General features: G+C 48.5%; 3 protein-coding genes and 5 pseudogenes across 3 annotated transcripts; 3 read left to right on the top strand and 5 right to left on the bottom strand.

The window, feature by feature from the left end:
• Positions 1-5,275: 5,275 nt before the first annotated feature.
• LOC101938538 (olfactory receptor 52B2-like) lies at positions 5,276-16,018 on the bottom strand (annotated as a pseudogene).
• A 6,266-nt stretch (positions 16,019-22,284) lies between these two features.
• Positions 22,285-23,235, top strand: LOC135972305 (olfactory receptor 52B2-like). The gene has a single exon (XM_065549811.1). The coding sequence runs from the start codon at positions 22,285-22,287 to the stop codon at positions 23,233-23,235; it is 951 nt and encodes a 316-aa protein (XP_065405883.1).
• Positions 23,236-23,514: 279 nt separating this feature from the next.
• Positions 23,515-25,505, bottom strand: LOC101933139 (olfactomedin-4-like; annotated as a pseudogene).
• A 4,639-nt stretch (positions 25,506-30,144) lies between these two features.
• On the bottom strand, positions 30,145-31,097 carry LOC135981910 (olfactory receptor 52B2-like; annotated as a pseudogene).
• A 10,836-nt stretch (positions 31,098-41,933) lies between these two features.
• Positions 41,934-42,884, top strand: LOC101953709 (olfactory receptor 52B2-like). Its single transcript, XM_005315059.3, has one exon. It carries the CDS (start codon positions 41,934-41,936, stop codon positions 42,882-42,884), a length of 951 nt encoding a protein of 316 aa, XP_005315116.3.
• A 7,162-nt stretch (positions 42,885-50,046) lies between these two features.
• LOC101938262 (olfactory receptor 52B2-like) lies at positions 50,047-51,127 on the top strand. Its single transcript, XM_005290033.2, is given in 2 exon segments — positions 50,047-50,901; positions 50,903-51,127. Coding segments are annotated over 2 exon segments (951 nt in total). The 3' UTR covers positions 50,999-51,127.
• Positions 51,128-52,319: 1,192 nt separating this feature from the next.
• Positions 52,320-53,613, bottom strand: LOC101935815 (olfactomedin-4-like; annotated as a pseudogene).
• Positions 53,614-58,189: 4,576 nt separating this feature from the next.
• On the bottom strand, positions 58,190-59,142 carry LOC101933408 (olfactory receptor 52B2-like; annotated as a pseudogene).
• Positions 59,143-65,242: the final 6,100 nt, after the last annotated feature.

Genomic DNA, 65,242 nt, shown 5'->3' with positions numbered 1-65,242 from the left:
GCATGCCACTCTGAACTAGCATCAGCTGAATTACATTCACGTTCCTGGTGAAGACCAGAGAGGCCAGAATCTCAGAAATTATTATTTATTATTATTCAGACAGCATGTTAACGGTGCATGACACTGACAAATGACAAGCCATGTCCCAGTGTCCCAAACAATAGCTCTATCTATCTAGCTTGTCCAAGGGAAGGTTAAGAGGTGACTAGCTTCCCGGGGAAGAGATTTCTGATAGTAGGTGGCTCTTTGTTCTACTCTACTCTGGCTCAGACAGAAGTTACGGGCTTGGCGCAGAAATGCCTAGGGGAGATTCTGTGCAAGAGCCCAGAATAGATAATCACAGGGATCATTCTAGCATTCAAGTCTATGAATTTCTCAGTCCCTGGCCTTGAACAGCTGAAATAATATTGATGCTCGTTTTCCTTTATAATGCAGCCTTGCATCCAAGAAACCAAAGCATCGGAGGGCTACTTTTTCAAAAGGGCGTGTGCCGCTCGCTAGCCTGGCACCAGATTTTCAAAGAAGCTTGGTGCTAGTGCTGGTAGAAAAACGAAACACGTCTTGCCCAAAAAATCTTGAGAAAAAAACTGTCCCTTTTTTGTCGGAAAATTTCAAAACTTGGGGGAGGAGGGAGTGGTTTTTGTTTTTGTTTTTTTTTCAGCTCTGCTCGGCACCCAGCAATTACCACTGAGAACACCAGCTGCTGGGTGGCGAGGCCACTTCTGAAAATGCTGGCCTTCACACCAATAAGCATATGCAGATCTGTCTACACTGCACATAGGCCCAGGGTCTGACTCAGGCTTGAGTCCAAGTCCCGCTTCCACCCACACAGAAGTCAGTCTCATTTGAGTCAGCGAGCTTCAGCACCCAGGCACTAGGACCTGGCTAGCAGGGTGGGTCAGAGCCCGAGTCCCACTGGGACTTGAATCCAAGCCCTGTCGTTTTGCAGTGTGGACACAGGCCAAGCCTGAGAGCCAAGTCAGAAGGTCTGTGCAGTGCAGGATGGACGCGTTAGCACAGCTGTGAAACCTGGATCCAGCAATTGTACATCTCCCCCCCAGGTTAAACCCCGTCATTTATGGGGTGAGCATGAGGCAGATTCGAGAGAGAGTGATCACATGTTGGCTCAGATGAGGAAGTGGTGAGGAATTCTGCAGCGGGGCTGCTCCTTGCCCGATGCAGGTAGAACTGGACTCAGGGTCTGCAAGGGGAGGGGGCTCCTGAAACGTCACATTGACTCTGGATCAGGTTCTCTTCCCCTGCTGGCAAAGACAGTGTCAGTCCCAGGCACCCCCTGCTGCGCACACCCACAACGTGCAGGCGTTCTCAGCAAGGCTAAGCATCATGGGCTGCAGCGTGAGCGCCTCTTGTTAACACTTTTCCCGCACATACAGCAGAGCGTTACCTGGGAGCCTGCGCAGCGCGAGAACCCTGACCCCCACTCAGATGGGAGCAGAGAGCCCTCAGCCCTGGACGAGCGCGAGCCCTCAAGTCTGACCCAACCCCCGCTGAGCTCGGTAGAAGGATTCCCGCGGGGTGAATTCATCGGGTTTGGACCAGGAGCTAAAAGAGCAGAGCACAGTTTGTGCTGCTCCTTGCTGGAGGCGGGCTGTGCCTTGCACAAACCCTCCTCGAAGCCTTTGGAGCGAAGGGCTGCAGCTGAGAAAACAAGGCAAGGAAAGAATTATTCTGCAAGTAGTTGTGGGGGTTGGTAACGGAGCTCCCTCTGGCCGTGCCCTCGCGGTCCCTGAGCAGTCAGGAGCCTGGGGTTGGGCTCAGGCACCCTTACAAGTGCTGATGTAGCATCAAAAATAATTTCAGGGGCCATGCAACAGTGGCAGCCAGTAAAGAGAGGCTAATGGGGCTGCCCCGGGCCAGTAAACTCCCTGTCCTTCCTTCCTTCCTTCCTTCCCCCCTTGTCTCCAGCACCCGAGGGAGAGAACAGCAGGGGAAGGGGACTGGAGGTGATGAGGGGGGGTCAGTACAGCAGGGCCATAAAGGGCAGTCAGTGGGCTCCTAAAATGGCTGCACCCTCCCTTGAAACTCTTAGAGCTCACAGCATTTTTGGAGGTTGACGTTTACCCCACAAAGCCTGAGCAGCCTCACAGCGCAGAGCCGCCCCTCCCCCTCCCCCAAGGGGGGGGAACTGAGGCAGAGAGGGATTGTGATCACAGGGGTGCTGCAAGGCAAGGAGGAGCCTGGGATCTGGTGAAGGTGGGGAGGGGTAGTGAGCACAGCAGTGTGTGTGTGTGTGGGGGGGTGCCCACTGATTTGCAGCAGAGGAGTCCCATCACATGAGCTGTGGGGGAGGGAGCAACTGGATTGATTTATTGGGGGCAAGGAAGGAGCCCCCGCTCATTAGTTACTTGGCTGATTTTATCTGGGAAGCCAGGAATAATCTGGGGGACATGAAAACAGAAATTCATGGTGAGGGGGCAAGGAGGCAGCCCCAGCACCACCATCACCCTAGGCACCACTGCCTGGCAGGCAGTGCCTGAGGGGGACCCCTCTCCCAGCGTTGACCTACAGGATGGGGAAATGGAGGCACCACGGGGGGACTTTGCTCTATGTCCTGATTGCCCATGCCTCCCCTGTATCTCTCTGGCATGTCCCCTCTTCTCCTGCGTTCAGCTCTCCATGGAAAACTCTCAGGTTTTCCCAAACACAAAGACCAGCCAGAAATGTCCCATCAAAATGACCTTTATTTTAGACGAAGGAAAACATAAGGAAGAACATAAGAATGGCCAGACTGGGTCCATCTAGCCCAGTATCCTGTCTTCTGACAGGGGCCAGTGCCAGGTGCCCCAGAGGGAATGAACAGAACAGGGCAATTATCAAGTGATCCATCCCCTGTCGCCCAGTCCCAGCTTCTGGAAGTTGGAGGTTTAGGTACTTCCAGAGCATGGGCTTGCATCCCTGACCTTCTTGGCTAATAGCCGTTGATGGACCTGTCCTCCATTGCTCTGGAGGGCATTCTGCGCCAAACAATTCAAACTTCTGCAACGAAAAATTAGAAATTCTGTGCACAGTATTTTAAAATTCTAACAAAATTTGGCAAATTTTATTTGTCAAATAAATGTGGAGGCTCCAGCGTGGCATTGGGGAGCACAGGCCACTAGCTGCACTGAGGTGGGAGATCACCCTGCAGCTCCCCCGCCCCCCCCGGCACATGGACTCAGTGGTGATACTGCACCCAACCCTGACACAGCACAAGGACCAGGCCTGCCCCAGAAACACCCCAGGGTCCTGCCCCTCCATGCCAGGTGCACCAGGTGTGGGCAGACAGGCTCAGCCAGCCAGGATCCAAGTGTGGAGGGGCGTAATGTGGGGGGATCCAGGTGTGGGTTGAGAGGGTTTTGTGCAGGGCAATCTGGGTGCGGGCGGCTCAGTGGGGGATCTGGGTGCAGGGGGGATCTGGATGCACAGGAGTTTACTCAGGGGTTATGGTTGCAACAGGAATGGGACTCTGCAGAGGATCCAGGTGAAGGTGGTTGGGGCTCAGCGGGCGGGGGGGGAGTGTGGGTGTAGAGGGGGGATAGAGCTCAGCGGTGGGGTCTGCGTGTGGGGGGTCTAGTGGGGGGTCCAGATGCTAGGGGAGCGGGGCTCTGTCAAAGCTGATTCCCCACTCTGGCACTTTGAGTGCAGAAGGTGGGGGCCTGCAAGGATTTTAAAAATTAATCCTGGCCACTCCAGGCTGGTATTAAACTCCAAAGGTTACAGCTTCTCTCTGACCTTGGATGGGTCAGAGAGAAGCTACTGCAACCACCCAAGTGCAAACCTCCCCCCGCCTTTTTGAGAACCCAGGAAGGAACACTTGGGAATTCCTTCCTGTGGGATACCCTCAAGCCCTTTCACCCCCCCCCCTCTGGGGAAGCACTGAGAAAAAAAAACAAAGGAAATGTGCTGTTGCCACCAGCTAATTAAACACCATGTGCACAAATCTCTTAAGACACAAAAATCCAATCCTGTTCTTAAAAAAGGTAAATTTTATTAAAAACAAAAAGAAAGAAAATACATCTGGAACTTGGGCTTTTGCTAGATTTAAAAAAAACCCACTTACAAAAATAAAACATCAAGAATAACCTTCTTGAGGTCCAGCTTAAAGGTTACAAGCAAAACAAAAAGCACTTGGGGTTAGCACGGAGAAGTCCACAAGCCAATAAGAAATAAAAGAAATAACCCTAATCACATCTTTTTAGACATTCCCTGATTTACTTACATATCTGGGGTTTCAGATAGGTAGGGTCGAGGTATGAATTGCTGCTTTTTCATATCTGGTTTTAAGGCTGCTCACAGCATTGCTGCTCTGTGTCTCCGCTCTCTGGAGAACACCACCACCCAGACAAAGGGAAGTTTTTTTCCCCTTTTTTAAAAAGTTCTAGCCCTCCCATTGGCTCTTTTGCTCAGGTGCCCACTGCTTTCCTTTACCTGTGGGCTTGTTAACCCTTTTACAGGTAAAGCAAGTAGAGAACAGCTACTAAGAGGGACTTTATAGCCAACTGGCTGGCTGGGTGTCCATAAAAGGGAGCTCCCCCCCCCCCCCCCTTCATTTATCCCAGGCTCAGTAGAGTATGGATCCAGCCTCTTTGATCTCCTTGATTATTTCACAATCACCCACACCATCCTGGTCAGGTGGTCAGTAGCATATTCCTACTGCTCTACCCTTCTTATTCAAAGCATGGAATTTCTGTCCACAGGGATTCTACACTACAGTTTGATTCATTTACTCTGTTTTCTTTCACATATAGTGCCACTCCCCTACCAATGTGACCTACTCTGTCATTCCTCTCTATTTTGTATCTAGATTTTTTTTCCCATATGAGAATTTTTAAAACACTAGTATTGAATTCGGGCTGGAACAGGTGTGGAGAAGGACTGCTAGGATGGTCAGGGCAGTGGAGGGCCTGGCTTAGGACGAGAGGCTAAAGGACCCTAACTCTAAGGACAATTCAGCTCTGGAACAGGCTTCCAAGGGAGGTGGTGGGTTTTGGATGCTTTTAATCACAAGTTGGACAAGCCCCTGTCAGGGCTGGTCCAGGTGTACTGGGAACTGCCACGGCGCAGGGGGAGGGATTGATGCCTTCTGAAGGTCCCCTCCAGCTCTCTATGTCTATGATTCTAACATTCTCTGATTAACCATTGTGCCTGGTGCTGTACAAACAACTCATAAATGACAATCTGATTCCGCTTCTGGGGAAGCTTGTTGGTGAGGTTAATTGCTCAGGTACTGTGCCGGCTGCAGCCCTCAGAACCATTTGCCTGCCTTGCAGAGCTCCTAAATCACTTGTTCCCGAATCTGTCTGGTTCTCACCCCGTACAAGATGGGATTTAACATGGGAGGAATGATTACAAAGAGGTTGGCTAGCAGGATGTAAATATAGCGAGGGATGTGAGTTCCACCAAAGCGATATGCGAAGATTGAGAAAAAGGCAAGGATGTAAAACATCAATATGACAGATGTGGGAGCCGCAGTTGCCTAGAGCCCGGCGTCTTTGGACGGGAGCTGGAAGACTGTCTGGAGGATCAGAATGTAGGACACAATAATAAACACAACATCTAGCCCTGTGGTTACAAGAGCCACCGTTAAACCATACCAGATATTGAGCGTTATATCAGCACAGGCCAGCCGGGCTATGCCCATGTGCTCGCAGAACGTGTGATAAATGACATTGGATCCGCAGTACGGTAACCTTTTCAGAAAGAATATAAGGGAGGCCACCAGGCAAACCCCTCTGATGACGGCTGCCACCGTGATTTTCCCTATCTGAGGGGGTCGCAGATGGCAACGTACCGATCAAATGCCATGGCCAGCAGGATGGCTGACTGCATGACGAAAATAAAATGGATAAAGAACATCTGGGTGAAGCAGGCACTGAAAGCAATTTCCCGGGTGTTGAACCAGAATATGCTGAGTGTTTTGGGCATTGTGGTGGTAGACAACAGAACATCCAGGTGTGAGAGGCCTCCATGCCTGGTATGCCGACCAACGTGCCACTTACGAGAGTGAAGCTGGTGTGATTGAGAGTGGCCATGATGGGGCAGGGCTCCGTTCCAGTTCACAGGGATTCTCTGTAGACAAAACAAGTGGCAATGACTGTCCGGTTAACTGAGAGTCCCATCAGGCGAAATTCACCCCCAGGCCCTGATGGCCCCACACAGGTTACGTCTACCCAGAAAAGAAAAAATAAATAAAAACCCTGAGGCAGCAAGTCTCAGTGCCCAGGTCTACAGGTGCGGGCTCACGCTATGATGCTAAACATAGTCATGTAGGCATTCCGGCTCAGGCTGGAGCTCAGGCTCTGACACCTGGAGAGGAGAGTTTTAGAACACAGTGTAGACGTAAAACTTGGGCACCGCTTAAATCCTATTTATTCAGAGACTCCGAGGCCAGACGGGATCATTGTGATCATCTAGTCTGACCTTCTGTATAGCACAGGCCAGAGACCTGCCCCACAATCATTCCTAGCGCAGAGAGTTTAGAATAACATGCAATCTTGACATAAAAATCACCAGTGATGGAGAATCCACTATAGCCTTTGGTAATTTGTTCCAATGGTTAAAAAGTTAGGCCTTATTTCCGATCTGAATTTGTATCTTCCAGTCATTGGATAGCCTTATACCTTTAACTGCTAGACTAAAGAGCCCATTATCAAAATTTTGTTCCCCATGAAGGTACTTATCAACTGCGCTCAAGTTACCCCATAACGTTCTCCTCGTTAAGCTAAAACGATTGAGTGCCTTGAGTCTATCACTATAAGACAGGTTTTCTCATCCTTTAATCGTAACTTCAATACTTGGAAAGATACTGGAACAAATTATTAAACAGCCAGCTTGTAAGGACCTAGAGGATAATAGGGTTATAAGGAATAGCCAGTATGGATCTGCCAAGAAGAAATCATGCCAAACCAACCTCATTTCCATCGTTGAGGGGGGACTGGCCTAGTAGATGGGGGAAGCAGTAGTTTTGATGATCTTGATTTTCATAAGGGGTTTGAGAGAGCCCCACATGACATTCTCATAAACTAGGGAAATTACTATATGGTAGGTGGGCAAGCAGTTATCAATGGTTTGCTGTCAAATATGGTGGGCGTATGTAGTGGAGTCACTCAAGGGTCAGTCCTGGGTCCATTGCTTTTTCATTTCTGACTATGGATAAAGGAGTGCAGAGTTGGCTTACCAAGTTTTCACATGAACCAAGATGGGAGGGGCTGCTAGCACTTCAGAGGACAGGACTAGAATTCAAACTGACCTTGACAAATTGGGAGAATTGGTCTGAATTCAACAAGGCGAAATTCAATAAAGACAAGTGCAAAGTACTGCACTTAGGAAGGAAAAATCAAATCCACAACTACCCAATAGGGAATAACTGGCTAGGGGGTCGTACTGCTGAAAAGGATCTAGGGGTTATAGTGATCACAAATGGAATATGAATCAACCGTGTGATGCAGCTGAGAAAAAGGTTAATATTCTGGGCTGTATTAAGAGGAGTGTCATATGAGAGATACAGGAGGTAATTGACCTGTTCTGCTCAGCACTGCTAAGGCCTCAGCTGGAGTTCAGTGTCCAATTCTGGGCAGCACAAATCAGGAAACTCTCTAACTTTCAGGGTAGTGACGCTCTGAAGCAGGCTTCCAAGGGAGGTTGTGGAATCCCCTCATTGGAGTTTTGTAAGACGAGGTGGGACAAACCCATGTCAGGGCTGGTCTAGGTTTACTTGGTCCTGCCTCAGCACAGGGGCTGGACTTGATGACTCCAAGGTCCAGCACCAGTGATTTTATTATTGCTGGAGAATCTCAGCTTTTATTTCTTAAGAAAACAAGGTCCTATCCCCGTGACTGGGGGGGGGGGGTGGAGAGTTTGAGATTGTGCTGCACCAGGAGGAAAGCAAAAGGACCCGTCGTTCATTATTTTTGATTATTTCAAGACTTTTTTAGTCATTCTCCTGATTTTCTGGTGCCTGAAAGAGCGCAGATTGCTAGCGCCAGGGGGCTGATGCCCCCCGCACTCCACCCCTCTGCCTCAAGCCTCAGCCCTAACATGGAGAGGGTCCCATGGACAGCTCCATCTCCACACCTAGCCAGCCCCTGATCTTTGCTGTGGCTAGCGGCAAAGGGGCCAATGAATATCAATGCTGAAGGGTTTTTCTGACGTGGGCACCTCCCCGCTGGGAGTCAGGCTGAACCCCATCCCACTCATTTACACGGATCTCAGGCAGCGTTCAGGTGCTGGGTGTGGGCCACTAATCCCTCCTCTCTGTCCAGGGAGCCTGGCTGTCACTTGTTGGCTCTGCCAATGGTCCATAGGACCTGCTCCTGGTTTGGTCAGTGGCAACACTCTCACTGACGTCACTGGGGGAAGATCGGTCCCGGCCGTGCTTCCAAGCACAGCCAGTGAAGGACACTGACTGAAGAGAGAAACTCTGGGTCATCCATGAGCAGGAGACTCCATGGCCCACTCCCGGCGTGGAAAGACGCGTCCTGTCCCCCTCCCAGGGATCCTTACCAGAGGGGTTAGAATGTCACAGGCAGAACGTCTGTCCAGTCAGCACATGGCTGTGAGTCCTGGGCAGTGACGCTACTTTATAAATCCTGCTTGGGCGAGGGGCGGATCCCAGCTCGGAACCTAGAAGCTGCATCTCCTGGGTGTTTTTTCCTCCAGCTGCAGATTCCCTCCCCCTCATTCCAATCACAGTCCTCATCCCACCAGGCCCTGCTGAAAGCCCGAGAGCTGCCCCCGACCCAAAGGTTAATGCCAGCGACTCACCAGGCTCCTGGCCCAGCTGCGGATGACCATTTACCAGCCACACACATTATCCAACCCTGGCTCCCTTGGCCATCAGGTCTGGATTCCCCGGGGCGAATCACCGGTGCAGGAGCAGCTTCGCACACACAGAGACCCGAACACCCAAGTTCTCCAAATCCTGCCCCCTTACACGTCCAGATGGAATGCCCCCAAAATGCAGGTGCCCCAGCACCAGAGCCCGGCTGCTACCTGGGGAAGGGCCCCTAGGAAGGTGCCAGGGAGGCTGCTGGAGATGTGAGGTTAATGGGGGGGGCAGGTCGAGGGCAGAGCGAGTTATTTCTGAATCACCCACATGTAGGTGGGAGCTGAACCGGCGGCGGAGCAGGAGGCTGCGGGGAGACAGAGACGGAGGGAAGAGGAGGGGGCATGGCTGGAACCCCAAGGGGGACCCATGGACAGAGGTGAAGGGAGGCTGCAAGGCCGGTAGAGGAGACACTGCAGGAGCACTCAGCAAGGCGGGGAAGAGAGGCCCCGACATCAGGGGAACGGGCTGCTTAGGGAACGACCACACGAGCGGGGGCTGGAAGGTCCAGCGGGGAGAGGTGCCTGCGCTACCCCTCAGGGAGCTCTGGTGCTTCCCACCGAGTGCAGCCCCACGGCATCAGTGGCTCCCCACTTCGGGTACGTCCATGGCTCTCGGCTGGGATCACGCTCAGGGCAGCCAGCCCTTCTTGTCGCTAGTGCTGCGCCAGCGGCCTTTCTGTTCCTAGCGTGCTCGCTCACCCAGCGCTGGCGCAGGTACGGCACTCGCACTGGAAATGACCCCTCCGGCTCCAGCGCAGACACACCTTAGTCAAATGGGGCCTGAGCTGCTTCTGGGCAGCGGGGCCTCCCTGGCGAAGCCCACGGCCTCTCTCTCCACTGCTGGCCTGTGCCAGATGGCTCGGCGCCTGTACTGGTGGGGGGCGGGCGTGCAGAGCTGGGTGCAGGCGGAGGTGCACCAAAGCCACCTAAATCTGCTCACTGACCCTCTTCCACAGACTCTAAGGGGAGGCGCCCCATAGGCCGAGGCAGTGACCCAGGAGCCCTGCTGATCCCAGGGGAGCAAAGGCTTATCGCCCGGGGCTCTTATCGCAACAACTGTGGACCCTGGGAACAGCTATCATCTGTATCTTGGCCTAATGGTATCTTGGGGCAGTGAGTTCCAAAGGCTAATTGTCTTGTGTAAAAACAAACCCTCCCTCCACCATTTTGAATTTGTTGCTTTTTGGTTTCATTGAATTTCTTTCCACAATCACGACCCAAATTTTTTTTCCTGATCGTTTTTCCTAAGATCCAACCTAGACCTGCCCCACTGCAACTTGAGACCATTGCTCCTTGTTCTGTCAAAACATAACTGCATATTTCTGTATTGTTCATCCCTTGGGCTGGCTGGACCTCCTCCATCCCACTCATTTCATCTGCGAGCTCCCTCCTGCACACTACCGGGCGAGTGGGTTGGCCACCTCCCAGGCCCATGGTCAGCACGGCCATCCCACCCTGCCGGTCTCCAGCATACCCCTGTCCCCAGCCCCCCCACTGGGGCCCACGCCAAGCCCTCTTGCGGGGAGTGTCATAAACAGATAGTTAAGGGTTAATGCCTCTTTTACCTGTAAAGGGTTAAGAAGTTCACCTAGCCTAGCTGACACCTGACCAGAGGAACCAATAGGGGGACAAGATTTTTTAAGAGGAAGGAGGGAAGTTTTTCCTTTGTTTTCTTTTTTTACTTGGAGCTGGAGTTTAGCCGTTTTCCGTTGTATTTTGTGAGTCTCCTGTTTCATTTGTCGAGCTTTTTTTTTTTTTTTTAAGCAGCCAGCAGCTCCAGACGCCCCTTACGAGCTTTTTCTTTTTTTATTAGCTTTTTTTTAAATTTAGCTTTTTTTTGCTCTTTTAGCAGTCGAATGTCTGCTAGTTTTTGTTTATGCTTAAGTTGCAGTTTATTTGCTGCCTTCGCACTCTAATTTTTGTTGCATTTTTTGTAGCTTTAGGTAAGGGCTGCACTCTTGCCCCCTGATTACTGGCCATTAACAGCTCTTTCAGTTTTTGATTTGTAGCCTTTTTTTTAAAGCTTATTCCATTTTCTGAACACAAATCTTCCAGGGCTTTTTTGTTAAGGCCCTTAATGCTCTTTGCTTATTCATTGCAACTGCTTTGTAACCAACCAAACTTAATACCAAAATTTAAATTTGGATAGCGTGGGGTTCTGACCCACAGCTTAATTGACCTGGTTCTGTGGATTCTTGCACGACTGACAATGCTGGTTCTGGCGGGACCCAACTGAGAGAGTTAATTCAGAACAAATTGCTTAAAACAGGGTAGTTACAGCCCAAGGCTGGGGTTTTTCCACCTCTAAGGCACACCAAACCAGCCAGACAGAGAGGACTTTGGTCTCACCCCACTGCCAGGGTAGTGAGTATTAGAGAAGGAATGAATTAGCTTATGTTTATTTCCTTTTGTGACTTTGTCTTTTTGCATTAGAGGAATAATCAAATTGGGATTTCTTTTGTGTAACTAAGGTTTTTGCCCAGGGGAACATCCTTTGTGTTTTGAATCTGTTGTCTGTGAGAGTAGTTTACATGCTAATCTCACAGAGGTATTCCTTGCACCCCTATTCTTTAATTAAAAATCTTTAAGAACCTGATTGATTTTTTCTTGTTGTTAAGATCCAAGGGGTTTGGATCGGTGTTCACCAGGAAATTGGTGGAGAAGTCTCTCAAGGCTACCCAGGGAAGGGTTATAGTACTTGGGAGGGAAATATTTTGGGGGGGAAAACAGTTCCCAAATGACTCATAAACGGTTGTTTAAATGATTTGGTGGTGGCAGCATGCTAATCTAAGCTGATAATTAAGCTTAGGAGTTCTCATGCAGGTCCCCACATCTGTACCCTAAAGTTCAGAGTGGGGGTGAAAGCTATGACAGGGCGTTTGAAATAAGGTCAGACAAACCCATGGAGAATAGACTGTAGGGAATGATCCTGGGCTGGCTGCTGGCGCCTGGGCCGGCTATAGGCTGATTCCCCAGAATCGGGCCCCGCAGGTAGGAGGGCCCCGCGCCTAAGAGGGCCCCGTGCCTTAGGCTCACCCGACGGCACTCCGCTCCGGCGGTATTTTGGCGGCGAGGGGGGGGGTCTGCTCCAGGGTCTTCAGCGGCATTTGGGCGGCGGGGGCTCCTTCAGTGCCATGGAAGAACCCCTGCCGCCAAAGTCCCGGACCACCTCCAGGTATTCGAATCAGGCCCCGCAGGTCCTAAAGCTGGCGCCATGCAGCAGAAGGGACCCAAGACATCTTCTCCACCACTACCAGCAAGAAAGAGCCACCGGCGCTGAGGCAGGAAGGGCTCAGGCTGACTAAACACACAGCAGCTGCTTGAGAGGCCAGCAGAACTGAAGGGTCCCGGCCCGTGGAAGCGAACAGCCAGCACCTCAGCAATTCACCGAGCGGAGGTGGGGACATCTCCCAGCACCTGCTTCTAAGGGCCGTGTAGTGAACCCAGAAAACAAACAGCAGCTGCTTCTAGGGACAGAGCGTTGTCTGTGTCCCTGTTCCCATTCCCCTCCCATTAGCAAAACATGATTCCAATTCCCCCACCCCCATTCCCATTCCCCCCCTTTACTTCCTGATTGACTGCAGACTATATAGTAATACTTGAGTTCTGCTTAGCTATACCTTAACCAATCATTTAACTGAAATTTAACTAACCAATCCTAACACATTGTAACATGATTATTTAACCAATTATAGCCAACCACCTTAATTGGTTTACACCCAACAAAATTAATTATACAGCAGACAGAAACAATCACAGAACCAGAGAGAGATTATACAGACAATCAATAGGGAAGTGGAGACTACAGTGACAGAACAATACAGAAATGAGGATTTCACATCCCAGCTATTGAGAAGTGAGTTCTTGCCAGACAGGATGCTATCAAACTGTCTCCTTTTACATCTTCTAGGCTCTTCCCTTTCTCTGGAGCGGATAGATCGATCACCCTCCTAACAGCCCCAGATCGCCTGATTTCAGTGTGCCGGGTTTGGGATGTGAGGATGTGACTGTTCACTTCCCAGCTTATGCAAAAAGAAGAACAGGAGTATTTGTGGCACCTTAGAGACTAACAAATTTATTAGAGCATAAGCTTTCGTGGACTACAGCCCACTTCTTCGGATGCATATAGAATGGAACATATATTGAGGAGATATATATACACACATACAGAGAGCATAAACAGGTGGGAGTTGTCTTACCAACTCTGAGAGGCCAATTAATTAAGAGAAAAAAAACTTTTGAAGTGATAATCAAGCTAGCCCAGTACAGACAGTTTGATAAGAAGTGTGAGAATACTTACAAGGGGAGATAGAGTCAATGTTTGTAATGGCTCAGCCATTCCCAGTCCTTATTCAAACCGGAGTTGATTGTGTCTAGTTTGCATATCAATTCTAGCTCAGCAGTCTCTCGTTGGAGTCTGTTTTTGAAGTTTTTCTGTTGTAATATAGCCACCCACAGGTCTGTCACTGAATGACCAGACAGGTTACAGTGTTCTCCCACTGGTTTTTGAGTATTTTGATTCCTGATGTCAGATTTGTGTCCATTAATTCTTTTGCGTAGAGACTGTCCGGTTTGGCCAATGTACATGGCAGAGGGGCATTGCTGGCACATGATGGCATATATCACATTGGTAGATGTGCAGGTGAACGAGCTCCTGATGGTATGGCTGATGTGATTAGGCCCTATGATGATGTCACTTGAATAGCTATGTGGACAGAGTTGGCATCGGGGTTTGTTACAAGGATAGGTTCCTGGGTTAGTGGTTTTGTTCAGTGATGTGTGGTTGCTGGTGAGTATTTGCTTTAGGTTGGGGGGTTGTCTGTAAGCGAGGACAGGTCTGTCTCCCAAGATCTGTGAGAGTAAAGGATCATCTTTCAGGATAGGTTGTCGATCTCTGATGATGCGCTGGAGAGGTTTTAGTTGGGGGCTGAAGGTGACAGCTAGTGGTGTTCTGTTATTTTCTTTGTTGGGCCTGTCTTGTAGGAGGTGACTTCTGGGTACTCGTCTGGCTCTGTCAATCTGTTTTTTCACTTCAGCAGGTGGGTATTGTAGTTTTAAGAATGCTTGATAGAGATCTTGTAGGTGCTTGTCTCTATCCGAGGGATTGGAGCAAATGCGGTTATATCTTAGAGCTTGGCTGTAGACAATGGATCGTGTGGTGTGTCCTGGATGGAAGCTGGAGGCATGTAGGTAAGTGTAGCGGTCAGTAGGTTTCCGGTATAGGGTGGTATTGATGTGACCATCGCTTATTAGCACAGTAGTGTCCAGGAAATGGACCGCTTGTGTGGATTGATCTAGGCTGAGGTTGATGGTGGGATGGAAATTATTGAAATCATGGTGAAATTCCTCAAGGGCTTCTTTTCCATGGGTCCAGATGATGAAGATGTCATCAATGTAGCGCAAGTAGAGTAGGGGCGTTAGGGGACGAGAGCTAAGGATGCGTTGTTCTAAGTCAGCCATAAAAATGTTGACTCCAAAGAGAGACTGCTGAGCTAGAATTGATATGCAAACTAGACACAATCAACTCCGGTTTGAATAAGGACTGGGAATGGCTGAGCCATTACAAACATTGACTCTATCTCCCCTTGTAAGTACTCTCACACTTATTTTAAACTGTCTGTACTGGGCTAGCTTGATTATCACTTCAAAAGTTTTTTTTCTCTTAATTAATTGGCCTCTCAGAGTTGGTAAGACAACTCCCACCTGTTTATGCTCTCTGTATGTGTGTATATATATCTCCTCAATATATGTTCCATTCTATATGCATCCGAAGAAGTGGGCTGTAGTCCACGAAAGCTTATGCTCTAATAAATTTGTTAGTCTCTAAGGTGCCACAAGTACTCCTGTTCTTCTTTTTGCGGATACAGACTAACACGGCTGTTACTCTGAAATCTGTTCCCAGTTTATGGTTGCCTCTGGGGCTTAGCCAAAGACCTGAGCCTAAGAATCGGGCCTCAGACTGTCAGTGAGAAAAGGCCCTTACACCGGCAGACCGTGATTTTGATTTTCCCTTTTATACCTCTATAACTAGCTATGTGATAAACATATACCTACATTCTTAAAGTCTAGGCCTTTGCAGACAGGCCTGAATATCTATATCCTTGCCTTCAGCTAACTCTCCTGGTAGGGGATCTGTAGGAGGTCTGGACTCACCCCTGTGGCACCTCCTACTGGTTGTCCAGGGAATTAGCTCACCAGCCTCTGGAGCGCCCTCTGCAGGGCAGTGATCCGCCTTGTCCTATGCACTGGCCCCCGTGTCCCTCCCAGGACCCCAGTGCCCCTTACCCTGGGTGCTGCCTCCTTATAATCCCGGGCTCCCTACAGCCCCCTGGCAATACCCACACACGTTGGGTCTCCCCTCCCAGGGGAACCTCCACCCACTAACCCCACCTCACCTCAGGATAAGGCCACGGCCAGTCACCAACTAGCCCCCGCTCCCTGGGGCAGACTGCAGTATAGGCCACTCATCATCGGCAAGGTTGGGTTTGGACCTGCTGCCTTGGCCTATTACCAGGCCACAGCCTGGGGCTATCCAGGCTGGAGCTCCCCGGCCTTTCCCCAGCCCTGCTCCACTATAGGTACCCTGTCTATCTCCCTGCAACCAGGCCCTTCTCTCTCTGAAAGCAGAGAGAGACCGATGGGCACCTGGCTCCCTGCCTCTTTATACAGGCCATCTGGGCTCTGATTGGGGTGTGGCCCAGCTGCAGCCACTTCCCCCAATCAGCCAGGGTTTTACCTTACCCTGCCCCAGCCCTCTGCAGGGCTTTTCCAACCTCTCAGGGCAGGAGCGGGTGTCCACTCTGCTACACACCTCCCCCCTCAAAACCCCCACCCCAGGGGATCAAGGGGCCTTCTGGCCTGTACAGCCCGGAGGTGTCCCGCCAGCCGCGCCAGCTTCTCCTCACTGTCCTTGAGCTTGACAGCCAGGTCTTCCCTCTCTTGGCGAGCTTTTTGGAGCCCCACCTCTGCCGTCTGCCGGGCCTGCTCCGTGGCCTCTAGCCGCGTCCGCAGGTCCTGGTCCCCCAGGCCGTCTTCCTGACCCCACTACCCTCAGGGTCTGGGTCCATTTGGTGGCCTGGTCATGGACCACTTGGGTCCCAGCCTCTTCCTGGGCCCACTCGGTCTGGGTCTCATCATCGGCAACAAACCCCGGGCCAGTCTGGGTTCCTGCCTCCCGCAGGGATCCCTCCATCCCGGTCGCCGCCTCCAGCAGTTTTGGCCCTTCTGGCCTCACGGGCACCTCCTCTGGCCTCTCCTCACTTCTTCTGAGGGGGCAGTGCCTCCTTATATTCCCGGGCTCCCTACAGCCCCAGCAGGCATCCCGCCTCTGTGTTGCCCGGGGCCTCGGTATTTTCCTTTTGTCCTTCGCCGGGCCAACCCTCCCGGGGTTGCCCTGGGCCGTATTCCTGGGGCCAGGGCACTCCCGCTTCAGGTGCCCCCTGCGCCCACAGGCCCAACATGCATTCAGCCGCTGAGGTTCCCTCCCCGCACGGCCTACTTGAGGGATCGGGCACCGTCGCATTGCAGAGTGAGGTCCTCTGCCTCCAGCCCCATCGGGACAGTCCCGTTTTAAATGTCTAGCCTGACCGCAGGCGTAGCAAGCCTTCGCCACAGGCCTCCTGGCCCTGGCACTCTGTGGCCCATGCCCTCCGCGGTCTCTTGTATACTCCCTCTTCAGGAGTGTTCGCACGGCCTGCTGCTCCTCCACCAGCTGGCCGATCTGTGCCGGGAGGGCCCACAGCGCCTCCCACAGTCCATCCCGGGTCTCCCGGGCCCCCGTCAGCCCCCTTCCACTGGGCCTCTGACGCCGGGCCCCACCTGGGAACAACCCCTGGGGTCTCTGCATAATATACCCCACAGTATACGGGATCCATTGTCCCGTTCCTCAGTTTCCCCTGTCCAGGCAATAGTCCTGCTGTCCTTGTCTTGCCCCTTGTGTCAGGGGTGGACCGCTATGCCTGCATTCTCCACCATATGTAGAGGGGTCCGGACTCACCCCTGCGGCGCCTCCTGCTGGTCATCTAGGGAATTAGCTCACCAGCCTCTGGAGCGCCCTCTGCAGGCCGGTGATCCTCCTTGTCCTCTGCACTGGCCCCCGTGTCCCTCCCAGGACCCCAGTGCCCCTTGCTCTGGGTGCTGCCCTCTGGCAATACCCACACACGCTGGGGAAAGGCTGAGGAGCTGGGGAGCTCCAGCATGGATAGCCCCAGGCTGTGGCCTGGTAATAGGCCAAGGGGTACTGGGGGTTGCAGAGGGCAGCCCAGGGATAGGCCAAGGCAGCAGGTCCAAACCCAACCTTGCCGATGATGAGTGGCTGATACTGCAGTCTGCCCCACAGAGTGGGGGCTAGTTGGTGACTGGCAGTGGCCTTATCCTGAGGTGAGGTGGGGTTAGGGGGTGGGGGTTCCCCTGGGAGGGGAGACCCAGCGTGTGTGGGTATTGCCAGGGGGCAGCACCCAGAGCAAGGGGCACCGGGGTCCTGGGAGGGACACCGGGGCCAGTGCAGAGGACAAGTCGGATCACTGCCCTGCAGAGGGTGCTCCAGAGGCTGGTGAGCTAATTCCCTGGACGACCAGCAGGAGGCGCCACAGCGGTGAGTCTGGACCCCTCTACAGGATCCCATAGTGCTGCAGCCACTGTCTGCAGAAACTGACCCCTCCCTATTCTATCATCCTGCTAACCAAGAGATTCTCTAGTGTTCTTCATTTCAAGTTTTTTCACCTGTACCGTGTCCCAGATTTGTCCCAAAGCAGGTGGAGAGGAAATATGTTACAATGTCACACACGGCGTGACCACCTGTCCTGTGTTGGGGGTGCAGTGTTCCACATTACACATCAAATCAATAAATATTGTCTTGTAAACACCAGTAATCATGCAAAGGATTGGACACTGTAATACAATCGGTTCTTTGTATATGAGTGTGGGTCACAAATCAAACATGTGGGGGGGGGGCCTTAAAAATAGACTTTCTCCAATAACTTCCAAGTTGTCCTTTATTTGAAATCCAAAGGGTGTGTACATGGGCGTGAGGGAGATTACCAGAGCCAGGGACTAAGTGTTCTGGTGCAGGAACATCAGTGCTAGGGAAGCTGTGTGCTGCCCCTGGTGTTGGCACCATCAGACCCACTTACTTTTTGCAGACTCCGGGCGGCACACACCAGTGCAAAGTGCCAGGCTTTGTGCATAGCAATGCCTGGCTGCTGGTGTGGCCCCTGATGTGCCCCACTGACTGGGTGGGTTGCAGTGGCCATGTCAGTGGCAGAGGCCGGACCAGCCCCAGTGCATTGTCCCCGGATGCACTGACAGAGACACGCCCCAAAACACACCAGCGGACATGCATCTCCTGCAGGGAGGGACTGGCCTGCACAGCCACCTAGGGGAGCAGCTGCTGTGTCCCACTTGCTGGCAGGGGTGTGGGTGAGGGTCTACACAGCATTTAAAGCTGGCTGCCCCCTGTGGCTGACTGGGGCTCGCTGTGGGGCTGGGTCTGGGCTAGCTGAACCCCAAACTCCGAGACCCCTGGGGGGAAAGGGACTCACAGAGGCCAAATGTCTACACAGCCCCAGTCCGCTGAGCAACTGCAGGAAGGGGTGTGGGCCTGGCAGAGCTAATCCCCAGACATGGCCAGAAGGAGGCGCCCCTAGGGGCAAGCAGAGCACCCTGTGACACGCTCTCAGAGAGGAAGAATGGGCTTGTGATTACGGCTCTGGGGTGGGACTTGGGAGCCCTGGATTCAATTCCTGGTTCTGCCACTGACTCCCTGTGTGGCCTTGGGTGAGTCACTTAGCGTCCCTGGAGCTCCGTTCCCCACCTACAAACTGGGGGCAATGTGACTTCTTTGCTCCCACCCTTTGTTTAGGTTGAGAGCTCTCTGGGGCAGGAGCTGCTCTCGCCGTATGTGTCCAGCCCAGTGCAGCAGCGCCCTGATCCCCGTTAGGGCTTGTACGTGCTCCCCTGCTCCCCGTGGGAAATAACAGCCAGAGCCTGGGCGTTTGGGCTGGCGATGGGGAAAGCCGTCAGGAATATCGTTCAGACAAACACTGGGAAATCCCCTGTTTAAAGATCGCACCTGCATGAGGCTGATTTGGAAACTGGTGAGTCCCTGGGGCTCCCTGGTGGCTCAGGTCCCCGCTGGGATTCCCAGGGAGGCAGTATAAATATCCCTGTGTCTCAGCCCGGGTCAGTGTGGTTCACGCTGCCTGGAGCTCTGCACCCGGATCACAGGCAGAGATTCCTCAGCCCCGGCTGGAGCAGGAGCGTGGTGAGTCGTTTGGGATCGGGGCAGGCCTCCATTACTGGCGCATCCCTCTCTTTAGAAAGTCGCCCGTTGCGTATCATCAGTGGGAACACTAGCACGCCAAGGACCCAGGCCAAGGGCACCTTCAGCATCCACTGGTTTCAATGGGAGCTGAGGGCACATAGGATCTCGCAGGATCGAGCCCACAATCAAAGAAAAGACAGAAAATATAGACTCGAATGCAGAGTGTGTTTCATGGCTGCAAGGAGCTGCAGTATTCTCATCGGGTATTGCTGCTGGCGCGCAGCAGGCCCAGGAACGGAAAATAGGCATTCCCAGTTCTTGTCCCATCACCTGGCCTGTCCCTGGCCCGGATCCTGCAAAGACATTCCACAGGAGGGGTCCCTGTAAGATCAACACCTATGTTCATTTTTCCAGTGTGCAGGAGGAGATAATTCCTGCTGCATGTCTCCCCGTGGGGCTGATGCTGCTAAGATCTGCTAAGCGCTGTTATTACAGATCATTCGTGTCCCATTCAGAGAGGGGAGGGGTGTCTTGATTTCCCTTCCCATCCCAATAGCTCAGACAGGAGCAGGCCAGAATCATTAGCATTTCGTTATACGAAGCTTCCAAATGATTCAGCTATAAAATAATAATGATCTTCAGGGCTTTAGATACTGAGGTGACCGTGCCTTGAAACACCAAAGATGGTGGGTGGACGGACAGAAAGACAGGGAGATAGAAACGATTTTTTTATTTTCTATTTTCAGGGAATGTGCAATACTAACAGAGCAGCTGAATTCTCCACTCTGCAAATCACGCGTGCAAGGCTGAAGTGTGCTTTGTCTTCCCCGTGGATCATATGGAAAAACTGTGTAACTACTGCAATGGGATATTACATGGGGCTGCCTTCGTGCAACCTCCCAGTTACCCTGGGTCACAAGCGGACCCTGGACAGTCTCCCAAGGTTGGCTGCAACAACACCAGTTTTTACCTAAGTCTGTAAGCCTCAGATAACAAAGGGCCTGCTCATCCGCCGGTGTCACCTGACGTAGCTCCATTGCCTTTGATAGGGCCGTGCGGATTCCACCAGCTGGGGATCTGACCCCGTGTGACAGCTGGACACATTACTGAAGCAGCCCTTTGTCATTTAAGCAGTGTGATGGAATAGGGTGAGAGGCAGGGCATCGGCAGCCAGGAGAAAATGCCCCAAGAGATGCAGCTTCCAGGCTCACAGACAGGGAGAGGCCAGTCGCCCAGGCAGGGTTTATAATGTCACGTCTCTGCTTGGGCCACACGGCCATTTCCTGACCCGGCCGACATTCTAACGGGCCCAGGGAAGGGTGTGGGGTGTCATTGGTACCCGAGTCTCCTGCTCCCCTGTTACCCTGGAGAGTCTTCTGGGCATCTCCGAGCTGGGGTTAGACTGTGACTCCAGAACACTTTCACTGACAAAGAATCTGCTATTATGGGCCGGACTAATTAAAAGCACCAAAGAACAAACTTCAGCTACTACAAAGGTAGGAACAGAGGCATTGCCAGACTGGGTCAGACCAGGGTCTGTATCATCCAGCGTCCCCCTCCAACAGTGAGCTGCACCAGGTGCTGCAGGGAAGCGGCAAAAAACTCCAGAACTGGCAGATGTGGAGTAACACGACACTTCTTCAGGGATCATCCTGACCGGTAATAGTTGGCAACTGATTTAAATGTGAAGCGTGAGGTTTAATCTCTTTCAATAATCGGTTATTTAGCACTAACTCTTAGAACTAGTGACTGATTGATTAAAGATGAGAATTAGAACTTTCCTGCAGACTCCCTATACCAAGCGATGGCAAATTCGTTCTGTGGAGAGGGTTGAATTTCAATGTTAACTCTGGTCCATTGGCTGGGGTGTAGAGATAGACCAATGGATCTGCCATTGATATCAAAGGGAGCGCTGCATGGAGATCACGGGTAGAGGGATCTGAAAAGGACTTGGGGGTCATGGTGGATAATCAGCTGAACATGAGCTCCCAGTGCAGTGCTGGGGTCAAATGGGGCTAATGTGATTCTTGGACGTATGAACAGGGGACTCTCAAGTATGAGTAGGGAGATTATATGACTTTTGTATTTGGCACTGGGGTGACCCCTGCTGGAATCCTGTGCCCAGTTCTGGTGTCCTCAATTCAAGAAGGATGTTGATAAACTGCAGAGGGGTCAGAGAAGAGCCATGGGAATGATTGAATGATTGGAAGAGCTGCCTTGTAGTGATAGACTCAAGGAGCTCAGTCTGCTTAGTTTAACGAAGAGAAGGCGAAGGGGTGACACGATCACAGTTTATGAGTACCGAGATGAGGACCAGAAATGTGAGAACAGGGGGCTCTTCAGTCCACAAATGTCTAACACGATTCAGTGGCTGGAAGTTGAAGGTAAACAAAATCAGACTAGAAATAAGGCACAAATTCTCAGCAGTGAGGGTGATTAGCTCTTGGAACAAGTGACCACAAGTTGCGGTGGATTCTCCATCCCTGACAATCTTGAAATAGAGAGTGGAGGCGTTTAGAAAGATCTGCTCTTTGTCAAACAGGAATTGATTCAGGGCAGTTCATTGGGCTGTGTTATACAGGAGATCAGATGTGATGATCACGGTGGTCCCCTGTGGCTGTAGAATCTATGAATCCATTAGTAATCCCTTCTGCCGTGACTAACCTTTGAGTTGCCGTTGTATTTATTTGTTCAGTAGTTGACTGTTGCATTCAGCATCAATCAATGGGAAAATAGAAAGTAGGAACCGAGCTGGGTGAATAATTCCTAACAAAGCTGAACTTCACCTTTTTGGTTTCTGTTCGTGCATCGTCCTAGAGCTGACTGAGATTTTCATTCATGCATAAGTTATCTGAAATTATCCGCCCAATAATGCTTCTGCTGTGGCTTCTTTACAGTGGGTTTGCAGGTGTTCCGTTTCTGTTCTTTACAGGTCTGAATGTAGCTCTTATGCTCAGGTTTGTATTGCATTCAAAGAAAGCTCATTTCAAGTTCACGTTATGTGAATCTTGGCACTATTTCCTGAAAAGAACCTGTTTCTGGAGGCCGAGAGGGACCTGGCCCATGTGCAAGCTCTCGGCAGGGGGTGAATTTCGCTCTAGAATGTTAGTGAGAAGTGAGCGTGAAAGAGGCACTATCCCACAAGTACTGACCTTGTCTTTCTTTCCAGCTTTGCCTAGCAGAGCCCACACCTCATCATGTCTGCTGTCAACAGCACAAAATTCAGTCATCTCACGTTCATCCTCCTCGGCATCCCGGGCCTGGAGGACTGGCACACCTGGATCGCCATCCCCTTCTGTTTGATGTACACTGTTGCTCTTTTAGGGAACTGTGTTCTAATATTCCTTATTGCAACAGAGCGCAGCCTCCAGGAGCCCATGTACCTTTTCCTCTCCATGTTGGCAGTCAGCGATTTAATATTATCTACTTCTACAGTGCCGAAAATGCTGGCCATCTTCTGGTTTAGGGCCAGGGAAATTGCTTTGGAGTCCTGCTTCACCCAGATGTTCTTTGTTAACTTTGGGTTTGTTGCTGAGTCAGCCGTCCTGCTGGCCATGGCGTTTGATCGGTACGTAGCCATCTGCGACCCCCTGAGATACACGACTATCCTCACCAATGCGAAGATTGGGAAAATTGCCACGGCCATAGTGATGAGAAGCTTTTGTATAATTGTCCCCGTTTTCTTTCTGCTCCAACAACTGCCCTTCTGTGGAAGCAACGTCCTACCGCAGTCATACTGCGAGCACATAGGGGTGGCCAGTCTGGCCTGTACAGACATAACCATGAATATCTTGTATAGCTTTGCAGTGCCGATTGTAACCGTTATACTAGACATTGTATTTATTGGGGTGTCTTACGTGCTGATCCTCAAGGCTGTCTTCAGGCTCCCCACCAAAGATGCCCGGCTCAAGGCTTTTAGCACCTGTGGCTCCCATGTCTGTATCATCATCTTGTTTTATACCCCAGCATTTTTCAGTCTCCTAACCCACCGCTTTGGCCATCAGGTCCCCCGTCACATTCACATCCTGCTGGCCGATCTCTACGTGCTCATCCTCCCCATGCTAAACCCCATTGTTTACGGGATGAAAACCAAGCAGATTCGGAAACAAGTGGGCTGCATGTTCTCGCAGAAGTGGAAATGGTGCTGAGTGCTCCCGCTGGGCTGCTAGCTGAGCAAGGAAACTTACTAGTTTGTCTTCTTCCGCACTGCAAGGAGAGGGTCCCTTGGCACCCGGAAATGGAAGTTAACATTTTAACTCCCTGTAGCAAAATAGACATCATCAGCTCCCGGGATGTTTCATTGCACACCCAGGTCCATGGCACTATGTGGGCTCGAGATCTATTCATTGGTAGCCTTCTGATCAGTTTTAGTGACACCCCCGGAACAGGGAGGGTCTCACTAGTCTGAGGGGAAGCCAAATGGGAGGTTAGTTCTTGTGCTGCCCACTCTATGCCAGACGGAGAGGCACAAGGAAGCTGACAAGTGCGTTACGCTCACCTTGACGGGCACCGAAAATGTCTGCGGTTCCATGGAGTGCTGCTGCCACTTCACATATGATGGAGGTGAAAAACCCTCCAGTTAAGGGATGATTTTGGCCAGTTAGACAAAGAACCACTTTTGCCTCAGTACAGTAGATATCTATGGACATGGGGACTGCCGGGCTGGACCAGAGCCGAGGTCCATCTCGTCAGTATCCTGTCTCTAGTAACTGGTCGTGGCTGCTTCAGAGGAATCCCCACAGGGCTATGCACAGTTATCCTCTGCATGGGAAGTTTCTTCCTAAACCCCGTCACTTAGTGGTTGACTTATGCCCTCATTACTGTACATTTGGTATTCTCATCTATATTAATGTCCAAGTCTCTTTTGAATCCTGCTTGGCTCTTGGCCTTAATGGTATCTTGTGGCAGTGAGTTCCAAAGGTTAATTGTGTTGTGTAAAAACAACAAACCCTCCCTCCACCATTTTGAATTTGCTGACTTTTGGGTTTCATTGAATTTGTTTCCACAACCACGACTCAAAAATGTGAAATATTTTTTCCTAATATCCAACCTAGACCTCCCCCACTGCAACTTAATACCATTGCTCCTTGTTCTGTCAAAACATAACTGCATATTTCCACGCAATGATGATGCATTTTTTATTTTTGCATTGGCATTCAATGGCAGCTATTTCTGCTAATGCACATCCATGTGGGAATCACTCTGCATGACTGATTTGCACAGAAACCAAAGAAAGCTCTCACTGGGAGGTGGGCTGGAAGCTCAGGTTGTAAGTCGCCATCATTGTCCACCTGCAGCTTATGGTCCAAGGACTGGTAGTTGATACTTTGCACTGTGTTTAACATTTTATCCAGCATGATGCTAATTCTGCCCTCTTTCCCAGTGTTGATATTGTACATATAAAATATCTCCTCCTGCCTAGTGTGGACAGATCTAGTGGCATAAAGAACCCCACATATAAAGAGAGCATTGGAAACAGAAGGCTTGTGTGGCCTGTTATACCACGCAATTTGCACTTGTAGGGAGCCTTCACTGAGTTTGCTAATCACAGTGTAACCTGTATTTGCCTCTCTTGAATAAATTACCCACAACCACTTTCATCCACAGCAAAGTCAATGTCCTGCCATGATGCACCAGTGTAGGAGACGCGGTTGCTGTAGATGGCATCTGGGATGTATTTTAGACTGAGCTCAGTGGTTTGTATTTAAATTGAGCTTATACGTATTGGCAGTATTGTAGAGTTACAGTACATGAAATTCCTATCCATGGTGATATCACCACCTTGTCCACACTGAATTCTGTTCTCCTGATCATTTCTCTACACCAGCAAATCATCATATGACTGGTAAAGACGGTAATATGCCAGTGATCTCCCATCTGTGTTCAAAGGTGTCACCCAGTAAAGTTCCTTCTCTGGGTTAGCAGGAGAGTGGGATAGGAATAGGCAAGGCCCCCTCCAGTTCAGCTGTGTCCAGACGGGTTTGCTGATGCCCATGAGCCCACCATGGTCACAGGTCCCTGGTATCAAAAGGAAAATACGTGGTTATAAAATTGGGATACAAAGGAGGTTCAGGACTCCATGGATCCTCTGCCTCTATGGATGGGGTGATTAGGGCCACAGGGAGACACTGGCAGCCAGGGAGCAGGAGTGGGGAGGTTTCTTCCCCACCCCACCTCCAGCTAAAGGGACTGAACTCTGGGGAGTGGGCATTGGTGGTTGCTGGAAATCCGCAAGTCATTCCCCTTCCGTTCCCCTCCCATTCAAGGAATAGAGGCCATGCTGACGGGGGGCGATCTGTTTGGTGGCATTCTCCTCCTGCCATGCCTTCAGCCACTCCTGCAGAGCCGCGGTCTCCCAGTAGAAGATCAGGACCTTCTTTTTGTCCAGCGTCTCCAGCTGATCAACCACAAAGCTCATGTTCGTACTCCCAAATTTATAAGCAATTATTTTCCTTTTCATTGCAGGGACCTGTAACCATGAACTCAGTGAAGGGTGAGCACCAGTACTGTCTAGTGTCCTAACTCAGCGGACACTAGACTAACACAGGCCACCTGTCCTGCTCTGTGGGGAATGCCACCCCAGGAGTGGGCGGGGGCACCCAGCAGGGGGCTCAGAGCTACCAGGGAACATAAGAACAGTCCTATTGGGTCAGAGCAATGGTCCATCTACCCTAGTATTCTGTCTCTGACACTGGCCAATACCAGGTGCTTCAGAGGGAATGAACAGAACAGGGCAATTTTTCGAGTCATCCATCCCGTCGTCAAGTCCCAGTTTCTGGCAGTCAGAGGTTTAGGGACACCGAGAGCATGGCGTTGTATCCCTGACCATCTTGTCCTCCAAGGCTTATTTAATTCTTTTTTTAACACTGTTACAATTGTGGCCTTCACAACATCCCCTGGCAAAGAGTTCCACAGGTTGACTGTGCACTGTGTGAAGAAATACTTCCTTTTGTTTCTTTTAAACTTGCTGCCAATTCATTTCATTGGGTGATCCCTGTGTGACATTATTGACATAAACTGTGACCCTATAGATCATTCTTGCAACCACTGTTGTATATTTGCAGCAAATATTGTACAGAGGTTGTTGTGTGAGGTGTCTATGAAAAGGTTATGATTTGCTGCTTATAATTATACTATCTGTATGTGTGTATCATTTTGTAGTTGAAGTTATGAATATTGGCTCTGTACTTGTATCTCAATGTGTTTTGATTCTAAGTAGCCTCAGTGAAGCATTTGGTCAGCTCCTTGAGGAAGGACTATTCTGGGTAAGTGCCCAATCAAGGAACACTTAACTGAGAATGAACTTTGGGAGATGCCAATCTACATCTACGCTTTCCTGGGAACGTTCAAACTAACATGTAAACAATGGCATCGGCCTGAAAACTGAGTCATGCATGGTCATGTGACTTGTCCATGTGACTCCAAACGCCATCTTGCTGCTGTGGTTTTCCACAGTAAGAACAAAGAGGTCCTTCCACAGGGCAGAGAATATAAAAGGCCCTGGAAACCCCTCCATTTTGTCTTCAGTCCTGCTTCTTACTTCTGGAGGAACCTTGCTGCAAACTGAAGCTCTGAACAAAGGACTGAAGGACCCATCCCAGCTGTGGACGTGTCCAGAGATTTGATTTGAACCTGCAGTTTATTTCATCACTGCTACAAGCCTAAACCAAGAACTTTGCCATTGCTGTATGGAATTGATTCCATTTAACCAATTCTAGCTTTCATCTATATTACTTTCTTTTTATAAATAAGCCTTTAGATTTTAGATTCTAAAGGATTGGCAACAGCGTGATTTGTGGGTAAGATCTGACTTGTATATTGACCTGGATCTGTGGCTTGGTCCTTTGGGATAGAGAGAACTTTATGTCTTTTACTGGGTTATTGGTTGGTGATACTGGGAAATTGGAATGTCAAGGAAATTGCCCGTATGACTTATGGTTAGCCGGTGACGTAAGAATGAAGTCCTCTCTGTTTGGCTGGTTTGATGTGCCTTAATAATAAAGGAACCCCAGCCAGCCTTGGGCTGTGACTGCCCTGCTCGAAGCAATTTGTCCTGAATTGATACTCTCAGTTGGGTCCCACCACAGGCAGCATCGTTACCCCTGTGCTTGTATTATGGGAAGGAGTAAATAACATTTCCTTATTCTTTTTCTCCACACCATTTATGCTTTTATAGCTCTCTATCATATCCCCCCTTACCCATATCTTGCCAGTATTTATTCTCCTTTCTATTTTTCTCATTAGGATTTGCTTTCCAATTGTTAAAAGATGCCTTTTTGCTTTGAACCACGTTTTCTGAGCAGAACCACGCTTCAAACCATTTTATAGGAGGGAAGGGCCTCGCACTATTTCAGTCACATTTCCAATGGTATTTTGATTTGCATGTGTGTTGCCTATAGTTTTTTTCCTTCCCCATATGAGAATTGTTTAAACAAAAATATAGAATCCAGGCTGGAACAGGTTCCGAGAAGGGCTGCTAGGGTGGTCAGGGCAATGGAGGGCCTGGCTTTGGAGGGGAGGCTAAAGGAGCTTGGCTTGGTTAGCCCTGCGAAAGTCAGGCTGGGTGGGGATCGGACTGCTCTATAAATACATCTTGAGGTAAACACCCGGGAGGGAGAAGAGCTATTGATGCTAAAGGACAGTGTTGGCACAAGAACAAATGGGGATAAACTGGCCAGGAGTTAACTGAGGCTGGGAATGAGAAGATGGCTTCTAGTCATTGGAGGATGGAGGTTCTGGATGGAGCTTCATAAATGTATCCACGGGATGATATGACAGGGCTGCCTGTGATAGCAAGAGATTGGACTCGACCCATGAGATCCATTCCAGTGTTATGACCCTTTGTATTAATTATTAGCAATGTTTATTATTTACATTCTTATTTATTCTTTACAGGGAGACAGTGTTAAAGGCACAACAGTAAACCATTCCAATGCAGAGGAAATATAGAAAGAAAAGCAAGGGGCCAATATGGCTCAATCAGGAGCTCTTCAATGACCTGACAATCAAAAAGCTTTCCTACAAAAAGTGGGAACATGGACAAATTGAGAACGAGGAGTACAAAAGAATGGCACAACTATGTAGAGACAAAATCATAGAATCATAGAATATTAGGGTTGGAAGAGACCTCAGGAAGTCATCTAGTCCAACCCCCTGCCCAAAGCAGGACCAATTCAGAAAGGCTAAGGCACAAAATGACTTACCTCTGGCAAGGAACAAAAAAGGCAATAAGAAGAGGTTCTTTAAAAACATCAGTAGCAAGAAAGAGACGAAGGGAAGGGTAGGTCCTCTACTTAGCGTGGAAGGAGAGCTGAAAACTAATGACAACAAGAAAGCTTTGGTGCTTAACGCCTATTTTGCTTCAGTCTTTCTTTAAAACGTTTATGATGAGCAGGTACTCAACACAATTAATATTAACAACTAGGAGGAAGTGATGCAAGCAAAATAGGGAAAGAACAGGCTAAAGAATATTTAGATGCTTTAGATGTACTCAAGTCAACAGGGTCTGATGAAATTCATCTTAAGCAACTAGCAGAAGCAATTTGGGGGCCATTAGCAATTATCTTTGACAATTCCTGGAGGACAGGACAGGTCCTAGAAGACTAGAGAAGGGCAAACATAGCACCTATCATTAAGAAGTGGAATAAGGAGGCCCCAGGGAATTATACACCAATCTTCCTGACTTCAGGACCTGGAAAGATACTGGACTGAATTATTAAACAATCGATTTGTAAGCCCCTGAAGGATAACAGGGTTATAAAGGATAGGCAGCATGGACTTATCAAAAACAAAACAAGCCAAAACAACTTAATTTCCTACTTTAATAGGGCTGCTGACCTGGTGAAAAGGGGGGGAATCAAGAGATAGCATATAATTTTGGTAAGGCTTTGACACAGTTCCTCACAACATTCTCTTAAGCAACCTAGGAAAATGCGGTCCAGATGAAATTAGGATAAGGTGACTGCACAAGTGGTTGAAAGATCTTACTCAAAGAGTAATTATGAATGGCCTAGGGTCCCCTAGGGGTCAGTCCTGATTCCAGTATTTCCATTAATTACTTGGATAATGGAGTGGAGAGTAGGCTTATAAAATTTGCGGATGACACCAAGCTGGGAGGAATTCCAAGCATTTTGGAAGCTAGGTTTAAAATTCAAAATGACCTTGACAAATTGGAGAATTGGTCTGAATTCAACAAAATTAAATTAAATAAAGACAAGTGCAAAGTACTACACTTGAGAAGGAAATATCAAATCCACAACCGCAGACTGGGGAATAACTGTGTAGATGGTCATAGGGCTGAAAAGGATCTGGGGGTTATAGCGGATCACAAACTGAATAGGAATCAGCAATGTGAAGCATGTAGTACGTAGGACACAGGAGGTAACTGTCCTGCTTTATTCAGCATTGGTGAGGCCCCAGCTGGAGTATGGCATCCAGTTCTGGGCACCACAATTCAGGAAGGATGTGCACAAATTGGAGAGTGCAGAGGAGAGCAACAAAAATGATCACAGGTTTAGAAAAGCTGATCTCTGAGGAAAGGTTAAAAAACTGGGCATGTTTAGTCTTGGGAAAAGAAGACTGAGGGGAGAGACCTGAGAACAGTCTTCAAATATGTTACTGGCTGTGATAAAGAGGATGGGAAGAAATTGTTCTACAGGGCCACTGAAGGTAGGAGAAGAAGTAATGGTCTTAATCTGTAGCAAGGGAGAGTCGGATTACATATTAGGAAAATCTTTCTAACTTTAGGGACAATTAAGCTCTGGCATAGGCTTCCAAGAGAGGTTGTGGAGTCCCCATCATTGGAAGTTTTTAAACACAAGTTGGACAAACCCCTGTCAAGGATGGTCTAGCTGTACTCGGACCTTCCAGAGTGCAAGGGGCAGGATTGATGACTTCTCAAGGTCCCCTCCAGCTCTCTATGTCTCTGATTCTAAGATTCTATGATTAATCATTGTGCCTGGTGCTGCACAAACACCTTATAAATGACAATCTGATTCTCCTTCTGGGGAAGCTTGTTGGTGAGTTTAGTTGCTCAGTTACTGGGCTGGCATTAGCCCTCAGAAGCATTTGCCCGTCTTGCTGAGCTCATGAATCACTCGTTCCCGAATCTGTCTGGTTCTCACCCTGTACACGATGGGATTTAACATGGGAGGAACGATTACAAAGACATTGGCCAGCAGGACGTGAATATAGTGAGGGATGTTAGCTCCACCAAAGTGATATGTGAAGGTTGAGAAAAAGGCAGGAATGTAAAACATCAATATGACACAGATGTGGGAGCTGCAGGTGCCTAGAGCCTTGAGCCGGGCATCTTTGGACAGGAGATGGAAGACGGCCTGGAGGATCAGAATGTAGGATACAGCAATAAGCACAATATCTAGCCCCATGGTTACAAGAGCCACTGTTAAACCATACCAGATATTGAGCGTTATATCAGCACAAGCCAGCCATGCTATGCCCATGTGCTCGCAGAACGTGTAATAAATGACATTGGATCCGCAGTACGGTAACCTTTTAAGAAAGTAGGTAAGGGAGCCCACCAGGCAAACACCTCTGATGACAGCTGCCGCCGCGATTTTCCCTATCTTTGAGTGCGTTAGTATGGTGGTGTATCTCAGGAGGCGGCAGATGGCGACGTATCGATCGAACGCCATGGCCAGCAGGATGGCCGACTCCGCAACGAAAATAAAATGGATAATGAACATCTGGGTGAAGCAGGCACTGAAAGCGATTTCCCGGGCGTTGAACCAGGATATGCTGAGCGTTTTGGGCATTGTGGCGGTAGACAGCAGAACATCAGCTACTGCCAGCCTGGCCAGGAACAGGTCCATGGGCTCGTGCAGACTTTGCTCTTCGATGATAATGAAGAGCAGGAGCCATTCCCCAGCAGGGCGGTCGTGTACATGGAGCAGAAGGGGATGGAGATCCAGCTGTGAGAGGCCTCCATGCCTGGGATGCCGAACAAGGCGCAGCTTACCAGAGTGAATCTGGTGTGATTGAGAGTGGCCATGATGGGGCGGGGCGCTGTTCCAGTTCACACATGTTTCCTGTAGACAAAACAAGTGGCAACTTGTTTCAATTGTTAATCACGCTCATTGTTAAAAATGTGAGGCCTTATTACCCATCTAGCCATTGGATAGTGTTATACCTTTATCTCGTAGACTGAAGAGCAATTTTCTTTCCCCATGAAGGTACTTATCACCTTTGATCAAGTTACCCCTGTGGCATTACGTCCCATATTCTTCATAGAGATATTGTTATGATATGAATATGGCATAACTAAGATGTGTCTTATGCAAGATGGGTCATGTGAGGTATCATTGGAAAAGTTATGATTTACTGAATATGATTATCCTATTTGTATACATGTATCATTTCTGTATCTGAAATTAGGAATATTGACTATTTAACAATTACAACTGTGTTTATACCTGGGGAACGCCCTCCAGACAATATGCAATCAGCCTGGATGGGCCATTAGGAAAGACAATGGGTCTTTAAAGATGCTGATCTCCCGTCTTCCTGGAGGTCCTTCCTGTCGACGTCGCAAATAAACCTTGTTTCATCGTTGCTTTGGCACTGCAGGGTCATGTGATCATGTCACCTGGTACTGGATACCATCTTGGACTGCTGGTACTTTTCCACTGAAGGGGGATGGGGATCAAACTGGGAAACAAAGAATTCCCGCAATATGTAAATCCTATTTAAGCCCGGGGAGTGAGTTAATCAAGGTCGCTGGCTGTTCACTGAATCCCCGCCCAGAATGACTTCTGAAAACACCTAAAACTGATCTGGGGAAGAAGGACTGGGACCCAGGCTGAGAAAGGGGTCTGGCCTGTGAAAAGCTGGAACTTTTTCTGGAAGCAAGAGTGGTTTGTCTTCAAGAAACTCTGCAACCTGCTTAAAACAACACTTAGGGTGAGAAATTACTACTTGGAACCCGTTTCTTTAGTTCATTAGGCTTAGTTTGCATGTTTCTTTATTTTGCTCAGTAATCTGCTTTGATCGGTTTGCTATTCCTCATAACCACTTTAAATCTACCCCTTGTACTTAATAAACTTGTTTTGTTTATTCTAAACCCAGTTTGTGTTATTCATAACGGTGGCAGGGGGAGCTGTGCATCTCTTCCTCCACATTGAGGGAGGGAGCGAATTTCATGAATTTACGCTGTACAGGTTTCTGTGCAGCGCAAGACAATACAATTTGGGGGTTGCACTGCAACGGAGGGTGCTCTTGAGTCCTGGGCAATCTCCTACCTGAGCTCTCGACACAGAGCTGATCTCAGAGTCTGTGCTTCTTTCTGCAGCTGGGTGTGTCCCTACCAGTGTGTGTGCGCGAGCCCGGCACAGCAGGATGGTGTCAGGGAGTCCAGTCTGGGGGGAACAGGTTAACTCAGTGGGACCACAGTACGTCAGGTTAAGGGGTTAAGGGGTTGTGAAACCCGTCACAACCCCTTAACCTTCTCTTTGTTAGGCTAAAACGATTGAGCACCTTGAGTCTATCACTATAAGACAGGTTGTCTCATCCTTTAATCATTGTCATGGCTCTTCTCTGAAACCTTCCCAATTTACCAACATCCTCCTTGAACTACGGACACCAGAACTGGACACAATATTCCAGCAGTGCTCGCCTGGGAGCCAAATACAAAGGTCATATAACCTCTCTCCCCCTACTCAAGATCCCCCCGTTTTTGCATCCAAGGCTCACAGTGGCCCTCTTGGCCACAGCATTACATTGGGAGCTCATGTTCAGCTGATTATCCACCATGTCCCTCAAATCTTTTTAAAACTCACCTCTTCCCAAGATAGGATCCCCCACCCTGTAAGTACGGCCGACATTCTTTGTTCCTAGATGTCTGCATTCACATGTGACCCAATTAAAACACATGTTATTTGCTTGTGCCCAGGGCTTTGTCATGCCTGACATTAAAAGCCTCTAAGGATAGAGATTCCACCAACTCCCTAGGTAACCCATTCCAGTGCTTCACCACCCTCCTAGTGAAATAGTGTTTCCTAATATCCAACCTAACCCTCCCCCACTGCAACTTGAGACCATTGCTCCTTGTTCTGTCATCTGGTACCACTAAGAACAGTCCAGATCCATCCTCTTTGGAACCCCCTTTCAGGTAGTTGAAAGCAGCTATGAAATCCCCCCCTCATTCTTCTCTTCTGCAGACTAAATAATCCCAGTTCCCTCAGCCACTCCTCATAAATCATGTGCTCCAGCCCCCAAATCATTTTTGTTGTCCTCTGCTGGACTCTTTCCAATTTTTCCACATCCTTCTTGTAGTGTGGGGCCCAAAACTGGAAACAGTACTCCAGATGAGGCCTCATCAACACTAAATAGAGGGGAATGATCACGTCCCTCAATCTGATGGCAATGCCCCTACTTACAGCCCAAAATGCCATTAGCCTTCTTGGCAACAAGAGCACACTGTTGACTCATATCCACCTTCTCGTCCACTGTAACCCCTAGGTCCTTTTCTGCAGAACTGCTGCCTAGCCAGTCAGTCCCTAGCCTGTAGCAGTGCATGGGATTCTTCCATCCGATTGAACTGGTACTTAGCCCTGCATGAGTAGGACATAAAGGGGGACCTAGATCTTGTGCTGGGTCACTGCCTGTGGGGGCAGGGGGGGAATTTCCCCATACTGAGGTACATAGAGAGTGCCTTTTCAAGAGCCGTCATTTTAGTAGTGGTGCCATTGAAATACTGCATTCAGAGAAGGAATACTGCATTCCAATTCCAAATACTGCATTCCAATTCCCCCACCCCCATTCCCCATTCCCATTCCCCCCCTTTACTTCCTGATTGACTGCAGACTATATAGTATTGAGTTCTGCTTAGCTATACCTTAACCAATCATTTTACTGAAATGTAACTAACCAATCCTAACATATTGTAACATGATTATTTAACCAATTATATCCCACCACCTTAATTGGTTTACACCCAACAAAATTAATTAAACAGCAGACAGAAACAATCACAGAGCCAGACAGGTTTCAGAGTAGCAGCTGTGTTAGTCTGTATCCACAAAAAGAACAGGAGTACTTGTGGCACCTTAGAGACTAACACATTTATTAGAGCATAAGCTTTCGTGGACTACAGCCCACTTCTTCAGATGCATATCCGAAGCAGACAGAGATTATACCAGGGGTAGACAACCTATGGCACGCGCGCCAAAGGCGGCACACGAGCTGATTTTCAGTGGCACTCACACTGACCGGGTCCTGGCTACCGGTTCGGGGGCTCTGCATTTTAATTTAATTTTAAATGAAGCTTCTTAAACATTTTAAAAACTTTATATACTTTATATATAACAATAGTTTAGTTATATATTATAGACTTACAGAAAGAGGCCTTCTAAAAACATTAAAATGTATGACTGGCACGCGAAACCTTAAATTAGAGTGAATAAATGAAGACTCGGCACACCACTTCTGCCGACCCCTGGATTATACAGACAAACAATAGGGAAGTGGAGACTACAGTGACAGAACAATACAGAAATGAGGATTTCACATCCCAGCTATTGATAAGTGAGTTCTTGCCAGACAGGATGCTATCAAACTCAGTTTCCTTTTACATCTTCTAGGCTCTTCCCTTTCTCTGGAGCTGATAGATCGATCACCTTCCGAACAGCCCCAAATCGCCTTATTTCAATGTGACGGGTTTGGGATGTGAGGATGTGACCGTTCACTTCCCAGCTTACGGCTGCCCCGGGGCTTAGCCCAAGGCCTTAGCCTAAGAACAGGGCCTCAGACTGTCACAGTGAGAAAAGGCCCTTACACCGGCAGACCGTGATTTCGATTCTTACCTCTAGAACTAGCTACGTGATAAGAATACACCTAAATTCTTAAAGTCTAGGCCTTCGCAGACAGGCCTGAATAGCTATATCCTAACAGAGACTATTGCAGGGGCTTGATTTTTCTTGCCTTCAGCTAACTCTCCTGGTAGGGGATCCCGTAGCGCTGCAGCCACTGTCTGCAGAAACTGACCCCTCCCTATTCTATCATCCTGCTAACCAAGAGATTCTCTAGTGTTCTTCGTTTCAAGTTTTTTCACCTGTATCGTGTCCCAGATTTGTCCCAAAGCAGGTGGAGAGGAAATATGTTACAATGTCACACACGGCGTGACCACCTGTCCTTCGTTCGGGGCCCAGTGTTCCACATTACACATCAAATCAATAAATATTGTCTTGTAAACTCCAGTAATCATGCAAAGGATTGGACACCGTAATACAATCGGTTCTTTGTATATGAGTGTGGGTCACAAATCAAACATCGGGGGGTGCCCTTAAAAATAGACTTTCTCCAATAATTTCCAAGTTGTCCTTTATTTGAAATCTAAAGGGTCTGTATATGGGCCTGAGGGAGATTACAAAAGCCAGGGACTAGCTGTTCTGGTGCAGGAACATCAGAGCTAGGGAAGTTATGCGTTCCCTGTTGCCAGGCCCTTTTATGCTGCCCATGGTGTTGGCACCATCTGTCATCGGTTTCACCCCCACTCTGGACTTTAGAGTACAGAAATGGGGACCTGCATGTGAACCTCTGAACTGAATTACCAACTTAGATCTGGTTTTGCTGCCACCACTCCCAAGTTTTAACTCCTTTCCCTGGGTAGCCTATAGAGACTTCTTCACCAATTTCCCGGTGAACACCGATCCAAACCCTTGGATCTTTACACAAGGAGAATGTAACCATCCCCCCTCCTTTCCCCCACCAATTCCTGGTGAGCCCAGATCCAACCCCCTTGGATCTTAAAACAAGGAAAAAGCAATCAGGTTCTTAAAAAGAAGGCTTTTAATTAAAGAAAAGAAAGATAAAAGAAAACCCTCTGGGAGAGATTAGCATACCAGCTACTCTCACAGACAACAGATTCCAAACACATAGGATGTCCCCCTGGGCAAAAACTTAGTTACACAAAACATACCCAATATGATTATTCCCTAATGCCCAAGACAGTTACAAAGAAAATAAACATAAACCTATTTATTTCCTTCACTAATACTCACTACTTGATAAGAAGCTGAATTCTGGAGCTTTCCCACTCCGGTCAAAACTTAAACTGAAACTAAACAAAGGGAACTTCCCTCCTTCCTTTTGAACCACCTTGTTCCCCCGCTTGGTTCCTCTGGTCAGGTGTCAGCTAGGCTAGGTGAACTTCTTAACCCTTTACAGGTAAAAGAGGCATTAACCCTTAACTATCTGTTTATGACACCATCAGACTCACTTACTTTTTGGAGACTCCGGGCGGCACACACCAGTGCGAAGTGCCAGGCTTTGCGCACAGCGATGCCTGGCTGCTGGCAGGATCCTAATGTGCCCCGCTGACTGGGTGGGTTGCAGTGGCCATGTCAGTGGCAGAGGCCGGACCAGCCCCAGTGCATTGCCCCCAGATGCACGGACAGAGACACGCCCCAAAACACACTAGCCGACATGCATCTCCTGCAGGGAGGGACTGGCCTGCACAGCCACCTAGGGGAACAGCTGCTGTGTACCACTTGCTGGCAGGGGTGTGGGTGAGGGTCTACACAGCATTTAAAGCTGGCTGCCCCCTGTGGCTGACTGGGGCTCGCTGTGGGGCTCTGTCTGGGCTAGCTGAACCCCAAGCTCTGAGACCCCTGGGGGGGAAGGGACTCACAGAGGCCAAATGTCTACACAGCCCCAGTCCACTGAGCAACTACAGGAAGGGGTGTGGGCCTGGCAAAGCTAATCCCCAGACATGGCCAGAAGGAGGCGCCCCTAGGGGCAAGCAGAGCACCCTGTGACACGCTCTCAGAGAGGAAGAATGGGCTTGTGATTACGGCTCTGGGGTGGGACTTGGGAGCCCGGGATTCAATTCCTGGTTCTACCACTGACTTCCTGTGTGGCCTTGGGTGAGTCACTTAGCATCCCTGCAGCTCCGTTCCCCACCTACTGACTGGGGGCAATGTGACTTCTTTGCTCCCACCCTTTGTTTAGGTTGAGAGCTCTCTGGGGCAGGAGCTGCTCTCGCCGTATGTGTCCAGCCCAGTGCAGCAGCGCCCTGATCCCCGTTAGGGCTTGTACGTGCTCCCCTGCTCCCTGTGTGAAATAACAGCCAGAGCCTGGGCGTTTGGGCTGGCGATGGGGAAAGCCGTCAGGAATATCGTTCAGACAAACACTGGGAAATCCCCTGTTTAAAGATCGCACCTGCATGAGGCTGATTTGGAAACTGGTGAGTCCCTGGGGCTCCCTGGTGGCTCAGAGCCCCGCTGGGATTCCCAGGGAGGCAGTATAAATATCCCTGTGTCTCAGCCCGGGTCAGTGCGGTTCACGCTGCCTGGAGCTCTGCACCCGGATCACAGGCAGAGATTCCTCAGCCCCGGCTGGAGCAGGAGCGTGGTGAGTCGTTTGGGATCGGGGCAGGCCTCCATTACTGGTGCATCCCCCTCTTTAGAAACTCGCCCGTTGCGTATCATCAGTGGGAACACTAGCACGCCAAGGACCCAGGCCAAGGGCACCTTCAGCATCCACTGGTTTCAATGGGAGCTGAGTGCACATGGGATCTTGCAGGATCGAGTGCACAGTCAAAGAAAAGACAGAAAATATAGACTCGAATGCAGAGTGTGTTTCATGGCTGCAAGGAGCTGCAGTATTCTCATTGGGTATTGCTGCTGGCGCGCAGCAGGCCCAGGAACAGAAAATAGGCATTCCCAGTTCTTGTCCCATCACCTGGCCTCTCCCTGGCCCGGATCCTGCAAAGACATTCCACAGGAGGGGTCCCTGTAAGATCAACACCTTTGTTCATTTTTCCAGTGTGCAGGAGGAGATAATTCCTGCTGCACGTCTCCCCTTGGGGCTGATGCTGCTAAGATCTGCTAAGCGCTGTTATTATAGATCATTCCTGTCCCATTCAGAGAGGGGAGGGGTGTCTTGATTTCCCTTCCCATCCCAATAGCTCAGACAGGAGCAGGCCAGAATCATTAGCATTTCGTTATACGAAGCTTCCAAATGATTCAGCTATAAAATAATAATGAACTTCAGGGCTTTAGATACTGAGGTGACAGTGCCTTGAAACACCAAAGATGGTGGGTGGAGGGACAGAAAGACAGGGAGATAGAAACTATTTTTTTATTTTCTATTTTCAGGGAATGTGCAATTCTAACAGAGCAGCTGAAATCTCCACTCTGCAAATCACGCGTGCAAGGCTGAAGTGTGCTTTGTCTTCCCTGTGGATCATATGGAAAAACTGTGTGTAACTACTGCAAAGGGATATTACATGGGGCTGCCTTCGTGCAACCTCCCAGTTACCCTGGGTCACAAGCGGACCCTTGACAGTCTCCCAAGGTTGGCTGCAACAACTCCAGTTTTTACCTATGTCTGTAAGCCTCAGATAACAAAGGGCCTGCTCATCAACCGGTGTCACCTGACGTAGCTCCATTGCCTTTGATAGGGCCGTGCGGATTCCACCAGCTGGGGATCTGGCCCCGTGTGACAGCTGGACACATTTCTGAAGGAGCCCTTTGTCATTTCAGCAGTGTGATGGAATAGGGTGAGAGGCAGGGCATCGGCAGCCAGGAGAAAATGCCCCAAGAGATGCAGCTTCCAGGCTCACAGACAGGGAGAGGCCAGTCGCCCAGGCAGGGTTTATAATGTCATGTCTCTGCCTGGGCCACACGGCCATTTCCTGACCCGGCCGACATTCTAACGGGCCCAGGGAAGGGTGTGGGGTGTCATTGGTACCCGAGTCTCCTGTTCCCCTGTTACCCTGGAGAGTCTTCTGGGCATCTCCGAGCTGGGCTTAGACTGTGACTCCAGAACGCTTTCACTGACAAACAATCTGCTATTATGGGCCGGACTAATTAAAAGCACCAAAGAACAAACTTCAGCTACTACAAAGGTAGGAACAGAGGCATTGCCAGACTGGGTCAGACCAGGGTCTGTATCGTCCAGCGTCCCCCTCCAACAGTGAGCTGCACCAGGTGCTGCAGGGAAGCAGCAAAAAACTCCAGAACTGGCAGATGTGGGGTAACATGACACTTCTTCAGGGATCATCCTGACCAGTAATAGTTGGCAACTGATTTAAATGTGAAGTGTGAGGTTTGATCTCTTTCAATACTCGGTTATTTCCTAGCCTATTGAGTGAGTGATTAAAGATGAGGATTAGAACTTTCCTGCAGAGTCCCTATACCAGGCAATGGCAAATTCGTTCTGTGGAGAGGGCTGAATTTCAATGTTAACTCTGGTCCATTGGCTGGGGTGTAGAGTTAGCCCAATGGATCTCCCATTGATATCAAAGGGAGCGCTGCATGGAGATTACGGGTAGAGGGATCTGAAAAGGACTTGAGGGTCATGGTGGATAATCAGCTGAACATGAGCTCCCAGTGCGGTGCTGGGGTCAAATGGGGCTAATGTGATTCTTGGACGTATGAAAACGGGATCTCAAGTACGAGTAGGGAGATTATATGACCTTTGTATTTGGCACTGGGGTGACCCCTGCTGGAATCCTGTGCCCAGTTCTGGTGTCCTCAATTCAAGAAGGATGTTGATAAACTGGAGAGGGGTCAGAGAAGAGCCACAGGAATGATTGAATGATTGGAAGAGCTGCCTTGTAGTGACAGACTCAAGGAACTCAGTCTGCTTAGTTTAACGAAGAGAAGGCGAAGGGGTGACACGATCACAGTTTATGAGTACTGAGATGGGGACCAGAAATGTGAGAACAGGGGGCTCTTCAGTCCACAAATGTCTAACACGATTCAGTGGATGGAAGTTGAAGCTAAACAAATTCAGACTAGAAATAAGGCACAAATTCTCAGCAGTGAGGGTGAATAGCACTTGGAACAAGTGACCACAAGTTGCGGTGGATTCTCCATCCCTGACAATCTTGAAATCGAGAGTGGAGGCGTTTAGAAAGATCTGCTCTTCATCAAACAGGAATTGATTCAGGGCAGTTCATTGGGCTGTGTTATACAGGAGATCAGATGTCATGATCACGGTGGTCCCCTGTGGCTGTAGAATCTATGAATCCATTAGTAATCCCTTCTGCAGTGACTAACCTTTGAGTTGCGTTGTATTGAGTTGTTCAGTAGTTGACTGTTGCATTCAGCATCAATCAATGGGAAAATATAAAGTAGGAACCGAGCTGGGTGAATAATTCCTGACAAAGCTGAACTTCACCTTTTTGGTTTCTGTTTGTGCATCGTCCTAGAGCTGACTGAGATTTGCATTCATGCACAATGACAGGTTTCAGAGTAGCAGCCATGTTAGTCTGTATCCGCAAAAAGAAGAACAGGAGTACTTGTGGCACCTTAGAGACTAACACATTTATTAGAGCATAAGCTTTCGTGGACTACAGCCCACTTCTTCGGATGCATATAGAATGGAACATATATTGAGGAGATATATATACACACATACAGAGAGCATGAACAGGTGGGAGTTGTCTTACCAACTCTGAGAGGCCAATTAATTAAGAGAAAAAAAACTTTTGAAGTGATAATCAAGCTAGCCCAGTACAGACAGTTTGATAAGAAGTGTGAGAATACTTACAAGGGGAGATAAATTCAATGTTTGTAATGGCTCAGCCATTCCCAGTCCTTATTCAAACCGGAGTTGATTGTGTCTAGTTTGCATATCAATTCTAGCTCAGCAGTCTCTCGTTGGAGTCTGTTTTTGAAGTTTTTCTGTTGTAATATAACCACCCGCAGGTCAGTCACTGAATGACCAGACAGGTTAAAGTGTTCTCCCACCGGTTTTTGAGTATTTTGATTCCTGATGTCAGATTTGTGTCCATTAATTCTTTTGCGTAGAGACTGTCCGGTTTGGCCAATGTACATGGCAGAGGGGCATTGCTGGCACATGATGGCATATATCACATTGGTAGATGTGCAGGTGAACGAGCCCCTGATGGTATGGCTGATGTGATTAGGTCCTATGATGATGTCACTTGAATAGATATGTGGACAGAGTTGGCATCGGGCTTTGTTACAAGGATAGGTTCCTGGGTTAATGGTTTTGTTCAGTGATGTGTGGTTGCTGGTGAGTATTTGCTTTAGGTTGGGGGGTTGTCTGTAAGCGAGGACAGGTCTGTCTCCCAAGATCTGTGAGAGTAAAGGATCATCTTTCAGGATAGGTTGTAGATCTCTGATGATGCGCTGGAGAGGTTTTAGTTGGGGGCTGAAGGTGACAACTAGTGGTGTTCTGTTATTTTCTTTGTTGGGCCTGTCTTGTAGGAGGTGACTTCTGGGTACTCGTCTGGCTCTATCAATCTGTTTTTTCACTTCAGCAGGTGGGTATTGTAGTTTTAAGAATGCTTGATAGAGATCTTGTAGGTGGTTGTCTCTATCCGAGGGATTGGAGCAAATGCGGTTATATCTTAGAGCTTGGCTGTAGACAATGGATCGTGTGGTGTGTCCATAATAAATTTGTTAGTCTCTAAGGTGCCACAAGTACTCCTGTTCTTCTTTATTCATGCATAAGTTATCTGAAATTATCCACCCAAAAATGCTTGTGCTGTGGCTTCTTTACAGTGGGTTTGCAGGTGTTCCTATCTGACACCTGAGCTTCCTGACCAGTCACTGTCACATGGTATGTTTCTGTTCTTTACTGGTCTGAATGTAGCTCTTAGACTCAGGTTTGTATTGCATTCAAAGAAAGCACATTTCAAGTTCATGTTATGTGTATCTTTGGCACTATTTCCTGAAAAGAACCTCTTTCTGGTGGCCGAGAGGGACCTAGCCCTTGTGCAAGCTCTCGGCAGGGGGTGAATTTCGCTCTAGAACGTTAGGGAGAAGTGTGTGTCAAAGGGGCGATACCCCGCAAGTAATGACCTTGTCTTTCTTTCCAGCTTTGCCTAGCGTCCAAGCAGAGCCCACACCTCATCATGTCTGCTGTCAACAGCACAAAATTCAGTCATCTCACATTCATCCTCCTCGGCATCCCGGGCCTGGAGGACTGGCACACCTGGATCGCCATCCCCTTCTGTTTGATGTACACTGTTGCTCTTTTAGGGAACTGTGTTCTAATATTCCTTATTGCAACAGAGCGCAGCCTCCAGGAGCCCATGTACCTTTTCCTCTCCATGTTGGCAGTCAGCGATTTAATATTATCTACTTCTACAGTGCCGAAAATGCTGGCCATCTTCTGGTTTAGGGCCAGGGAAATTGCTTTTGAGTCCTGCTTCTCCCAGATGTTCTTTGTTAACTTTGGGTTTGTTGCCGAGTCAGCCGTCCTGCTGGCCATGGCGTTTGATCGGTACGTAGCCATCTGCGACCCCCTGAGATACACGACTATCCTCACCAATGAGAAGATTGGGAAAATCACCACGGCCATAGTCATCAGAAGCTTTTGTATAATTGTCCCCGTTTTCTTTCTGCTCCAACAACTGCCCTTCTGTGGAAGCAACGTCCTACCGCAGTCATACTGCGAGCACATAGGGGTGGCCAGTCTGGCCTGTGCAGACATAACCATCAATATCTGGTATGGCTTTGCACTGATGATTGTAACCATTATACTAGATATTGTATTTATTGGGGTGTCTTACGTGCTGATCCTCAGGGCTGTCTTCAGGCTCCCCACCAAAGATGCCCGGCTCAAGGCTTTTAGCACCTGTGGCTCCCACGTCTGTATCATCATCTTGACTTATGCCCCAGTAGTTTTAACTCTCCTAACCCACCGCTTTGGCCATCAGGTCCCCCGTCACATTCACATCCTGCTGGCCGATCTCTATGTGCTCATCCTCCCCATGCTAAACCCCATTGTTTACGGGATGAAAAGCAAGCAGATTCGGAAACAAGTGGGCTGCATGTTCTCGCAGAAGTGGAAATGGTGCTGAGTGCCCCCGCTGGGCTGCTAGCTGAGCAAGGAAACTTACTAGTTTGTCTTCTTCCGCACTGCAAGGAGAGGGTCCCTTGGCGCCCGGAAATGGAAGTTAACACTTTAACTCCCTGTATCAAAATAGACATTATCAGCTCCCGGGGTGTTTCATTGCACACCCAGGTCCACGGCACTATGTGGGCTCGAGATCTATTCATTGGTAGCCTTCTGATCAGTTTTAATGACACTCCCAGAACAGGGAGGGTTTCACTAGTCTGAGGGGAAGCCAAATGGGAGGTTAGTTCTTGTGCTGCCCACTCTATGCCAGACGGAGAGGCACAAGGAAGCTGACAAGTAAGTTACGCTCACCTTGACGGGCACCGAAAATGTCTGCGGTTCCATGGAGTGCTGCTGCCACTTCACATATGATGGAGGTGAAAAACCCTCCAGTTAAGGGATGATTTTGGGCAGTTAGACAAAGAACCACTTTTGCCTTCAGTACAGTAGATATCTATGGACATGGGAACTGCCGGGCTGGACCAGAGCCGTGGTCCATCTCGTCAGTATCCTGTCTCCTGGCTGCTTCAGAGGAATCCCCGCAGGGCTATGCACAGTTATCCTCTGCATGGGAAAGTTTCTTCCTAAACCCCATCACTTAGCGGTTGACTTATGCCCTCATTACTGTACATTTGGTATTCTCATCTATATTAATGTCCAAGTCTCTTTTGAATCCTGCTTGGCTCTTGGCCTTAATGGTATCTTGTGGCTGTGAGTTCCAAAGGCTAACTGTGTTCTGTAAAAACAACAAACCCTCCCTCCACCATTTTGAATTTGCTGACTTTTGGGTTTCATTGAATTTCCTTCCACAACCATGACCCAACATTGTGGTTTTTCTCTCAAGATTCGGCCCTAATTTTCCCCCCTGTAAATCTCTGCCTCTATTAGTTTTCTAATTGTTCTAAATGATTAATTTTAATGATTAGTGCTGTGATTATTTTGATGTCCTGTGAAAGTGCGAGTAAAAAAAACATAGAATCATAGAAGGTTAGGGTTGGAAGAGACCTCAGGAGGTCATCTAGCCTGACCCCCTGCTAAAAGCAGGACTAACTCCAACAAATCATCCCAGCCAGGGCTTTGTCAAGCCGAGCCTTAAAGATCTCTAAGGATGGAGATTCCATCACCTCCCTAGGTAACGCACTCCAGTGCTTCAACACCCTCCTAGTGAAATAGTGTTTCCTAATATCCAACCTAGACCTCCCCCACTGCAACTTGACACCATTGCTCCTTGTTCTGTCAAAGCATAACTGCATTTTTCCATGCGATGATGATCCATTTTTTATTTTTGCTTTGGCATTCAAAGGCAGCTATTTCTGCCCCTGCGGGATTCACTCTGAATCACTCTGCATGACTGATTTGCACAGAAACCAAAGAAAGCTGTCACTGGGAGGTGGGCTGGAAGCTCAGGTTGTAAGTTGCCATCATTGTCCACCTGCAGCTTATGCTCCAAGGGCTGGTAGTTGATTCTTTGCACTGTGTTTAACATTTTATCCAGCCTGATGCTAATTCTGCCCTCTTTAACAGTGTTGATATTGTACATATAAAATATCTCCTCCTGCCTAGTGTGGACAGATCTAGTGCCATAAAGAACCCCACATATAAAGAGAGCATTGGAAACAGAAGGCTTGTGTGGCCTGCTATACCACGTAATTTGCACTTGCAGGGAGCCTTCACTGAGTTTGCTAATCACAGTGTAACCTGTATTTGCCTCTCTTGAATAAATTCGCGGCTGGAGGAGCGAGGGGAGCGCAAGCTGGCGGCCCACAGCGTGGCCGGCAGCCATGGGGGGGCAGCGGGCATGGCCAGAGGAGCGGAGGGGGCACAGGGGTGACACGGCAGGGCCGGAGGAGGGGCGGTACGGCTGGAGAAGGAGCCACGGGGGTGTGCGGAGAGGCCGGAGGAGGAGCCAAGGGGGGCGCCTTTTTTATGTTTGCTCCCCCCACCTCTTGGAACCTGTCAGGACTCCATGGATCCTTCCATCCTCTGCCTCTATGGATTGGGTGATTAGGGTCACAGGGAGACACTAGCAGCCAGGGAGCAGGAGTGGGGAGGTTTCTTCCCCATCCCACCTCCAGCTAAAGGGACTGAACTCTGGGGAGTGGGCATTGGTGGTTGCTGGAAATCCACAAGTCATCCCCCTTCCCTTCCCCTCCCATTCAAGGAATAGAGGCCATGCTGACCGGGGGTGATGTGTTTGGTGGCATTCTCCTCCTGCCATGCCTTCAGCCGCTCCTGCAGGGCCACGGTTTCCCGGTGGATGGCCAGGACCTTCTTTTTGTCCAGCATCTCCAGCTGATCCACCATGAGGCTCACGTTTGTACTCCCAAATTTATAACCATTTATTTTCCTTTTGATTGTGACCACTGGCTCAGTGAAGGGTGAGCACCAGCACTGTCTAGACTCCTAACTCGGAGGATGCTAGACTAACACAGGCCTTCTGGCCTGCTCCGAGGGGAATGCCACCCCAGGGGTGGGGGAGCAGAGGGTAGGGGGATGCAGGCCCGCCTGACTCCACTGTGTCCCAGCCCAGGACCCTAACAATGGCAGAGTGATCCGGCACTGGGTCAGTGGGGATCGGCCCGCAACATGCGGACCTTGTGAGATAGAGAGAACCCCATGGCCCAGCGGTCTGGGCGCTCACATGGAGTGTGGAGACCTAGGGTCAAATCCCTGCTCCAAATCACACAGAGCTTGGTCTTAAAACTAAGTCTTCCACAGCCATGTGAACGCTCTGCCATGGGTAATTCAGGCTTGGGGAGCGCTCGCTCACCAGCCGTTCCATCCTGAGGAAGCTGCCTGGTGAAGGTTTCATGGAAACCAACACGTTCCTGTGAAAAGATTTGTTTTGGAGACACTGGCATTTCGCACCAACAAATGTGTCCTCAAAAAATGCCCGACCGGCTCTTGTTTAGATTGGAATGGGCTACTCCGCCGTCCCTGCTTCATATCCCCTCAGCGCTGGATTGACGTCAGCTGTTCCAACTGCACCTCCATGGCAATGCAAACGACTCCCCACGCTCCTGCCCCGGCCAGGGAGGAGGAATCTCTGCCTGTGACCCGGGTGGGGAGCGCCAGCTGGTGGGGAATCTGCACTGACCTGGGCTGAGACACAGGGATATTTATACTGCTGCACTGTGAATCCCAGCAGGGGGCTCAGAGCTACCAGGGAACCCCAAGCTCCGAGACCCCTGGGGGGGAAGGAACTCACAGAGGCCAAATGTCTACAAAGCCCCAGTCGGCTGAGCAACTGCAGGAAGGGGTGTGGGCCTGGCAGAGCTAATCCCCAGACATGGCCAGAAGGAGGCGCCCCTAGGGGCAAGCAGAGCACCCTGTGACACGCTCTCAGAGAGGAAGAATGGGCTTGTGATTACGGCTCTGGGGTGGGACTTGGGAGCCCTGGATTCAATTCCTGGTTCTGCCACTGACTCCATGTGTAGCCTTTGGTGAGTCACTTAGCGTCCCTGGAGCTCCGTTCCCCACCTACAAACTGGGGGCAATGTGACTTCTTTGCTCCCACCCTTTGTTTAGGTTGAGAGCTCTCTGGGGCAGGAGCTGCTCTCGCCGTATGTGTCCAGCCCAGTGCAGCAGCGCCCTGATCCCCGTTAGGGCTTGTACGTGCTCCCCTGCTCCCTGTGTGAAATAACAGCCAGAGCCTGGGTGTTTGGGCGGGCAATGGGGAAAGCCGTCAGGAATATCGTTCAGACAAACACTGGGAAATCCCCTGTTTAAAGATCACACCTGCATGAGGCTGATGTGGAAACTGGTGAGTCCCTGGGGCTCCCTGGTGGCTCAGAGCCCTGCTGGGATTCCCAGGGAGGCAGTATAAATATCCCTGTGTCTCAGCCCGGGTCAGTGCGGTTCACACTGCCTGGAGCTCTGCACCCGGATCACAGGCAGAGATTCCTCAGCCCCGGCTGGAGCAGGAGCGTGGTGAGTCGTTTGGGATCGGGGCAGGCCTCCATTACTGGTGCATCCCTCTCTTTAGAAACTCGCCCGTTGCGTATCATCAGTGGGAACATTAGCACGCCAAGGACCCAGGCCAAGGGCACCTTCAGCATCCACTGGTTTCAATGGGAGCTGAGGGCACATGGGATCTTGCAGGATCGAGTGCACAGTCAAAGAAAAGACAGTGAGAATATAGACTCGAATGCAGAGTGTGTTTCATGGCTGCAAGGAGCTGCAGTATTCTCATTGGGTATTGCTGCTGGGGCGCAGCAGGCCCAGGAACGGAAAATAGGCATTCCCAGTTCTTGTCCCATCACCTGGCCTCTCCCTGGCCCGGATCCTGCAAAGACATTCCACAGGAGGGGTCCCTGTAAGATCAACACCTTTGTTCATTTTTCCAGTGTGCAGGAGGAGATAATTCCTGCTGCACGTCTCCCCGTGGGGCTGATGCTGCTAAGATCTGCTAAGCGCTGTTATTACAGATCATTCCTGTCCCATTCAGAGAGGGGAGGGGTGTCTTGATTTCCCTTCCCATCCCAATAGCTCAGAGAGGAGCAGGCCAGAATCATTAGCATTTCGTTATACGAAGCTTCCAAATGATTCAGCTATAAAATAATAATGATCTTCAGGGCTTTAGATACGGAGGTGACAGTGCCTTGAAACACCAAAGATGGTGGGTGGAGGGACAGAAAAACAGGGAGATAGAAACTATTTTTTTATTTTCTATTTTCAGGGAATGTGCAATTCTAACAGAGCAGCTGAAATCTCCACTCTGCAAATCACGCGTGCAAGGCTGAAGTGTGCTTTGTCTTCCCTGTGGATCATATGGAAAAACTGTGTGTAACTACTGCAATGGGATATTACATGGGGCTGCCTTCGTGCAACCTCCCAGTTACCCTGGGTCACAAGCGGACCCTGGACAGTCTCCCAAGGTTGGCTGCAACAACACCAGTTTTTACCTAAGTCTGTGAGCCTCAGATAACAAAGGGCCAGCTCATCAACCGGTGTCACCTGACGTAGCTCCATTGCCTTTGATAGGGCCGTGCGGATTCCACCAGCTGGGGATCTGACCCCGTGTGACAGCTGGACACATTTCTGAAGGAGCCCTTTGTCATTTAAGCAGTGTGATGGAATAGGGTGAGAGGCAGGGCATCGGCAGCCAGGAGAAAATGCCCCAAAGAGACGCAGCTTCCAGGCTCACAGACAGGGAGAGGCCAGTCGCCCAGGCAGGGTTTATAATGTCATGTCTCTGCCTGGGCCACGGGCCATTTCCCGACCTGGCAGACATTCTAACGGGCCCAGGGAAGGGTGTGGGGTGGAATTGGTACCCGAGTCTCCTGCTCCCCTGTTACCCTGGAGAGTCTTCTGGGCATCTCCGAGCTGGGCTTCAACTGTGACTCCAGAACACTTTCACTGACAAACAATCTGCTATTTTGGGCCGGACTAATTAAAAGCACTAAAGAACAAAGTGGAACTACTACAAAGGTAGGAACAGAGGAACTGCCAGACTGGGTCAGACCAGGGTCTGTCTTGTCCAGCGTCCCCCTCCAACAGTGAGCTGCACCAGGTGCTGCAGGGAAGGGGCAAGAAACTCCAGAACTGGCAGATGTGGGGTAACATGACACTTCTTCAGGGATCATCCTGACCGGTAATAGGCAATTGATTTAAATGTGAAGTGTGAGGTTTAATCTCTTTCAATACTCGGTTATTTCCTAGACCTATTGAGTGATTGATTAAAGATGAGGATTAGAACTTTCCTGCAGACTCCCTATACCAGGCAATGGCAAATTAGTTCTGTGGAGAGGGCTGAATTTCAATGTTAACTCTGGTCCATTGGCTGGGGTGTAGAGTTAGCCCAATGGATCTCCCATTGATATCAAAGGGAGCGCTGCATGGAGATCACGGGTAGAGGGATCTGAAAAGGACTTGGGGATCATGGTGGATAATCAGCTGAACATGAGCTCCCAGTGCAGTGCTGGGGTCAAATGGGGCTAATGTGATTCTTGGACGTATGAACAGGGGATCTCAAGTACGAGTAGGGAGATTATATGACCTTTGTATTTGGCACTGGGGTGACCCCTGCTGGAATCCTGTGCCCAGTTCTGGTGTCCTCAATTCAAGAAGGATGTTGATAAACTGGAGAGGGGTCAGAGAAGAGCCACAGGAATGATTAAATGATTGGAAGAGGTGCCTTGTAGTGATAGACTCAAGGAGCTCAGTCTGCTTAGTTTAACGAAGAGAAGGCGAAGGGGTGACACGATCACAGTTTATGAGTACTGAGATGGGGACCAGAAATGTGAGAACAGGGGGCTCTTCAGTCCACAAATGTCTAACACGATTCAATGGCTGGAAGTTGAAGCTAAACAAATTCAGACTAGAAATAAGGCACAAATTCTCAGCAGTGAGGGTGATTAGCTCTTGGAACAAGTGACCACAAGTTGCGGTGGATTCTCCATCCCTGACAATCTTGAAATCGAGAGTGGAGGCGTTTAGAAAGATCTGCTCTTCATCAAACAGGAATTGATTCAGGGCAGTTCATTGGGCTGTGTTATACAGGAGATCAGATGTCATGATCACGGTGGTCCCTTGTGGCTGTAGAATCTATGAATCCATTAGTAATCCCTTCTGCACTGACTAACCTTTGAGTTGCGTTATATTGAGTTGTTCTGTAGTTGACTGTTGCATTCAGCATCAATCAATGGGAAAATATAAAGTAGGAACCGAGCTGGGTGAATAATTCCTAACAAAGCTGAACTTCACCTTTTTGGTTTCTGTTTGTGCATCATCCTAGAGCTGACTGAGATTTGCATTCATGCATAAGTTATCTGAAATTATCCGCCCAATAATGCTTGTGCTGTGGATTCTTTACAGTGGCTTTGCAGGTGTTCCGTTTCTGTACTTTACAGGTCTGAATGTAGCTCTTATGCTCAGGTTTGTATTGCATTCAAAAAAAGCACATTTCAAGTTCACGTTATGTGAATCTTGGCACTATATCCTGAAAAGAACCTGTTTCTGGTGGCCGAGAGAGACCTGGGCCTTGTGCAAGCTCTCGGCAGGGGGTGAATTTTGCTCTAGAATGTTAGTGAGAAGTGAGCGTGAAAGGGGCACCACCCCGCAAGTACTGACCTTGTCTTTCTTTCCAGCTTTGCATAGCGTCCAAGCAGAGCCCACACCTCATCATGTCTGCTGTCAACAGCACAAAATTCAGTCATCTCACGTTCATCCTCCTCGGCATCCCGGGCCTGGAGGACTGGCACACCTGGATCGCCATCCCCTTCTGTTTGATGTACACTGTTGCTCTTTTAGGGAACTGTGTTCTAATATTCCTTATTGCAACAGAGCGCAGCCTCCAGGAGCCCATGTACCTTTTCCTCTCCATGTTGGCAGTCAGCGATTTAATATTATCTACTTCTACAGTGCCGAAAATGCTGGCCATCTTCTGGTTTAGGGCCACGGAAATTGCTTTTGAGTCCTGCCTCACCCAAATGTTCTTTGTTCATTTTGGGTTCGTGGCCGAGTCGGCCGTCCTGCTGGCCATGGCGTTTGATCGGTACGTAGCCATCTGCGACCCCCTGAGATACACGACTATCCTCACCAATGCGAAGATTGGGAAAATCGCCACGGCCATAGTCATCAGAAGCTATTGTATAATTTTCCCCGTTTTCTTTCTGCTCAAACGGCTGCCCTTCTGTGGAAGCAACGTCCTACCGCACTCATACTGCGAGCACATAGGGGTGGCCAGACTGGCCTGTGCAGACATAACCGTTAATATCTGGTATGGCTTTGCAGTGCCGATTGTAACCGTTATACTAGACATTGTATTTATTGGGATGTCTTACGTGCTGATCCTCAAGGCTGTCTTCAGGCTCCCCACCAAAGATGCCCGGCTCAAGGCTTTTAGCACCTGTGGCTCCCATGTCTGTATCATCATCTTGTTTTATACCCCAGCATTTTTCACTCTCCTAACCCACCGCTTTGGCCATCACGTCCCCCGTCACATTCACATCCTGCTGGCCGATCTCTATGTGCTCATCCCCCCCCATGCTAAACCCCATTGTTTACGGGATGAAAACCAAGCAGATTCGGAAACAAGTGGGCTGCATGTTCTCGCAGAAGTGGAAATGGTGCTGAGTGCCCCCGCTCGGCTGCTAGCTGAGCAAGGAAACTTACTACTTTGTCTTCTTCCGCACTGCAAGGAGAGGGTCCCTTGGCACCCGGAAATGGAAGTTAACACTTTAACTCCCTGTAGCAAAATAGACATCATCAGCTCCCGGGATGTTTCATTGCACACCCAGGTCCATGGCACTATTTGGGCTCGAGATCTATTCATTGGTAGCCTTCTGATCAGTTTTAATGACACCCCCAGAACAGGGAGGGTCTCACTAGTCTGAGGGGAAGCCAAATGGGAGGTTAGTTCTTGTGCTGCCCACTTTATGCCAGACGGAGAGGCACAAGGAAGCTGACAAGTGTGTTACGCTCACCTTGACGGGCACCGAAAATGTCTGCAGCTCCATGGAGTGCTGCTGCCACTTCACATATGATGGAGGTGAAGAACCCATCCAGTTAAGGGATGATTTTGGCCAGTTAGACAAAGAACCACTTTTGACTTCAGTACAGTAGATATCTATGGACATGGGAACTGCCGGGCTGCACCAGAGCCGTGGTCCATCTCGCCAGTATCCTGTCTCTAGTAGCTGGTCGTGGCTGCTTCAGAGGAACCCCCGCAGGGCTATGCACAGTTATCCTCTGCATGGGAAAGTTTCTTCCTAAACCCCATCACTTAGTGTTTTACTTATGCCTGGAAGCTGGAAGGATTTAGTCCATGCTAAATATACATTTAACCCTCATTACTGTAAATTTGCTAGTCTCATCTATATTAATGTCCAAGTCTCTTTTGAACCCTGCTCAGTTCTTGGCCTTAATGGTATCTTGTGGCAGTGAGTTCCAAAGGCTAATTGTGTTTTGTACAAACAATAAATCCTCCCTCCACCATTTTGAATTTGCTGACTTTTGGGTTTCATTGAATTTCCTTCCTCAACCATGACCCAACAATGTGGTTTTTCTCTCAAGATTCGGCCCTAATTTTCCCCCCTGTAAATCTCTGCCTCTATTAGTTTTCTAATTGTTCTAAATGATTAATTTTAATGATTAGTGCTGTGATTATTTTGATGTCCTGTGAAAGTGTCAGTAAAAAAACATAGAATCATAGAAGATTAGGGTTGGAAGAGACCTCAGGAGGTCATCTAACCTGACCCCCTGCTCAAAGCAGGACTAACTCCAATAAATGATCCCAGCCAGGGCTTTGTCAAGCCGGGCCTTAAAAACATCTAAGGAAGGAGATTCCACCACCTCCCTGGGTAACACATTCCAATCCTTCACTTTTGACTTCAGTACAGTAGATATCTATGGATATGGGAACTACCGGGCTGCACCAGAGCCGTGGTCCATCTCGTCAGTATCCTGTCTCTAGTAGCTGGTCGTGGCAGCTATTTCTGCCACTGCGGGATTCACTCTGAATCACTCTGCATGACTGATTTGCACAGAAACCAAAGAAAGCTATCACTGGGAGGTGGGCTGGAAGCTCAGGTTGTAAGTTGCCATCATTGTCCACCTACAGTTTATGGTCCAAGGGCTGGTAGTTGATACTTTGCACTGTCTTTTACATTTTATCCAGCCTGATGCTAATTCTGCCCTCTTTCCCAGTGTCGATATTGTACATATAAAATATCTCTTCCTGCCTAATGTGGACAGATCTAGTGGCATAAAGAACCCCACATATAAAGAGAGCATTGGAAACAGAAGGCTTGTGTGGCCTGTTATACCACGTAATTTGCACTTGCAGGGAGCCTTCACTGAGTTTACTAATCACAGTGTAACCTGTATTTGCCTCTCTTGAATAAATTACCCACAACCACTTTCATCCACAGCAAAGTCAATGTCCTGCCATGATGCACCAGTGTAGGAGACGCGGTTGTTGTACATGGAATCTGGGATGTATTTTAGACTGAACTAGTTGGTTTGTATTTAAGTTGAGCTTATACATATTGGCAGTGTTGTAGAGTTACAGTACATGAAATTCCTATACATGGTATTATCACCACCTTGTCCACACTGAATTCTGTTCTCTTGATCATTTCTCTACACCAGCAAATCATCATATGACTGGTAAAGACGGTAATATGCCAGCGATCTCCCATCTGTGTTCAAAGGTGTCACCCAGGAAAGTTCCTTCTCTGGGTTAGCAGGACAGTGGGATAGGAATAGGCAAGGCCCCCTCCAGTTCAGCTGTGTCCAGACGGGTTTGCTGATGCCCATGAGCCCACCATGGTCACAGGTCCCTGGTATCAAAAGGAAAATACGTGGTTATAAAATTGGGATACAAAGGAGGTTCAGGACTCCATGGATCCCTCCATCCTCTGCCTCTATGGATGGGGTGATTAGGATCACAGGGAGACACTGGCAGCCAGGGAGCAAGAGTGGGGAGGTTTCTTCCCCACCCCACCTCCAGCTAAAGGGACTGAACTCTGGGGAGTGGGCATTGGTGGTTGCTGGAAATCCGCAAGTCATTCCCCTTCCGTTCACCTCCCATTCAAGGAATAGAGGCCATGCTGACGGGGGGCAATCTGTTTGGTGGCATTCTCCTCCTGCCATGCCTTCAGCCACTCCTGCAGAGCCACGGTCTCCCAGTAGAAGATCAGGACCTTCTTTTTGTCCGGCGTCTCCAGCTGATCAACCACAAAGCTCATGTTCGTACTCCCAAATTTATAAGCAATTATTTTCCTTTTCATTGCAGGGACCTGTAACCATGAACTCAGTGAAGGGTGAGCACTAGTACTGTCTAGTGTCCTAACTCAGCGGACACTAGACTAACACAGGCCACCTGTCCTGCTCTGTGGGGAATGCCACCCCAGGAGTGGGCGGGGGCACCCAGCAGGGGGCTCAGAGCTACCAGGGAACATAAGAACAGCCCTATTGGGTCAGCGCAATGGTCCATCTACCCTAGTATTCTGTCTCTGACACTGGCCAATACCAGGTGCTTCAGAGGGAATGAACAGAACAGGGCAATTTATCGAGTCATCCATCCCGTCGTCAAGTCCCAGTTTCTGGCAATCAGAGGTTTAAGGACACTGAGAGCATGGCGTTGTATCCCTGACCATCTTGTCCTCCAAGGCTTATTTAATTGTTTTTTTAACACTGTTATAATTGTGGCCTTCACAACATCCCCTGGCGAAGAGTTCCACAGGTTGACTGTGCACTGTGTGAAGAAATACTTCCTTTTGTTTCTTTTAAACTTGTTGCCAATTCATTTCATTGGGTGATCCCTGTGTGACATTATTGACATAAACTGTGACCCAATAGATCATTCTTGCAACCACTGTTGTATATTTGCAGCAAATATTGTACAAAGGTTGTTGTGTGAGGTGTCTATGAAAAGGTTATGATTTGCTGCTTATAATTATACTATCTGTATGTGTGTATCATTTTGTAGTTGAAGTTATGAATATTGGCTCTGTACTTGTATCTCAATGTGTTTTGATTCTAAGTAGCCTCAGTGAAGCATTTGGTCAGCTCCTTGAGGAAGGACTATTCTGGGTATGTGCCCAATCAAGGAACACTTAACTGAGAATGAACTTTGGGAGATGCCAATCTACAACTACGCTTTCCTGGGAACATTCAAACTAACATGTAAACAATGGCATCGGCCTGAAAACTGAGTCATGCATGGTCATGTGACTTGTCCATGTGACTCCAAACGCCATCTTGCTGCTGTGGTTTTCCACAGTAAGAACAAAGAGGTCCTTCCACAGGGCAGAGAATATAAAAGGCCCTGGAAACCCCTCCATTTTGTCTTCAGTCCTGCTTCTTACTTCTGGAGGAACCTTGCTGCAAACTGAAGCTCTGAACAAAGGACTGAAGGACCCATCCCAGCTGTGGACGTGTCCAGAGATTTGATTTGAACCTGCAGTTTATTTCATCACTGCTACAAGCCTAAACCAAGAACTTTGCCATTACTGTATGGAATTGATTCCATTTAACCAATTCTAGCTTTCATCTATATTACTTTCTTTTTATAAAAGAACTGGGGCTTGGTCCTTTGGGATAGAGAGAACTCTTTTTCTTTTAATGGGATATTGGTTATCATAACCATTTATGCCATAACGTGTGGCACTGTTGGTGATACTGGGAAACTGGAATGTCTAAGGAAATTGCCCGTATGACTTATGGTTAGCCGGTGACGTAAGAATGAAGTCCTCTCTGTTTGGCTGGTTTGATGTGCCTTAATAATAAAGGAACCCCAGCCAGCCTTGGGCTGTAACTGCCCTGCTCTAAGCAATTTGTCCTGAATTGATACTCTCAGTTGGGTCCCACCACAGGCAGCATCGTTACCCCTGTGCTTGTATTATGGGAAGGAGTAAATAACACTTCCTTATTCTTTTTCTCCACACCATTTATGCTTTTATAGCTCTCTATCATATCCCCCCTGACCCATATCTTGCCAGTATTTATTCTCCTTTCTATTTTTCTCATTAGGATTTGCTTTCCAATTTTTAAAAGATGCCTTTTTGCTTTGAACCACGTTTTCTGAGCAGAACCACGCTTCAAACCATTTTATAGCAGGGAAGGGCCTCGCACTATTTAAGTCACATTTCCAATGATATTTTGATTTGCATGTGTGTTGCCTATAGTTTCTTTCCTTCCCCATATGAGAATTCTTTAAACAAAAATATAGAATCTAGGCTGGAATAGGTGCCGAGAAGGGCTGCTAGGGTGGTCAGGGCAATGGAGGGCCTGGCTTTGGAGGGGAGGCTAAAGGAGCTTGGCTTGGTTAGCCCTGCGAAAGTCAGGCTGGGCGGGGATCGGACTGCTCTATAAATACATCTTGAGGTAAACACCCAGGAGGAAGAAGAGCTATTGATGCTAAAGGACAGTGTTGGCACAAGAACAAATGGGGATAAACTGGCCAGGAATTAACTGAGGCTGGGAATGAGAAGATGGCTTCTAATCATTGGAGGAGGGAGGTTCTGGATGGAGCTTCATAAATGTATCCACGGGATGATATGACAGGGCTGCCTGTGATAGCAAGAGATTGGACTCGACCCATGACATCCATTCCAGTGCTATGACCCTTTGTATTAATTATTAGCAATGTTTATTATTTACATTCTTATTTATTCTTTACAAGGAGACAGTGTTAAAGGCACAACAGTAAACCATTCCAATGCAGAGGAAAAATAGAAAGAAAAGCAAGGGGCCAATATGGCTCAATCAGGAGCTCTTCAATGACCTGACAATCAAAAAGCTTTCCTACAAAATCTGGGAACATGGACAAATTGAGAACGAGGAGTACAAAAGAATGGCACAACTATGTAGAGACAAAATCATAGAATCATGGAATATTAGGGTCAGGAAGTCATCTAGTCCAATCCTCTGCTCAAAGCAGGACCAAATCAGAAAGGCTAAGGCACAAAATGAGTTACCTCTGGCAAGGAACAAAAAAGGCAATAAGAAGATGTTCTTTAAAAACATCAGTAGCAGGAAAAAGACGAAGGGAAGGGTAGGTCCCCTACTTCGCGTGGAAGGAGACTCAAAACTAATGACAACAAGAAAGCTTTGGTGCTTAACGCCTATTTGCTTCAGTCTTTCTTTAAAACGTTTATGATGAGCAGGTACTCAACACAATTAATATTAACAACTAGGAGGAAGTTATGCAAGCAAAATAGGGAAAGAACAAGTTAAAGAATATTTAGATGCTTTAGATGTACTCAAGTCAACAGGGTCTGATAAAATTCATCTTAAGCAACTAGCAGAAGCAATTTGGGGGCCATTAGCAATTATCTTTGACAATTCCTGGAGGACAGGACAGGTCCTAGAAGACTGGAGAAGGGCAAATATAGCACCTATCATTAAAAAGTGGAATAAGGAGGCCCCAGGGAATTATACACCAATCTTCCTGACTTCAGGACCTGGAAAGATACTGGACTGAATTATTAAACAATCGATTTGTAAGCCCCTGAAGGATAACAGGGTTATAAAGGATAGTCAGCATGGACTTATCAAAAACAAAACAAGCCAAAACAACTTAATTTCCTACTTTAATAGGGCTGCTGACCTAGTGAAAAGGGGGGGAATCAAGAGATAGGATATAATTTTGGTAAGGCTTTGACAAAGTTCCTCACAACATTCTCTTAAGCAACCTAAAAAATGCGGTCCAGATGAAATTACGATAAGGTGACTGCACAACTGGTTGAAAGATCTTACTCAAAGAGTAATTATGAATGGCCTAGGGTCCCCTAGGGGTCAGTCCTGATTCCAGTATTTCCATTAATTACTTGGATAATGAAGTGAAGAGTAGGCTTACAAAATTTGCAGATTACACCATCTGGGAGGAGCACATTGGAAGCTAGGTTTAAAATTCAAAATGACCTTGACAAATTGGAGAATTGGTGTTAATTCAACAAAATGAAATTAAATAAAGACAAGTGCAAAGTACTACACTTGAGAAGGAAATATCAAATCCACAACCGCAGACTGGGGAATAACTGTGTAGATGGTCATAGGGCTGAAAAGGATCTGGGGGTTATAGTGGATCACAAACTGAATAGGAGTCAGCAATGTGATGCATGTAGTACGTAGGACACAGGAGGTAACTGTCCTGCTTTACTCAGCACTGGTGAGGTCCCAGCTGGAGTACGGCATCCAGTTCTGGGCACCACAATTCAGGAAGGATGTGCACAAATCGGAGAGTCCAGAGGAGAGCAACAAAAATGATCACAGGTTTAGAAAAGCTGATCTCTGAGGAAAGGTTAAAAAACTGGGCATGTTTAGTCTTGGGAAAAGAAGACTGAGGGGAGAGACCTGAGAACAGTCTTCAAATATGTTACAGGCTGTTATAAAGAGGATGGGAAGAAATTGTTCCACAGGTCCACTGAAGGTAGGAGAAGAAGTAATGGTCTTAATCTGTAGCAAGGGAGAGTTGGATTACATATTAGGAAAAACTTTCTAACTTTAGGGACAATTAAGCTCTGGAACAGGCTTCCAAGAGAGGTTGTGGAGTCCCCATCATTGGAAGTTTTTAAACACAAGTTGGACAAACCCCTGTCAAGGATGGTCTAGGTGTACCTGGACCTGCCACAGTGCAAGGGGCAGGATTGATGACTTCTCAAGCTCCCCTCCAGCTCTGTATGTCTCTGATTCTAAGGTTCTATGATTAATCATTATGCCTGGTGCTGCACAAACACCTTATAAATGACAATCTGATTCTCCTTCTGGGGAAGCTTGTTGGTGAGTTTAGTTGCTCAGTTGCTGGGCTGGCATTAGCCCTCAGAAGCTTTTGCCCGTCTTGCTGAGCTCGCGAATCACTCGTTCCCAAATCTGTCTGGTTCTCATCCCATACACGATGGGATTTAACGTGGGAGGAACGATTACAAAGACATTGGCCAGCAGGATGTGAATACAGTGAGGGATGTTAGCTCCAACAAAGCGATATGCGAAGATTGAGAAAAAGGCAGGAATGTAAAACATCAATATGACACAGATGTGGGAGCTGCAGGTGCCTAGAGCCTTGAGCCGGGCATCTTTGGACTGGAGCCGGAAGACGGCCTGGAGGATCAGAATGTAGGACACAGCAATAAACACAACATCTAGCCCTGTGGTTACAAGAGCCACCATTAAACCATACCAGATATTGAGTGTTATATCAGCATAAGCCAGCCATGCTATGCCCATGTGCTCGTAGAACGTGTGATAAATGACATTGGGTCCACAGAACGGTAACCTTTTAGGAAAGTAGGTAAGGGAGCCCACCAGGCAAACCCCTCTGATGCATGCTGCCGCCGCGATTTTCCCTATCTTTGAGTGCGTTAGTATGGTGGTGTATCTCAGGGGTCCGCAGATGGCGACGTATCGATCGAACACCATGGCCAGCAGGATGGCCGACTCCGCAACGAAAATAAAATGGATAATGAACATCTGGGTGAAGCAGGCACTGAAAGCGATTTCCCGGGCGTTGAACCAGGATATGCTGAGCGTTTTGGGCATTGTGGCGGTAGACAGCAGAACATCAGCTACTGCCAGCCTGGCCAGGAACAGGTCCATGGGCTCGTGCAGGCTCTGCTCTTCGATGATAATGAAGAGCAGGAGCCATTCCCCAGCAGGGCGATCGTGTACATGGAGCAGAAGGGGATGGAGATCCAGCTGGGAGAGGCCTCCATGCCTGGGATGACGACCAAGGCGCAGCTTACGAGAGTGAATCTGGTGTGATTGAGAGTGGCCATGATGGGGCGGGGCGCCGTTCCAGTTCACATGTGTTTCCTGTAGACAAAACAAGTAGCAATGACTGTCCGGTTAACTGCGAGTCAGATCAGGTGAATTTCACCTCTGGGCACCGATGGCCCTACACAGGCTTCGTCTATATAAAAAACAAAAACAAAAAAACTAAAAACCCTGAGGCAGAAAGTCTCAGCGCCGCGGTCTACAGACACAGGTATATAATATGGCGCTAAAAGTAGTCGTGTAGAGATTCCAGCTCAGATTAGAGCTCAGGCTCTGACACCTGGAGAGGGGAGTTTTAGAACAAAGTGTAGACATACCCTGAAAAACTTAGGGACCACGTAATTCCTATTCAATCAGAGATTGCAAGGCCAGAAGGGACCATTGGGATCATCTCGTCTGACCTCCTGCACAGCACAAGCCAGAGAATGTCCTCAAAATAATTAATCCACTATGGCCCTTGGTAACTTGTTTCAATCGTTAATCACTCTCATTGTTTAAAATTTGAGGCCTTATTACCCATCTAGCCATTGGATAATGTTATACCTTTATCTGGTAGACTGAAGAGCAATTTTCGTTCCCCATGAAGGTACTTATCACCTTTGATCAAGTTAGCCCTGTGGCATTACGTCCCATATTCTTCATAGAGATATTGTTATGATATGAATATGGCATAAGTAAGATGTGTCTTATGCAAGATGGGTCATGTGAGGTATCATTGGAAAAGTTATGATTTACTGAATATGATTATCCTATTTGTATACATGTATCATCTCTGTATCTGAAATTAGGAATATTGACTATTTAACAATTACAACTGTGTTTATACCTGGGGAATGCCCTCCAAACAATATGCAATCAGCCTGGATGGGCCATTAGGAAAGACAATGGGTCTTTAAACATGCTGATCTCCCGTCTTCCTGGAGATCCCTCCTGTTGACGTCACAAATAAACCTTGTTTCATCGTTGCTTTGGCACTGCAGGGTCATGTGATCATGTCACCTGGTACTGGATACCATCTTGGACTGCTGGTACTTTTCCACTGAAGTGGGGTGGGGATCAAACTGGGAAACAAAGGATTCCTGCAATATGTAAATCCTATTTAAATCCGCTTTGCGAACAGGGGCTGCTAACAGGGAGTTTCACAAGGGAGTTTGGAAGGGGAGCAGGAAGGGGGCGAGGGTCCCTTGCCAGTTCCATCTGTTTTCTCTTGATTCCCCTTAATACCTATAAAGCAACCACATTCATAACTTTTTGCTTAAACAACCCTTTCAGCTGACAGGGGGCTGCAGACGGGAGTTTGACAGAGGGAGGCTTACGATGGTTAGGAAGACCCGCAACACCTGTGCCAGCACTGCTACTGTCTCCTCCACCTGTGCCTGTAGCCAGACAGAGTGCCTAAGCATGGATGCTTCTACCCAGATCCTGGTGTGGTTTTGCAGAGACTGTAACTTGCAATTTCCACTTACTGATATCCAGGCTGGGGGGACCATCCAATGTGAGAGGTGGCTGCTGGTGGAATCTCTCAGGCAGCAGGTGGGAGAGCTACAGGAGGAGGTGGCTAGGTTGAGGACCATCCGTATCCACGAGCAATTCCTCGACAGTGTCCATGTGGAGACAGCTGAGGTAGCTGTCCCAGTAGACAGGACTGCTGATACACCACTGGTGGAGGAGGAGATGGCTCAGGGTGGACACTGGCAGCTGGTTACTTCTGGCAGCAGGCAGTGCTCCACCCTTGCTCCGAACCCTCCTGCCATGGTTATAGGTAACCGTTATGCTCTTCTTGATACAGGAAAGAAGGAATCACTCCCTACAGTAAAGGAGGAGAAGCCTCGTACCCTTAAGGCTGGAAAGTCTGCTGCCACCACTGCGAATAGGAAACGTAGGGTAGTGGTGGTCGGAGACTCTCTGCTGAGGGGGACGGAGGCGCCCATCTGTCGCCCTGACATTTCATCTCGGGAGGTATGCTGCCTGCCGGGGGCCCGTATCCGAGACGTTACGGAGGCATTGTCAAGGATTATCCAGCCCTCTGACTACTACCCCATGCTACTCATCCATGTGGGCACAAATGATACTGCGCGGTGTGACACTGAGCGGATCAAGAGTGACTACAGGGCTCTGGGAGTACGGGTGAAGGAGTTTGGAGCGCAGGTGGTATTCTCTTCAATTCTTCCTGTCAAAGGTAGGGCCCCGGGCAGAGACAGATGCATCATGGAGGTGAATGCCTGGCTGCGAAGATGGTGTCGCCAGGAGGGCTTTGGCTTCCTAGACCACGGGATGCTATTCGAGGAAGGACTGCTAGGCAGAGATGGCGTTCACCTTTCGAGGAGGGGAAAGACCCTATTTGGACACAGACTGGCTAACCTAGTGAGGAGGGCTTTAAACTAGGTTCGACGGGGACAGGTGAGCAAAGCCCACAGGTAAGTGGGGAACATGGAGACCGGGGAGATGGGTCGGAAACAAGAGGGAGTGTGGGCTATATTGGCAGAGAGAAAGGAGAGTCAGGACAAAACTGGGAGGAAAGATCAAACCAGTATCTTAGATGCCTATATACAAATGCGAGAAGTATGGGGAATAAGCAGGAAGAACTGGAAGTGCTAATAAATAAATAAATACAACTATGACATTGTTGGCATCACTGAAACTTGGTGGGATAATACACATGATTGGAATGTTGGTGTGGATGGGTTCAGCTTGCTCAGGAAGGATAGACAGGGGAAAAAGGGAGGAGGTGTTGCCTTATATATTAAAAATGTACACACTTGGACTGAGGTAGAGATGGACATAGGAGACGGAAGTGTTGAGAGTCTCTGGGTTAGGCTTAAAGGGGCAAAAAACAAGGGGGATGTCATGCTAGGAGTCTACTACAGGCCACCTAACCAGGTGGAAGAGGTGGATGAGGCTTTTTTCAAGCAACTAACAAAATCATCCAAAGCCCAAGATTTGGTGGTGATGGGGGACTTCAACTATCCGGATATATGTTGGGAAAATAACACAGCGGGGCACAGACTATCCAACAAATTCTTGGACTGCATTGGAGACAACTTTTTATTTCAGAAGGTTGAAAAAGCTACTAGGGGGGAAGCTGTTCTAGACTTGATTTTAACAAATAGGGAGGAACTTGTTGAGAATGTGAAAGTAGAAGGCAGCTTGGGTGAAAGTGATCATGAAATCATAGAGTTTGCAATTCTAACGAAGGGTAGAAGGGAGAACAGCAAAATAGAGACAATGGATTTCAGGAAGACAGATTTTGGGAAGCTCAGAGAGCTGATAGGTAAGGTCCCATGGGAATCAAGACTGAGGGGAAAAACAACTGAGGAGAGTTGGCAGTTTTTCAAAGGGACACTATTAAGGGCCCAAAAGCAAGCTATTCCGCTGGTTAGGAAAGATAGAAAATGTGGCAAAAGACCACCTTGGCTTAACCACGAGATCTTGCACGATCTAAAAAATAAAAAGGAGTCATATAAAAAATGGAAACTGGGACAGATTACAAAGGATGAATATAGGCAAACAACACAGGAATGCAGGGGCAAGATTAGAAAGGCAAAGGCACAAAATGAGCTCAAACTAGCTACGGGAATAAAAGGAAACAAGAAGACTTTTTATCAATACATTAGAAGCAAGAGGAAGACCAAAGACAGGGTAGGCCCACTGCTTAGTGAAGAGGGAGAAACAGTAACAGGAAACTTGGAAATGGCAGAGATGCTTAATGACTTCTTTGTTTTGGTCTTCACCGAGAAGTCTGAAGCAATGCCTAACATAGTGAATGCTAATGGGAAGGGGGTAGGTTTAGCGGATAAAATAAAAAAAGAACAAGTTAAAAATCACTTAGAAAAGTTAGATGCCTGCAAGTCACCAGGCCTGATGAAATGCATCCTAGAATACACAAGGAGCTAATAGAGGAGGTATCTGAGCCTCTAGCTATTATCTTTGAAAAGTCATGGGAGACGGGAGAGATTCCAGAAGACTGGAAAAGGGCAAATATAGTGCCCATCTATAAAAAGGGAAATAAAAACAACCCAGGTAACTACAGACCAGTTAGTTTAACTTCTGTGCCAGGGAAGATAATGGAGCAAGTAATTAAGGAAATCATCTGCAAACACTTGGAAGGTGGTAAGGTGATAGGGAACAGCCAGCATGGATTTGTGAAGAACAAATCATGTCAAACCAATCTGATAGCTTTCTTTGATAGAATAACGAGCCTTGTGGATAAGGGTGAAGCGGTGGATGTGGTATACCTAGACTTCAGTAAGGCATTTGATACGGTCTTGCATGATATTCTTATCGATAAACTAGGCAAATACAAATTAGATGGGTCTACTATAAGGTGGGTGCATAACTGGCTGGATAACCGTACTCAGAGAGTTGTTATTAATGGTTCCCAATCCTGCTGGAAAGGCTTAACGAGTGGGGTTCCGCAGGAGTCTGTTTTGGGACCGGCTCTGTTCAATATCTTCATCAACGACTTAGATATTGGCATAGAAAGTACGCTTATTAAGTTTGCAGATGATACCAAACTGGGAGGGATTGCAACTACTTTGGAGGACAGGGTCATAATTCAAAATGATCTGGACAAATTGGAGAAATGGTCTGAGTTAAACAGGATGAAGTTTAACAAAGACAAATGCAAAGTGCTCCACTTAGGAAGGAAAAATCAATTTCACACATACAGAATGGGAAAAGACTGTCTAGGAAGGAGTACGGCAGAAAGGGATCTAGGGGTTATAGTGGACCACAAGCTAAATATGAGTCAACAGTGTAATGCTGTTGCAAAAAAAGCAAACATGATTCTGGGATGCATTAACAGGTGTGTTGTGAGCAAGACACGAGAAGTCATTCTTCCGCTCTACTCTGCTCTGGTTAGGCCTCAGCTGGAGTATTGTGTCCAGTTCTGGGCGCCGCATTTTAAAAAAGATGTGGAGAAATTGGAAAGGGTCCAAAGAAGAGCAACAAGAATGATTAAAGTTCTTGAGAACATGACCTATGAAGGAAGGCTGAAAGAACTGGGTTTGTTTAGTTTGGAGAAGAGAAGACTGAGAGGGGACATGATAGCAGTTTTCAGGTATCTAAAAGGGTGTCATAAGGAGGAGGGAGAGAACTTGTTCACCTTAGCCTCTAAGGATAGAACCAGAAACAATGGGTTTAAACTGCAGCAAGGGAGGTCTAGGTTGGACATTAGGAAAAAGTTCCTAACTGTCAGGGTGGTTAAACACTGGAACAAATTGCCTAGGGAGGTTGTGGAATCTCCGTCTCTGGAGATATTTAAGAGTAGGTTAGATAAATGTCTATCAGGGATGGTCTAGACAGTATTTGGTCCTGCCATGCGGGCAGGGGACTGGACTCGATGACCTCTCGAGGTCCCTTCCAGTCCTATAATCTATGAATCTATGAATCTATTTAAGCCCGGGGAGTGAGTTAATGAAGGTCGCTGGTTGTTCACTGAATCCCCGCCCAGAATGACTGCTGACAACACCTAAGACTGATCTGGGGAAGAAGGACTGGGACCTAGGCTGAGAAAGGGGTCTGGCCTGTGAAAAGCTGGAACTTTTAGCTGGAATCAAGAGCGGTTTGTCTTCAAGAAACTCTGCAACCTGTCTAAAACAACACTTAGGGTGAGAAATTACTACTTGTAACCCGTTTCTTTAGTACATTAGGCTTAGTTTGCATGTTTGTTTATTTTGCTCAGTAATCTGCTTTGATCGGTTTGCTATCCCTCATAACCACTTTAAAAATACACCTTGTACTTAATAAACTTGTTTTGTTCATTCTAAACCCAGTTTGTGTTATTCATAACGGTGGCGGGGGGGAGCTGTGCATCTCTTCCTCCACATTGAGGGAGGGAGCGAATTTCATGAATTTACGCTGTACAGGTTTCTGTGCAGCGCAAGACAATACAATTTGGGGGTTGCACTGCAAAGGAGGGTGCTCTTGAGTCCTGGGCAATCTCCTACCTGAGCTTTCCACACAGAGCTGATCTCAGAGTCTGTGCTTCTTTCTGCAGCTGGGTGTGTCCCTACCAGTGTGTGTGCGAGAGCCTGGCACAGCAGGATGGTGTCAGGGAGTCCAGTCTGGGGGGAACATGTGAACTCAGTGGGACGCCAGTAC

The sequence above is a fragment of the Chrysemys picta genome, chromosome 1, assembly GCF_011386835.1.
Source record: "Chrysemys picta bellii isolate R12L10 chromosome 1, ASM1138683v2, whole genome shotgun sequence".
NCBI classification, from domain to species: domain Eukaryota; kingdom Metazoa; phylum Chordata; order Testudines; family Emydidae; genus Chrysemys; species Chrysemys picta.
Note: the sequence above shows the minus strand (reverse complement) of the source record. Positions and strands in the feature narration are given on the sequence as shown.

Bases quoted from the DNA above. Each gene is read 5' to 3' on its own strand.
- LOC135972305 (XM_065549811.1), top strand. From the start codon at position 22,285: ATGTCTGCTGTCAACAGCACAAAATTCAGTCATCTCACGTTCATCCTC.
- LOC101953709 (XM_005315059.3), top strand. From the start codon at position 41,934: ATGTCTGCTGTCAACAGCACAAAATTCAGTCATCTCACATTCATCCTC.